Source organism: Podarcis gaigeae (assembly GCF_964106915.1).
Source record: "Podarcis gaigeae genome assembly, chromosome: 5".
Classification (NCBI taxonomy): Eukaryota; Metazoa; Chordata; class Lepidosauria; order Squamata; family Lacertidae; genus Podarcis; species Podarcis gaigeae.
Genome location: NC_139681.1, coordinates 58,904,825 through 58,960,812, shown reverse-complemented (window position 1 = coordinate 58,960,812; position 55,988 = coordinate 58,904,825). Strand labels below are relative to the sequence as shown.

General features: G+C 39.6%; 1 protein-coding gene across 5 annotated transcripts; it reads right to left on the bottom strand.

Moving 5' to 3' along the window:
• Positions 1 to 1,341: 1,341 nt before the first annotated feature.
• Positions 1,342 to 55,538, bottom strand: LCOR (ligand dependent nuclear receptor corepressor). Of its 5 annotated transcripts, none has more exons than XM_083737981.1 (8): positions 55,291 to 55,538; positions 47,841 to 47,933; positions 32,142 to 32,207; positions 31,652 to 31,731; positions 20,631 to 20,763; positions 18,941 to 19,228; positions 14,388 to 14,481; positions 1,342 to 11,095 (listed from the first exon to the last, which is right to left on the bottom strand). In XM_083737981.1, exons 6-8 carry the CDS (start codon positions 19,176 to 19,178, stop codon positions 10,126 to 10,128), a joined length of 1,302 nt encoding a protein of 433 aa, XP_083594107.1. In that variant the 5' UTR covers positions 19,179 to 19,228; positions 20,631 to 20,763; positions 31,652 to 31,731; positions 32,142 to 32,207; positions 47,841 to 47,933; positions 55,291 to 55,538; the 3' UTR covers positions 1,342 to 10,125. The 5 variants fall into 5 exon arrangements, with proteins under 5 accessions (XP_083594107.1, XP_083594108.1, XP_083594106.1 ...); XM_083737982.1 differs by having other exon boundaries at positions 55,295 to 55,443; XM_083737980.1 differs by lacking the exon at positions 47,841 to 47,933 and having other exon boundaries at positions 55,291 to 55,434.
• Between the last annotated feature and the right edge of the window lie 450 nt (positions 55,539 to 55,988).

Sequence of the window (55,988 nt, the reverse complement as noted above, 5' to 3'; positions counted from 1 at the left end):
AGAGTTGTTTTGTTTTAATAATCTTTATTACTTTTAAGACTTACAAGAAAAGAAAAAAGAAGAAAAAAGAAGAGAGAAAAAGACAAAATAGAGCAGAAGAGAAAAAAGGAAAAACAATACAATACAAATTTTAAAGAGAGTTGTTGAAAATGAAGCCTCTTTCTGTCCTCATAGCCTTGCCCTTGGTTGTGTTTGTTGCTGATGCAAAGTGTGTTACAAAGGGGGATCCCAGAAACTTGCACATACATAATGACTTGAGAACTCAGCAAACTACACAGCTGAGGTAGTTAAGAGTGTATATTAATAGGAATATGAGATTAGAAGGAAAGTGCTGTAAATGAATCATCCTGAGTGAAATATAGGATGGTGGAAAGGTTGTTTATAAAAAGTACAGGCATCACTAATATGGCCTTCTATCCAGCAGCCGCCGAAAACTATAGATCTACTTCTTTGACTGACTGGGGGGAGACGAAACTATGTAGAAAGGCCCTATAACACTGATTTCAAATCAATGCCTAGTGGCAGCATTGTGCTACATGTAAGCCATATGCAAAAGGAATTAATTTTTTATCCAGATATGTACTGCGTTGCTCAAGACTTTTGTCTTGCCCATATAAATTAAAGGCTGTTAGCAATTACAATTACAACATTTCACAGTGTCTGTGGTTAGATTCAGATATTCATTTTTGAAAGAATGTAGCAAACACAAGTTCACACATTATTTTCATAATTTCTTCTGAACATGCTCCCATGTGGCAGGCCTGAGATTTATCATACCTCAGATACAATGAAAACATACTGTATCTAGTAATAATACCTCACTACACTGAAAAGAGCATTCGGAAGAACCACAAGGAACTGAAAGGTAAAAGACACCTTGTGGTGACATTTCCTCATTTGGTACAATTTATTTTTAAATCTTGCATCCCAGTTCTATATAGGAGCTTCAAAAGAGCGAAGAATAAAAAATCAATTCATGTAAAAAGTTAACTCAACTACTAAAACTGATACAATAACAGTTTAGATGAATCAAAACCATAATAATGGAGTATGTCATTGGATAGTGCTATGTTGCTAGATAATAAACCTACACATCAGCTAATCATTAAAAGGTGGCCGAAGGAGGGAACTGAAAATGTGGCTAAGAGGCAGTTACTGCATGACAAGAGTACATTTTTAAATTCATGAGCATCTGCTCTGCTACTCAAATACAAAACACGGTTTTATTTGTATATATAAACATATATCGACCCACCCTGGTACTCCACTGAAAGAGCATCACAAGGAAACAGAACCATAGATATTTTAAAAAGACACTTTAGAAACCAGCGCTTTGAACCATTCAAGTTTTCACAACAAAATTTATTAGAAGAATAGTGGTTCTGAAAAGTCTAGCATCCAGTGAAAACTACCATACACGTTACAGCTGGGAATGTGTTTCAAAATGACATGGCCAAAGAATACAACAGGGCTGTTAAACCCTTACACATGCACAACGAGAGAATCAGCGCTTTTGACATACAATGCAAAAAAAAAAAAAAGTGGACCACGTGAATTAAAAATTTATAAGTACTTATCACATACATTAAGACACAGCTTATTTAGTCCAGTCAAAAAATCAGAACTGCATTAAAAATTAAATGTAGTGCAATCAAACCAAAACCTTAATTTGTGATCATAAGTGCTCTACTACATAAAATGTTGATCATAGCAAGGAACAAAAAAGTTCAAATCACACAGTACAAAAAAAATCTGTAAATAAATACAAACTACAGTACAAGAGAAATATTAAATTATACAATTCCGTCAAACTGTAAACAGTATATTGAAATGAGGTCCATAGATTAAAAAGGGGGTTCCTGCTTTATTTTTCCATGACACTTGTACTTTTAGAGGTCTGTGAAAAATGCCATTTTTCCATACTCTACATAAATAGAACTTTCTAAGGTGTAAAGCATCAAATAATAAAGCAGAGGCATTGCTGACGCACAGTTATGGTGAAATTAATGCTGGTGCGAGCAGCAGGCTTTATTTTAATGTGTTACACACATGCTCAGCAAACAGACCCACCACTACAGGCGTGAAATGCCAACACACTCACAATTAGTGCGCGGCACAAGAGGTTACACGCCTGACAAGGAGCATAAAGGTAGGCGCGATCATGTGCTCCCACAATCTATGTGCTGCTGCTGATTATTTGAAAGTTTTACACTCTTGCCATAAAACACCAACTTTGGCAGAAGGGTTACTAATAAACTCAAGCCCATCTGGCCCATTGGCTTCCATCACAGTGGCCAGTGCACAGAATTCCTAGAGACATTGCATAACTAGAATGTAGAGGTCAGACATCCAAGGGCCAGGGCTCAAGTTTAGAAGTACCTGGGATGAAGGAGAAACCACAGCCGTACTGAGAAGCTGCCCCTGTTCCATTTACAGGGACAGCCAGGAATGTATTTGACATTAGCTGTGCTGGCTTGGTAGTGGCATTTTTAAATATATACGTTTAAGATTATATATATAATATATATGTATATAACATAATACACATACTATATATAGAAATTTCTTACAATACATAATTATCAGGAACCCCCATGCGATCTTGCTCAGTAGTAATAACTGAATATACAGAATGCCACTACGTGTCTGAGGCACTGCGTGCTGGAGAGTAATATGCAGCTTTAAAATCCGTTTGGCTGAGTTATACCTGGATACCTGAACTGAGTTTAAGTTGACATTCATCAAGGATGTGCTATTAGCACATCAAAAGAAAAGCAAAAACAAAATACAAGTCACTGCTAGGTTTAAGAATAGTGTACAAGTACCTGAATTGAGTGAGGGTAGTGTGTAAACTGTCCCTGAGGGTTTTCAAACAGTGTGTGTACAAGCTGGAATCCTAAGCACGTTAGTTTATAACTTACACTGCGGACTGATAAAATACCAACATTTGACAATTTAACAAGTGGAGGTTAGAAAGAGTTATGAGCAAACACTCAAAACATATTTATACATGTTTAAGCAGCAGTAAGCTGCTGTAAGCAAAAATCCCATGGATATAACCACCCAATGGGACTCTGAGAGGCTGCAGTCTGTAATCTGTTTTTCTGATGCTAGGGCATATGACAGCCGCCATCTACCCTCTCTCAACAAGTAAAGAAGTTTCACCTGCTAATGTAGAATGCACCTAGTTACAGACTAGCAATTCAAGATTAGATTTTTAATCAAAGACTTTCCTATTACATACTAAAATCCCTTAAGATCACTAATGCTGGTATGCTAATCTAGTTAGTTTTTTTTTAATTTCCCCCTTCATTTAAGAAATATACCATTCGACAACTTAAACATTAAGATCCATTTTCAGTCCTCTGATGTAAAAAGCATGTCAGTGAATTTATATTAAAAATTTACATGGTAAAAAGGCTTGAATTTCAGCCAAAGATTCTAAATACTGCTCATTCCCTGAAGACAAAAGGGAGAGAGAATCCCTACCCATTTTCCTAGTGATATACTTTCAAACTGAGCACTACACAATGGTCTAAAACTATTCTTCATTTGGGAAACCTTACCTAGCCTCCCCCATTTAGATCCCAAACCTTAAAGCCCTGAAATGGTCTACTGAAATGTTTAATTAAAATATCATGCGTGTACACCCAGAAGCTGCCTGAACATTATAAAATTCCTGGACTGAAACTTTTACAGTACCTTAGACTCTGAAGACCAGATAAATTAAGACTCTAGTTGTAACAGTAAAAGTGCTGAAAGGTCCCTTTTCTGTCTTTTTTTAAAAAAAACAACAACAGGTCAGACAAGTGCTTTAATGGTCTATCTATCTTTCTATCAAGTCTGTAAAGGTCTGATGAGTTTAGCACCGAATGTGAGGTACATTAGAGGCTGAAGTGGCATGTCCACAATTTTAGAGTGGGAGAGGAAATACTTAAGTCAGATTTTTATAAACTAGCGACCAAAGATGCAATGTATTTATTGTATAAAGAGATGGAACATCTAATCGTCTAAGGATCTTTTTTTAAAAAAACTTTGTATTAATAAAAATGGATTGTGCCATCAGGTTAATAATTTGAGAATTTTATGATGAATGTTTTCAGGCCATTACCTAATTACAGGTAATTTTGCAGGCTTGAAAATATTACTGACTTATACAAACCGACTAAATCAAATCTAGATATCTGTCAGAAAGATGCTGCAGTGGCCAACAACTTGAGTTTTTATTTCCCTGGCATTTTGAGTGCATCTGTGGATTATTTTATGTGCCTACATAGATTCGTCCACAAATTTGCAAAAAGTAACATTACAGTACTTGTTACATCCAATTAAACTGCATCTGCATAATTTTAGACTTCAACAAAAGCTTGCTCACTTGCAAAATTTCAGTTTATGACTAGATATTCTATGGTGTATTTCCAAGGAAGTTGCCAAGTTCTACATTTGAGAACTCCATAAGGCTAAAGGGCCAAAATCCTTCCCTCTCTTCCAAGCCCTAGATCAGGCCCAGACCCTGGTCAGTCTGCAGCTCCTTCCTTCTGCCTATCAGCCCACGATGTCAGAGGCCCAAATATCTACAACTGCATTCTTCCCTTTGTCTCCTTTGGACCTAATGTGAAGCTGCAAGCTTTTGATGGAAGGAGTGAACAGAAAATCTCTATCTCTAGTACACCAAATTCTCCATCAGTGATTTTCTGTTCACAATCTTGAACTGCCCAGATTTGGCCAACCCTGGTATATATCACGACAATTTAACAAACTGTTCACTTATCAAAAAAAAACTTGGAAAGCACAGATATAATGACCACATTTGGGCATAATGTTAAACTATGGTTTAGTATTATGCGAATAAGCCTCGCCTCCTGCTGGGCTCATGTATTTCCTCTCCTCATTCCTGCTGCACAGCAGGGAAGAATTTAAAAGCTTTGGTTTGCTTTTAGTTAAGTAGGGTGTGCCACTTCATCCTAACTGGGGATTGTTGTCTAACACTAACTTTGGCTAAAGTCACAAAGCCAGCTGCTTAACTCATGGTCTGAAAGTGGCTTATTTTTAAACAAACCAGTCTGTGTTGAACCACAAACCCTAGCTTGAATGAAACATACCACAGTTAACTAAAACCAAAAGCAAATGTTTCTGAGCTCCTTCTGTGGAAAGTGTGGAGGGAAGTAGAGAACATGCGAATTTAGAAGGAGACTAGACTTGTTAAAATGGTGCTAAATCACAGTGTTTTAAAATTCAACTATGAAAGCCATTAGATACCCATGTGTTATAAAAGCCAACTGCAGAATGTGTAATTCGCAGACAGCAGGGAAGTTGATTTTTTTAATTACATTTCTGAAACTGCAAGGGAGAAAAGCAAAAGATGCCTGATCCACAAAGAATGGACACCCTATAACTTCCTAGAAGCACCTATTTTTTTGCCTGAAAACATATGGAAAAAATTATTTTTATGTCAAGTTTATCTTTTCAAAACTGCCCAAGTCCTTCAAGCAGCCTTGGCTAATATGTGAACCATCCCACTATGGAGCTGAAAGCTAGACTTTTAAAAGTTTCTGTTTTAGAGTTCTAGCAAAGTGCTTTTGGATAAGAAAGGGGGATGCTAGGAATGCTTCCCCAACCCACTCAGGTGCCATGCCTTTATCCTCTTTATCACCTCTGAGACACTCAGAGACTTTAGGAAGATTTAATCCTAAATTTATTATACATGGAGGGTGGAATCTGCTTCTGCTTTTCCCTGTCAACACCACAATGGAATTTGACTCCCTTCCCATTTTTTTGGCTTGCTAAGGAGCTTACCATGAGACATCAATAGCATGATGTCAATGGGATCACAAATACAGCCAATGTGTGGAGGTTTTCATGGGGAATAAATAATTCCTGACAGTTTCTGAGCAATCATGGTGTCATCTGAGATCATAGTTCAAACTGCCTCATCACTTGTCAATATGCTTTGGGATAAGCCACAGGAAACAAAGCAGACCTGCACTGCTACCATGTTTATAAGGTACATCTCATTCTTAAAGGATAATGAAAATTTATTCCAGATTTGCATTAGAAAATATTTAAGAAAACATTCAGACTAGGCCTTTCCTTTGGAGGCAGAGCAGCAGGCAGTATGGAGCAGTCCTAGGGCCATATAGAAGCAAGGGCATATTCTTGGGGCATTTGGCTAATGCAAGAAGAGGATCTTCGTGCCCCTGGAGGAGTTATCTTTCAATCCTTTTAATAAACTCAGGAGTTTGGAGGTTATATATATATATCTATATATATATCTATATATAAAGTAAGGGCAACAGTCCAAACCCTACAACTTCCATTCTTTATAGCTGTAGTGAAAACAAAAAGGCCTGGGGCACAGAAAATGAGGTTCTAGAATGGCTGACAGAGGTAATAGTGTATCAGATCGCCAGGAAAGAGCTTTTATATTTTACAGATCCAAGTAAAAACTGATACATTTTCTACACACTGGGCTCGCTCCACAGAACTGCACAATAATTAACTCCACACTTGTACCCCTACAACACTAAGCCTTACTCATCTGTATAACCTGCTGTAGCAAAAGGTCACCAAGCAACATCTAAATTCCAGTACAATAGTGAACTTGATTTTAAACGTTACACAAACACACTCTAACATTAGTCTTCTAGGCTGGGAGTAGAGGGAGAACCTATCCTTCATGATACCTGGTCTGTATAAGCAGAGGCTGCCACAAATACTGTTCACAGTTTCATTCTGTCATCCAGGTGCACATGACACCGTCAACAGATACACAATAATTCCACCAAATTTTGGTTCTGGATCTAACACACATGTGGTCAAAATGTCCAGTTCTTCCTCCCAAAGACTTCACCATTTCTGGAGCATTGCACTTGGCTTGTCCCCTTAACATGCTCTCAAAAATGACAGGGAAAACAAGGCCTAAGCCCTATGTCTTGCGCAAGTTACATGAGCATCCATTTAGTGGAAAACAGGAGAAAACAAGGCTTCTCTTACAAAGACAGCAGCGAACCACATCTTCCCACATCAAACTATGGTCAGTTGAGGATTTTGGCCATGCAAACTTCTGTTCAGCAGAAAATTAAGCATGCTAATGGATAAACACTGGTTCCATTTTTTCCTAACAGGAAAGATGCTCCCAAATACTACTCAAAGCTGCACCAAAGGCGTCTGTCAGAGCAGTCTTACTTCAGTGAATCACTTAGGATCTAGAGTGAGATACAGTCACAGGATGAGCCACCTGGGCAAAAACAGGTGAGATGAAGTCTTAAACAAAAGTTAAACATTAAAAAGGTGCACCTGAATATTACAGACTAAGTTTACAAAACCTACAATAAGGTAAAATATAGATATATTTATATCTTTTGAATATTCAGCAGCTTTTTGTTTATTTTTGAGAGGCTTCTGAAATTTTAGAAAGGGACAACTAACTAATTTCAACCATGCTTCACAAAACAATAATGGCTATTTTATATTGCAATTACAAAAGTAATGCAATTAGTGCTTTAAAAATAACCTACTTTTTCCTTTTCTTTTTTTTAAGCAGAGACCTTTTGAGGAAATATGGTTGTTCCAAAGCTTCTGGAATTTTTTTTTACCTGAATAGGAAGTGATCACAGATATTAAGTGTTATATTTCAAAGCTTTGCAGATAGGAATCTTACAATCGTCAGGTCCCAGGACTTTTATCTGAGAAAATTAAGTGTTTGGTTGTTTAATTCATTTTCTAACCAAAGCAATAAGAATACGCAACTATCACTATCTATTTACAGTTCTCAACCTATGGTCTGAAATGATGTACAAGTAGTTCTCTTTCTAAACTGCAGCATTAAAGGGTAGGCACACCATTTTTCTGCTGCACGATTGTCATCCACTTAATGATACACATAGAAAATATTTAGGTAAGTAAAATGAGCACTCCACATACACTATGACAAGGTTTACGGAACTCAACTCATACATCACTTAAATAAAAACAGCCACAAAAGGTTAAACCTCTGACAGTAAAACTCTATGCAAGTGTTACACTTCTAGCTTGCAGCAAATCTTCTCCCACACTTTCAATAGCAGATGAAACCACAAATTTAAAACAGTGCATTTTTATTGCAATTTCCAGAAAAACTGGAGTATATTGCAGAGTTTCTACACCACTATGGAGCTTCAAACAGGTTTCTGTACTGAGATGACACCTAGATAGCTAAAGGAACTCTGCTTTTGAGTATGGAAACACATTAAGCTACCAAAACGAAAAGAAAAGTCTAAGAACAGTAGTACAAAGCATATATGGGCCAAAAGCCCAGTCTCTCTCAAGAATGAGAAGTGCATATTTAACACGACAGCAATGGTGTGCCTAACCTTTGAATACAGTGGGTTACTGGGAAGCAATCAACCAATCAAGAAGGCCAACTCAATTAATTGCCCCCAAATTCAAGCAGCAGCCCTGGGGCTATCTAGGCCTTCTTCCTATGAATCTTAGCATCCACTTTCAGTCATTAACACAGGATAACTAATTAAGAACAGTGCTCAAATGATGTCTCACATACAAATTCCATTGCCTCTTTTGGTTGTGCAAAGCAGTAGAGTGGAGTCTTACCAATCTTTTGCCCAGCTAAGATTAAATTGTTTCTCTACCCAAAGAACCATTAAGTCTGATTCAGTGAAGCTGCAAGTCCAGAAAGCTTTATTTAAAGCTTAACATGTAAGAATGTTCCGATGCCTCTGCAACTAACAAGTCTGAACTGTGGATTTAGGAGTGCTAGTGGTGATCTGCCTATGCGAGTGTGTGCTAGTCCCCTATTAAAATCAATAGTGGATGAAATAAAAACAGAAATTCAGGATATGCAAGCACATTTCCTGCTACTGGCAACTGTAGTATTTAAAAAGGAAACACCCATTGGGTGTTCAACCCTGACAGTGTTACAACTAGATAAGATGCTCAGCCTAAGTCAGACCAGAGTGATCTGATAATGGGTTTTATTAAAATTTGTAAAAATTTCTTCCCTGAACATTAACATAGATCCTTCATTTACATGACTATTTAGGCAGACTATTGAGGTTGTATGTTTAGAGATCAGTTGGTTTGATGAGGATTTTTGTTTGTTTTTTGCCCAAGATTACAGTAAGCTGTTATATGTATTCCTGACTCCCAGAAGAGAGTTCTTTAAACGAGATGTTGGAAACGCACAGTTTAGCAAACTCAGAATCCAGTCTGTTAAAAAGCACGTAGGTCACAAAAAAGCCATTATTTTGTTAAAGTGAGGAATACCCTAGTATATCATTCAATGTACCCTGATGCTCCTGAATGGAGTGTTGAGATAAGGCTACATCCTCAAGCAGGCAAGCTGAACTCTCTCGCCTTTGCAAAAGAGCAAACACAATTACAGTGAAGGTAGTGTTCCAAAGGAATGAACCAAAGCATTCTGAAGGTAGTGTATGTAAAGTTCCCCCATCCCACTCCCACCCGCCCCGCCGGGTGAGCACTAAGCAGATTGCAAATAGTAAAGGAGGAGTTGAATTTAAAACAAAATGGCTCCGATTAGACCCAACTGACTCGGAATCCAATCACTAATCACTGAATTCAAAATGACTAGCCATACTTAAAAAGTTTAAACTCTCTTTCAGGCCAACTGGATTGAAGAAGAAAAAAACCGTGAAAGCCTAATTATAAGCAATTATCCAGTTTTTGTTTTACAAGTCTGGTACTAGAGCTCATGAAAGTGATTTTTTTGAAAAGGCCATATGAAGAAAGCAAACCCAATAAAATAACTGAAAGTCCATGCAGGCTCAAGAGGCAAACAGTCCACTTCCATGTCTGCATTCTTTGTGAGGTAACTCAATTCTCTATAGAATATTAGAGAAACATGCAAAAGGCCAAAAAAAAAAAAAAAAATCCCCCAACAACAAAACAAAACACAAAAGAGGGCTCCAAGCCATTCCGGGCCAGAAAATTTACAAATATGCAACATTCAGAGCACCCTTTTCCCCCTGTGTCCACACAAGTCTTTGCTGAACTGCAAAGGAGCATGTCCTGCACCCAGTGACTGAAGAGGAGTTGGGTACATACAGCAGGAGTTGAACAATGCCATAGTGCTCACCCAGTTTATAATGTAATTGGCACTCTACAACATCCCTAATCATCCTTTGACTCATTCGCACTCTGTGCTGCCTCTCCCTGGGGATCTATCTCAAGCTTTACAGAGACATCCTGTCCCTCCGACCGCATTAATTTCATTTTTTTCTTTGGAGGGTTTTTCAAAGTGCCCAGCCTCTCTTTCACTTTATATTCCAGGGTGCTATGGGGAATCCCATAAATACTCTGAGCTTTGGAGACGCTCATTTTCCCACTCATCACCACAGAGATAGCTTCTTCCAATATCTCACTGTTGTACTGTCTGTATCTGCCTCTTTTCTTCCGAGGTTGCTTAGAGCCAGGATCTCCCTCTTGATCAGAGGTGGGATATGGCTGTCCAGAGGTAGATTGCTCAGCATCTGAGCCCCAGGAGTCTGGTCCGGGATCCAGCAAGCTCCTTCTGTTTTGTTTCGGAAGGATAGCCCTTAATTTTTTACTAAGCGCGCTCTCCGTTTGTGAACCCATCACCAAAGAGCTATAGCTATACTGGTCGCCAGAACGGGACTCCCATGAAAGGTCCATGCCTCGAACTTGTGGTATCTTTAAATCCACAGGAGTTGAATGGCTCATGTCCTTTTTCCCATCCTGTTTAGTTTGAAGTGCCATTTTTTGAAAGGCTGAATTTTCTGTAAGAAAAGGAAGGTCACTGATGTTGCTGAGTGCACCGTTTCCCCTGAATTTCATTCGGGTGAAGTTGAATTCGTAGTGTGGTTTTGCCCAAGAAGCCTCCCTGGATAGTATCATGTGCTGTCCGTGATTCTGCAGCCCAGACGGCCCATGGCTGGCAGCTGTAGCATGCTGGTTTCTGCTCAGCAGTTCTTCGCTTATCTGCAGTGATCGAGCCAATGGAACTTTGAGAGATGTGGAGTGGCCAGACCCTTCCCTCGTTCCATCCTGCCAACTTCTCGGGGGCACCCCATCACCACTCCGAAGTCCCTCTGCATGGTGCTGGCTGGGTCTCCCAGGTCGCCTAATTGGATGGAAGGAAACTGATGTGAGCAGGACTTGCACAGGTAGGGAGGAATGGGTGAGGGGGCCACTCCTTTATTAGAAGACCTTGCTTGGGTAACATCACTTTTGTGGGTTTTTATTTTTATTTTTTTAAGTCTCAGCAGTCAGTTTTTTAAAAAAATTGTTCAAAAATAAAGAGAAGCTTTTTGGGCAAAGAAAAACGAAACCTGTCAGCTGGTCTTTGGTTGGGTTCACAAAATCTTGGAGCAGAAAAGGCTTCGCGCAAGTGTCTGAAAATAGCATCTTAATTATAGATTAGAAAGGAATAATCATTTGCTAGAGTCTATTCACGACTGTATTACTAGTGTGACGTTACCACTAAACAAGTACAGTAATAAAAGAGTAAGCCAAGTGACAAAATGTAGCAAATTCAACACGCATACTCTCACACACCAGCCACCTGCACTTTTTATAAAATGCTGAAAGCTCTGGAGGGCATGGATTAACACTATATATGCTAAAGTTGCTGCTCAGCATCAAGAGCGCTCAGCAGAACTCAAAGGTGTTTGCTTATTTTGCATTAAACATTAGAACAGAAAAACGGAACGGTTCTCAAATAAAAATGTTGCACAAATTCAGACTCCATTTCCTTTTAAAATTAATCATAAGTCACATAAATAACAATTTGATTCTGTTTTCACATGCCTAGGTAAAGAAGCAGGATATTTTCTTGCCACATATGTATTATTTATTATGCTCTTTCCAACTTTACTGATTAAACAGATCCAGGTTAAATCTATTTTTTAAAAAGAGTATGATATACAGTCTAATCAGACTATCAATCTTGTTTTATGTACACAATTATTTCAATTCCTGTAAATAATATGAACAAAAAGTATGCAATGCATTCTTGGTACTTTGCTCATTAAGATGATTACTGTGTATATCCTATCTAGCAGACAGCCTTTATATATTCACAGACCCCTTTAACCTAGCCATCTGAGATATGTATTTTAGGACCCACCTTACTCTCTTTACTGTAATTTGTATTTCAATATTGTATTTTTACATTTTTGTAACCTGCCCTAGGACCTCATGATGAAGGGCAGGTAAGAAATCTAATCAACAACAACAATAACGACGACAACAGCAACCACAACAACGTACAGAAGATTTGGATGCATAGCAAGGCAGAAGGAAGAACTTACATTCAAGTTTGGACTTCCTAATTCTTTAGCAAATGCCTATTAAACATTACTCAGAATTTGAAGATTCTTAATTTGGTAACGAACAGTCCACATGAATTCTGAACAAGAACCACCCCAGTGTCAAGGAAAATAATAAATTTCTACCAGAACTTTAAACATGCATTGAATATTTCAGCTAGTTCTAAAACAGTGAATCACTGTCCAGATATAAAGATTAACTAGCGCAGGCTTCTTCAAACTCGGCCCTCCAGATGTTTTGAGACTACAATTCCTATCATCCCTGAACACTGGTCCTGCTAGCTAGGGATCATGGGAGTTGTAGGCCAAAAACATCTGGAGGGCAGAGTTTGAGGAAGCCTGCAATAACACTTTGAAAGACAAAGGGCAATAGTTAACTGGCATTTAACTTAACAGTACAAAGCAGAAACACATGCTGATCTCTTGAAGATGCCTTCAGTCAGCCATGTAGGAACACTTTTTTGTTTTAAATGCACAGAACCTGTTAGAATATTCAGAAAGGGAACAGAAATTGATATTCTCCTTCACAATACAGTGTTTAGAGTTCTGACATACAGGGTTAAGTAATATATCCATGTTGTGAGGAATTTAAATGTCTCTTTTGCAGTTATAAGTCAGTGACTGTCAACAATGGTTATTTTTATATCACTAGAAGTCCAGCAACTTGAAGATTATGTACCGTATTTTTTGCTCTATAAGACGCACCAGACCACAAGACGCACCTAGTTTTTGGAGGAGGAAAACAAGAAAAAATTATTCTGAATCTCAGAAGCCAGAACAGCAAGAGGGATCGCTGCGCAGCGAAAGCAGCAATCCCTCTTGCTGTTCTGGCTTCTGGGATAGCTGCGCAGCTTGCATTCGCTCCATAAGACGCACACACATTTCCCCTTACTTTTTAGGAGGGAAAAAGTGAGTCTTATAGAGCAAAAAATACGGTAATTCCACATCTATATTCAGCTGCTTAATATTCTAAAGGCTGATTAGCTTTAAAATTATACAAAAAATGTATTCTATTGCAGCATTTTAAAGTATCACCCCAAATTTCTTTATTCTCATGTATCTTCACCCTATCAGCAACAAAAAATACAAAGTTGATGGGATTGTATAACCTTCATCAAGAAAAATTTGCACCCAGAAACTGTCTACTAGTCTAATAATAGTATAGTATTTGGAATGTTTGAATTATTGAGTATTCATCTTGGAAACAGCTCCAAGGTAAGTAATTACAAATCCGTCATATATCTAATGAGCCATTAGAAAACAAATGGAATTATGGCACTGTACTATAATAGTAGGTTATACAAAAAAAAAAAATCCTAACAAATATTTTACAATTCTTGCTCAACCACCATCTTTACTTTAGTGGCCTTGCCTAGACATTCTGACTACTAAAGGAAACACTGTTTGGTTTGCTGATCTATTCAAACTAGGCTTTGGTTTGTTGATCTATTCAAACTTCATCCCATCCTATCAAAGGCTGAGATCGGGTTCAGATACTTATCAAGCCTCATGTGATCACCTGTGGGATGTGCATGGAACTACCAAAGGTTCACAACGCAACAAAGATCATGTGCAGCCACTGGTTGTATGACCTGATACCCCCATACATGAAGCCACTGAAACTGCATTGTGATAACACTTTTTGAGTTGCTACAATCATGAAAACTGCAGTAGTCATTTGTATAAGCTTCAAGGGGAAATGGTTGTTCATACAACTGGCACCCAACATAACCCCTGCCAAGTTGTTAGCCCACTCACCCAATGCTCCCATAGTCAAATGCACAGGTGTGGCTGAGCATGTGAACAAAGTCAAAATAGTCAATTTTTTAAAAGGTTGAAAGATCATAGCTCTACATTTCATATATCAGGTACAAAACCAAAGTATTCCTGAAATGGAATTAATTTTTCAGTTGACTTCATATTTAAGGATTGGAAGAAGGTGTTTTAACAAGATGTAATTATACTCTGAAGGGTTAAATCAACCCTGTCTATGGAAGCAATAAGGAAGAATTTGACCCTCAGTTTGTTGTTATGCAAATAACTTGAGGGGGGGTTTAGCTTAAAAATACTAAGAATTTCCCTTACCCATTCCCAGGAGTAGCGGAGCAGCCAGGTGAATGGCTCAAGGAGGCGCTGCCTGCACATGGACTTTTCTTAGTGGACAGATCAAGTACTCCGTCTGCAGAGACATGAGAATTACTTGAGAATAGGAAGAAATTAATAAAACTAAACACACACAAACATACAACTTGGTAAGTTTTTATGGCTGAAACGCTGTCTCAGTTAATCTTGGGTTGCTTTGGAACTTCCTAGTGAACCTCAACCAAAGTCTCTTGACATATCAGCCATTATTTTATTTTCCTTATTTTGTTTTGTTAAGGACATATCAATATTATGACTTTCATTCAATAAAATATTAATGGTAGATTAAACAGTATGAACACATTATATCTGAGAGCATAGAATGCAAGTTAAGTTCAAAACATAGTTCTCTGCACATACTTCATAATGTCTGAAAAGTGGATCAAGTTACTTCTTTTTGAGCATGTATACTTCTTGTTATCCACCATACATTCATTAAGATGTAGTCCATGTATTGATAGTTTCAAGTAAGACACAAAGGAGAACAGGAAAGAAAAAAACATCTTATCAAACAGAACTGAAGTTCATGTACCCATAAAAGAAAACTCAACAAGTGTGTAATTCAGGAACTACAAAATGGAGCAAGAGTGGAGAATTTATTGCCTTACAATTATTATTGCAAACAAACTGCAGCTTTCATATTAAGTATTTTCTGGGTACACTTCATTTTATTTAATATCTTTATATTCCATCTTTAAATTTAGCAAAAACAATACAATTTAATGGGATAGCTTACAGGGCACTCTCCAGATGCTGTAGGCTACAACTTCTATTATCCTTGACCACCGGCCATGTTGGCTGGGGTAATGAGAGTTGTACCCCACAATATCTGGAGTGCACCACTTTGGCTACCACTAATCTTGCTTTTTAAAAAGTGCTGCAGTCCAGATATTCAGTCCATGAGCTATTCAATTAGAACAGAGATAACTAGTTCAGCAATGCTAGCCTTGCAAGTTCCAAGGCAGTAAAGCAGATGCTAGAAAGTCATGTGACTGGATTTTTTAAAAGTCATGTAATAATATATTTTGTATTTATAAGATAATTGAGATATTGTTAGCCATTAGTGGAAGACTAACTAGTAAGCTTGATGAAATCATTTTTTCTACACAAAGACTACTTACTGCCTATCTCCCATAAAGCTTAAGTATAAACATTCTTAAAAGCTGCACAATTCTGGAAGGTAACAAGCTACTTGTTATTACTAACAAATTTTAAGAGGCAGCCAGTGGGAAAGAGGATGGGTAAGTGGTGGCAAGTATAGAGTAGTTACCAGACAATTTGCCAACGTGTAAATTTACAGATGCCCGCATCTCTTCTTTTTCTTAATAAGCTGGGTAGATTCTCAATGAATTATTGCTGTGTTTCATATAACACCTAAACTCTCAAGGGATCCAACTCCATTCCCAGCATATGGAGTATACAGGAACTTCTAATGCACACAGGAACTCACTTTTTAGCAGCTGCAGCTCAGTGAAACAGTGTCTCCTTTTCTAGCAAACAAGTAACAAAGCTATGGTTGTACAGACCACCTTTAAGACTCTTATCCAGAACTTTATTATGAATCTAAATCTTTCTGTTCTCTCCTCTATCAAAACAGTTTTGGAACTGTTTCAAGTCTGTTTGTAACTACATTATTAGTACAGTTAAGGAGGTTTGTTAATATTTGCTGTCCATGCATTTATATGCTAAAATGTACTATTTGGCTCACAGAAATGGAAAACATTCAAGTTCATAATTATTCAAAGCAATGTTATTTAAAGCAAACCTAAATTTCAAGATCATCTATACTGTTTAACAATAAAGAATATTTAGTTTTTCAACATGTATTTTTGCAATTTAAGGGGCCAGAGTAAGGTCTGAAAAAGGTCTACTTATTAATAGAGAGATGGGGCAGTACCTTGTTACACCCTGTCCAATTAAATATTTCTTTGGTTCTGCGAGAAAACCAACTAGAAGACCCATGTTATTCTTCCAAGGTAGAGATTCACAATCCTTTTCACTATCAATTTTCATCTGTGTCTGGTGTAGGTGAAGTTTTACACATATGAAGTAACATGCAGAAGTGGAGAATAGCCAGCTATGCATGCTTACAAGGATTTGAGGCTTACAGTAGCTAACAAAATTAAGTGTGACTCAACAACATCAACCTGTGACAAAGATTAATTCTAGTTTGCATTACATTGAGACTTAAGTAATAACAGTATTTGTCGGTAAGACATTATTTCTAGTGGGTCAAATTTTTGGTTCAATATCTTAAGAAAGTGTTTAAAAGCTAGTGGATTCTGTATATATGTGGAACTCTCTCTGGTAAATTATATGAGGAAATGCTACAGGAATAGGTATATGTAGCCTTCAGCCCAGAAAGCCAAGTGGGCAAACAAATTATGTTTTCAAGAAATACCAGAATGGAAAGAATGAATGGTTTTTTCAGCTTTCTATGAAAACAAAGCAAAGAAGTTACAGATTTAAAGTGGGAATTTGATGCACACTCCCTTAGGAGAAAGCACAATTGAACACAGTGGAATTTTAGTTAGTAAACATGTATCAAATCGCACCGTAGATTACCTAACTGTAATGATTTAGAAAATGGACAAGTTGCTTAAGCTGTATGTGAAAATTTCTTAAGGTTTTTAAGAAAGCTAAAAAGAAAATGCTAGACAATAATATTTTAAAGTGCTTTATTTTCTAACACATATGTATTGACTTTTCAGCAAAGTCCAAGTGGCATACAAAATAATCCAACTTTAGGGCAGACAATTGCTTTCAACAGCTTATGGATTTTTCTGGTCTCTAGAATGCATTAAAATAAACATACATTATAATGTAAGATGAAGGGCAAAATTCTTCAGGTCCATTAAAAGTACTGTGTATATGTTCACTTCCAAGGGAAAAGAACAAAATGTTCAACTGCTTCAACCTTGCATTTGTTCTTTCAAAAGCACTTGGTCAACACCAAGGTTTTCTTTTAACATGAGCACCACAATCAGAGGTTGACAAATGCAGTTACCATATCTTAAGATGCTGGCAACCACCTGCTACCTCCAGCATAAGATGAGAAAGGTGGGGCTCATCTCTGATGATGTTCGGGACTTTGGAAGAATGTAAGAGCCTCCTGGATCAGGCCAATGACCCATTAAGTCAATCATCCTGTTCTCACATTGGCTCATCTGATGCCTGTGGGAAACCTACATCTGGAATCAATGAGAAGTTCCTCTGCTTCCAAGTGTTCCAGAAGGTCAGGAACAATATTCCATCTTTCTTCTAGAACACCCAAGAAGCGTTGATTTCACCTGACAGTGGACAGAGCATCAGTATTTCCAAAGTCTGGTGAGGCAGTTACAGTAATTTAACTAAGGCTGAAACTTGGGGGAAAGGTGAAGTCTCTTGTTTGACTTTGCCCTAGACTTCAGAATCACCTGGAACCAGTGAGAAGTGCTAATGCTTCTGGGGCTCAGAATGACACAAGCCACAAGGTCCTGACCCTGCACCAAATCTCCTTTGCATGTCAGAAGAATATGTGGAGAACAGGGTCAATGATAACCACAACTGGTTCCTGGCTACCAAGGTCAGTCAAAATCTGTGGATCTTGTTTAAAGCCCTACACCAGAAGACACACTCTTATGTGTAGGTTAAAGGTAAAGGGCCCCCTGACCATTAGGCCCAGTCGTGACCAACTCTGGGGTTGTGGCGCTCATCTCGCTTTATTGGCCAAGGGAGCTGGCGTACAGCTTTCGGGTCATGTGGCCAGCATGACTAAGCCACTTCTGGCGAACCAGAGCAGCACACGAAAACGCCGTTTACCTTCCTGCCGGAGCGGTACCTATTTATCTACTTGCACTTTGACGTGCTTTCGAACAGCTAGGTTGGCAGGAGCAGGGACCAAGCAACAGCAGCTCACCCCGTCGTGGGGATTCGAACCACCAACTTTCTGATCGGCAAGTTCTAGGTTCTGTGGTTTCACCCACAGCACCACCCACGTCCCAATGTGTAGGATACCACATACTTAAAAGATGTCATACACAAAGAACTAAACACACAAAGAAAGTTACAATTGACATGAAGGACTATATTTTAAGTAAATAATACAGCCTTTACTAAGCGGCTGCTGTAAGACAATTTGAGTATTCAGCTCCAATTACAGGCATTCTGCTTATGAGCAAATTGCCAAAATACTTGCCAAGTGTGATTACAGGCACAATTCACTACATGGAGGCTGGAAGTACACTATCAAACCCATTAATTCAGCATAAGTAAATTTCCCAGAGAGTAAGTTTCTTTTCTGGCAGACCCAGCATCCATCTGGAATATGCTTAATAAAATGAGGGCACATAGCTGTTAGCACTTTCGCACCATTTTCAGCACAGCTTTTCTCCATTCCCTTATGCACTACTAATCAATCCATGCCTCTCTTCTTTCCGTTCTATGATTTACTTAGTCATTAATGGCCAGCAAATTGCAAATGGTTGCAAGGGGCTATGAACAGAAATGTGGCATACCTTGTTCGCTAGGATCCAACTGAGACTTTCTGACAGTGAGGTCCAAGGGCGAGTCCTGGTCAGCCATGAGAAGTTTGCTGAGCACAGGATTTTGAGCCGTTGCACCCACAGGGGATGAGGCTACCAGAGATGCTTTCAGCAGGCTTTGGTTCTTTGTGCTATTGGGCGAGCTGGAGTCCTGAGTAGAGCTAGTTTTTGAGGTATATTCAGCAGCAAACTGTCGAATCATCCGCTGCATGATCTCACGGGCCACTAGGGGAATGTTGGGGTCAGAGACCCTATGACTGTCTAAATGGTAAAATAAAATAAAAAAAATAAGAAGGAAGTTTTATGTAGAACAAATTTTAAAGCAAGACAACTTCCGATACTGAGGGTTGTGGGGTTTTTTAAATTAAAAAAGCTACAATATTTTAACGTGCAAGTGCAAGACAATAAAAAGGCACAGATCTTACATCAGGGGCTCTCTTAATTGTATCTTCAAAATCTGAAGCAACTTACAGAATTGTGCACCCATTCGCTACAGCTCCCTCTCTTAACTGCATTTAAAAGAGCCACTATGTCTGCACCAGCTCCTTAAGATCACAATGCCCAATTTTTAACACAGAGAATTTAAAAATGATATAATACATTCACAAGAATGAAATAATTTATTCTATGCTGGAATGGGAAGAGGGAGGCAAATTAAGCATGTATTTCTTTGTACAGAGGTTTAAAGAATCACCTCCAGTATAACAGCCCTTTGCCAACATAAGACAGAGACCCTATGTATGTCCCCAGATAGAATTCTAGGTCTGCAATAATCTACCCACCAAAATAAGCTGAGCTAAAGAGAAAGAACTAATAAATTATCAATGTGAATCTCATCTTAGTCAAAACTCTCTAGGTAGAATTAGACACGCCATCTTAAATCCACAATTCCTCTTACCTTCCCCACAACCACATGGATATAATATTTGCCTATTTACTGGTTCTGAGATAATATCTCTGTGGTACTTTGAACACAAACTCTGCTGTGTAAATGCTATTATTAGTAACTCCCCAAAATTCTTCTCTTCCCACCAGTCCAGCTGCCTGAGAAATCTTGGGCCCTACCAGGGCTTTTTTTCAGCTAGAACTCACCAGAACTCAGTTCCAGGTGGGTGTGATTGCCATTATAAGAGAAAAAGAGAAGTGTTCATGGCACCTCTTTTTCTAGAAAAAAAGCACATGGCACCGCTGCATGGAGACAAAATTTAGAGCACAAACTACCCAGAGGTTGGTGAGCCTTTCGGGCCCAGTGGGACAGAACTTTATCTTCCCTCAACTCTGTGAGTCAACTTCTAACAGGTGGGTAGGACTGCCCAAATGTCAATCATCTAACATCACAGTAACACCAGCGGATTGATACATCAACACTGGGCCACAGGAGTCAGAGCACTCAGGAGATAGTTCAAAAGTCTTGTTCTTCACAAATGCCTGAAAATCAGATAATTGTTGGGCCTCTGGGAAGTGCTTGGGAAGCATGTCGGGTGCAAGATATATTTAAAGGTGTCAACCAGTGTCCTTTTATAGATTATTTGTACAGATAAAAAACCTTGAGATTCTATGGAAATAATACATGGCTATCTCAAAAAAAGTATTTTAAAAAGATCAGTTAGCCAAGCATGCAAGCCAGTTAGAGTATTGATTTCATTCTTTCATCATGACCAACCTTTTCGATAAAAGACTGCATGGATAAATTCTTCCGCTTGCCTCTCGAACCGAGTGATTTTCGCTTGCTCTTGTCTAAGCAGAGCTTGGTGCCCAACTTCCAAAGCTGGCTCATCCAGACTGACTAAGTGTTCCTATGAAAAATATTTAATACAAATGTAAAAATATAAACACTTCTTCTTTTTTATGCTGACTTTAAAAAAACTGCTCACTGTAAAGACAGTGATGCAATTTTATCTGATACAATTTGGAATATATGTCAGAATTTGTCAGCCATCTCTCACTGCTTAACATTTAGGGCTGCACATTTATTAAGAAGCAGTTTCCACTAAACTCAGGGCAGCTACACCTGAGTAAATATATTCAGGATCTTAATTCATCTTAAATGATGAATGAACCAACAAATTCACAATATTAAATACAAAACAAGAAAGGCAGAACCATCTTTGCATTATTTAATAAAATTTACCATATAAGGAAAAGTACTCAAAATTTTCACTTCAAACTGATCAAACACAGGGTTGTTCCAACCAAGGCATGGGGGGGGGGGATGAAATGGCAACCTGCATGGCTGCTGACCGCAACAACTCCACATTATGTGAAGGGGCAGGGGAAAATTGGTTCAAAGAAAGTATGTGGGGGGATTATGTTGCCACTGCTGCTTTTACTACTAAGTTCTGTGCCCCAGTCTTGAAAATTTTACTACTTTCTCCTGCCCTCCAAAAAAACTACTTCATTTTTGTCCTCCCACCCACCTAAAAGTCCCTTTCCATCAAAACCTCTACCACACTCCTCATAAACTATATTTAGGGAGAGTACATGCAAAGTAGCTAAGGAAACTGATTAACACTGAGGTCGAATCACATACCCATTTTCTGTCAAGGTTGAACTTAAATCTCCAGAGTCAATATTTTGTGAAAAAATGACTGTCTGAGAACCCAATCATAAGCACACAATGGAATTCAGTTTGTTAATGCTCTTACCCCTATTTAAGAAATTGGGAACTTTACATCTGAAATAGACCTCTTTAAAAGAAATCCCACATCAAGCACAGCAGTTTGTGAAATCACTAATACAGGAAACAGTTACAAAGTCCCTACTTTCCATATGCAACCACTAGATAGCACTCCTGGCCATGGTTGCCACCTGGCCTTTCCAAGAAGAAACCTGGATTCAAAAGATATTGCCAAGCAGCAAACCAGGTTCTTTAAGAGGAGTGTGATTACATTCAACAGGAATTTCCCCCTGTCTCCATTAAATCCCTGTTGATTAATTCTTATCCAAAATAGTCTGTAGGTATTTATGAAGGGTGAGGACAGATGCTGCTGGATCCAAAATAAATAAAAAATGTAGTTTGATGTTATCCACACGGAACTCTTTCCAATAGTCTAACCATCTGAACCCAGTGACATTATAAACTATGGGAGCACATGTAAGTAGTACCTGAATGTTATAGATGGAAATGAAAATGCTCAGTAGAGTCTCTCTTGTACTATAGTGAAGAGAATGACAAGATGGTGTGCTCACCCTAGTTTTGATGTACAGTAACAAAATAAGTGGAGGGGGGAGAAACACACCTCTTTCCATTTGTAGGTTCTCATAAATAATTATTTCACCCCACACAATATATAAAGAACATGAAATTTCTATAAGACAATATGGTTTCTAGTAGATATAAACCTATCAGTGAGTATTAGACACAATACCTAAATGTTATGCTCATGTTCAAGAAGCAACATACCCTTCAGAATCAAAGTCTAGAACTGAAACAACAGGAGACACCCATTATCATTCTGTTCTGTTTCTGAACTTCCTAGTTATTATTCACCACTGTTGGAAACAGAATGCTGAGCACAATTGAATGGACAGATCCATTTTTAGGTTCTTAATCCGAAAGGTCGTCAAAACATTGCCCTTCAACACACACACACACACACACACACACACACACACAATGGGAACAAAGAAAAAGAAAGGACTTTGAAATATATGATCAATGCCCATTAAGAGGTTGGGTATGAGGTAAAGTGTCTAGCATGTCTTAAGAAACACTCTCCCAAGTGCTTCAGGCAACTTATACCTTTAATATCCCACATAACTCCTTGCCAGAATTATGCAAAATAAGCAGCTTGGCTTAAGCTCTTCAACCTATGCATAATTTATAAAGGCTAAATAATTTTATTTTTTTCTTAGAACAATTTAGTTTACCTTGCTGCCTGTTTGATTCAATTTTTAAAACAGAAGTGCTCACATGAATTTTAAGACCCTTCTTTATTCTGCTTTGTCTGAAAATCCATCCTTTCCTTACAGGTAAAAATACCTTGCATAGAACAAGGTACCTAATGTTAGTATATATCAGTAAAGAACTCACGGCACTTTTTAAAAAATACTTTCAGTAACACTGGCTTCATTGAATAGGGTTGCTGCTGTCCACATATGCCAACTGAATATGGTGTTATAGCGGTGAAGGACAAAAATGGATCGAAAAGCAATTGTAAGGAGGGAATAAAGAAGTGGATCAATTACAGTTAGGCACCAAATGTCTTCAAGGAATGAACCACCCTGTGTGCTGGTGTATAGCACACTGTCAAACATAGGCTAATAACACAAAACACAATATGCTCAACAGTTCCAAAACATCAACCACCCTCAGACTAAGGCTAGGTAGGGTATTATGTAGCCCCAGCAAACCTTGGTACAAAAAAGCAAAGCAAAGGATATCGCATGTATCCAGATCACAGCAAGGGCGTACACCACTCTTGATCTATAGAACCACAATACATAGGACCACAAGAAAGAACTTGGCGATGCGAAACTTTAGTGAAAATGTACTATACACAAACCCAAGGATAACAGGGTGCTGATAAAAAGTGCTACAGAAAACAAAGAAAAATAGAACATTTGTGAGTTCTGACTTTCCAAAGGAATTCTACAGTATTTATTCATGTCACAATTTCTTCCACAAGGCAATTCAACAGTGCATAGATAGGGTTCCCAAGTGCTTTCCCAATCAGGCACTGGCCAGAACCAATCCTACTTTAGCTTCAGCAAGGCTGTTGCAACATGTGCCCTCAAGCCATGCCCTAGCATCTGCATTAGGATTCTGGACACAAATGCCAAACAGAAATTTCAACTCTTGAGCTGAAACACAAGATGCAACACAAAGCACAAGCACTGGTAACCAAGGGAGGGGGAGGGCAGTTTAACACCAAAGTGTATCTTAACATACAACCAGAACAGGCATGGGCCAATGATCAGCACCAAGATCAAGAAATGGGACGCAGGTGGCGCTGTGGGTTAAAGCCTCAGCGCCTAGGACTTGCCGATCGAAAGGTCGGCGGTTCGAATCCCTGCGGCGGGGTGCGCTCCCGCTGCTCAGTCCCAGCGCCTGCCAACCTAGCAGTTCGAAAGCACCTCCGGGTGCAAGTAGATAAATAGGGACCGCTTACCAGCGGGAAGGTAAACGGCGTTTCCGTGTGCGGCTCTGGCTCGCCAGATGCAGCTTTGTCACGCTGGCCACGTGACCCGGAAGTGTCTCCGGACAGCGCTGGCCCCTGGCCTCTTGAGTGAGATGGGCGCACAACCCCAGAGTCTGGCAAGACTGGCCCGTACGGGCAGGGGTACCTTTACCTTTACCTTTAAGTCCCCAATAGAAGCTACTAAAGGAATGCCAAGCACAAACAACCAAGGCCTTGGATTTCAAGCACTCTGCTCACTAGCGGTGCTTGATCTAACAACTCTATACTATCCTTTCTTGCATAATAAGCACAACCAGAAAATACACGGCAGAATAATCATGACTAAAGTAAACTATGACTGCCTACTGTAAACCACTGAGAAGTCTTTTGTTGTAGTAGACTGAAAATAAATGTTAAATAAATAAAAAATAACTTCAGTGCAATATGCTCCTCTGGAAAGATGCATACGGTCTCTAATATTAAATTTTCAAACATCTAAACCCCACCTCAATTATGGAGAATATAAGGTGACCACAATGACAAGAGGAGCATGTATGGGTCATGGATTCCTCAGCAAGACTGATGGAATGGGGATACAGATTGAGGCTTTCTTGTGCACTGACCAATCCACTCCTTTGCAATGAACACACTATATATATATGATTTGGTACCTACTTTTCTTTATAAAATAATCTGAAACCAGAGTATAACACAATAAAATGAATAAAAAATCAAGCAATCAATGAACAATAAAACATATATAGTTCAATAGCTATTTAGAAAGTGAAGTGACACAGATTCAATCCAAAGCCCAGGTGGTTAAGTAGGTCTTCAACTAGTGCTGAAAGCTAACAAGAGTTGCCACCAACCAGTGTTTTCTTCTAGAAAAAAGGTGCCAGTACTCACCATGAAGTTGTTACATTAAGTGCCACATTTTTAAGCAGTACTTTTCTTTTACGAAAAAAGGTGCTGGTACTATGTAACCTTGAGTATCCCTAGAAAAAAGCACTGCTGCCAACTGTAAATGAAGGGTAAGGGAGTTCCACCATCAGGGCACCATGCATCCCAGGTGCAAACCATCTCATACTACTCTTAGCATGCATCTTTTCTGAACTGCAATCTACGATGAAATACCCACTAAGGCAAGGATGCTTCCCTATTTGGTACCACACAAACAGCTAAGATAGCCTGGAGAAGAAGCAGTCCTTTGCACACTACTTGAAACCACGAGAACTGAAAGACCTGAAGCAGTTAATCCATTTACATGACACTATTGGAGGTGGTTTAAGAGCAGGAACACTTCACACATATCATGTGTATGCAACAGTGCCCATAAAGGGATAACTGAGGCACTAACTGCCTTGCTGCAATAGCCACCAGAATGGGGTTTAACATCTTCCCAATGAGTAGTCACTCCTCATCAGCCATGATGATCTGGCAGGCCCCTCATTCCCACCTCACCTAGAAGTGCCAACTTCTAGAATGTAGCCAAATAATTGTTTTTATTTATAATCCACCAACTCATTAAAAAAAACTAAGGTGGTGTACAGTTAAATCATTAAAACACCTTAAAATCTTAGGCTCATAAAATACAGAATGAATGGCCAACAGTGAAAATACAGAGGAAGATGGAAAATGAACACAAAGCGAGAGATGACCTGGGGATATGAGCATTCACTGACTCATTCCATCCACAATGGTCATTGAACTGTCAACCACTCCAACTAGTTTCCCCATCCTCTGTGGGACTTCACAGTTGGGGACACCAATAACTGCACTTGGAAACTATGTTATGGGGCAATGAACTCGTGAACAAACAAAATATTGACCCAAATTTTGTGGTCCACTTGTATGATTAGTGGAACAGGGCCAACAAGACAAAGCTCAGGAGTTGAGGTTGGGATGTTGCTCTTGCCCCACTGTCTCAAATAAACTGCCTTTCTGCTACCTCTATCATTTACCATCTGAAATTGTTGCCAGCAAGAAATCTATTCAGCATATTCAGCATATTGCACTTGTACAAAAACATTATCAGTGGCACCAGCATCATCTAAGAATGAGCTTATGCAAACCATACCCCTATACTCCCAGGAACAGCCTAAATATCCTAGAGTCTCAAGTGTAATACACAGAATCTACACCTAATATGCCATTCTGCAAGGCATGGATGACCAACTGGCTAGACTGCTGATGCAGGCAAACTGCCAATGGCATGAACGAACTCTGCTAAACTATCTGCACTGGCTGTCCATTTGCTACTGGGACCAGGTTCCAGGCTCTTGTGGTAATATATAAAGCCCTGAACAACTCGAGTCCAGGATACCTTAAGGACCACCTGAGCCCTTATATCCAAACTCAATCATTAAGATAATCCAGAGGAGCAATTAGTTGTTCCCTGAGTTACAGAGGTCCAACTGGCTTCAACCAGAGGTTGGGCATTTAGTGTTGCCAGGCCCATGCTGTAGAATATTCTTCCACCACAGATTCATGAGGTATCCTCGCTACTGACTTTCGGGTGTCTCATGAAGAACTTTTTATGCTGACAGGTTTATGAAGTTATTTAAACTTTCCTGATTAGCCAGTCATTTTAACAATTATTATTGGGGGGCGTTAGTTTTCATTGCATGTTATGTTTTATTGTATATACTGTTGTACATCACCTTGATATTTTATGAGTTGGCAGTATATAAATATTTCTATAAATAAAAAAGATAAAAGCAATGCAAAGCAACACCATTATTGCACATAGCCATCTGCAATGCAGATACTTTGGTTACAATCTTAACACCCTATCACTGATCTATGACAGAATCTCTGTAAACAGGCATCATCATTGCCTCTTGTCTAAGAGAAGGGAAGAGTACAAAAAAGGTTCCACATATGCAATAAGGAAACTTCTGCTAAGCTTGGACACTTGTGGATCAAAATGAGCACTTCACACAGATCCCTATCCAGCTTCTTAAAAGTGACATGGGACTGATCTGCTTCCCTCAGTGGACCTAGGCATAACTGTACAAAGGGTCATGGAGTACAGACCACAAGTACATGCATGCCATCAAAGTTTCTTAACACCTACCAAAATAGCTAAAATGTATAAGACAAAAACAAATCCGTGCTGGAGGTGTGGTAAAACAGAGGGGACACTTATACATGTGTGGTGGACCTGTGAAAAAAATCAAAAGCTTCTGGAACACAGTGTATGATAAGCTTAACAAAATGTTTAAGTATAACTTTATGAAAAATACAGAAGCTTTTCTACTAGGGATAACGGACACAGGAATAGCAAGAGATGATAAGAAAATATTCCTTGATGCCACAAGAGCGGCAAGGATCCTAATTGCTAAAAACTGGAAAAAATAAACTGTGCCAACAAAAAAGGAATGGCAAGATAAACTGTTAACTTGCTAGATTAACAGAGGCAATTAGAGATCACACTAGACAAGTTTCAAAAAGCATGGGGGGAAATGCAGAGAATACTTCACAAAACAGTGCCCTAAAATACATACCTGGACTTGTTTTGATTAATGTCTGCAGGAGACGTTGTGGATATGTAAGTTATAATTATAAAAATCTTCATAATTATTCATAAAGGATACAATTTATAAGAAGTAAATAAGGAGGCCAGATACAGGATAAAGGAAGTCTTTTATATGGTTGTTTGTATTGTTGTATGTTATGTTCACTGTGGGGTGGGGGTGGGGGGTTGTGTTATGTTGTAAATAAAATTCCAATTAAAAAAAATGAAGTTTCCCCATAAAATATGTAAAATGAATATAGATAATAAAAAGGAATTAAGGCCAAATAGAAATTTGAGAGTTCTGATATTTTGTATCTGACAAAGAGAAAGAATGATACCTTGATGTTAGTATTTATTGATTTATCCCCTGCCTTTTTCTCTGACGGAACTCAAGGCAGCTTACAGATAAAAGTAAGAACTGCTAAAAACATAACAATCATTAAAAAAATGAAACATCAGTAGAATTAAAACTATATACATATATAGAATCTGTTAAAATCGTATCAATAATTGCAACACAGCACCAGCTCTTTCATTAAAACAGTCAGTTCACAAAACCATGTTGAAGCAAGGAACTCTTCACCTGCAGGCAGAAATACAACAAGGAGCGAGCCAATGTAGCTTCTCTAAGGAGGGAATTCCAAACTCTGGGAGCAGCCACTGAGAAGGCTTCCCTACCAAGTGCGCCTGTGAGGCTGGCAGAACTGAGAGAAGAGCCTCCTCTGAAGTTCTCACATGAACCCAGGAAGGTTCATATGAGGGAATACGGTCTTTCAGATAGCTTGGACCTAGGCCCTGTAGGGCTATAGGTTGTAACCAGCACTTTGAATTGTGCCTGGAAACAGACTGGTAGCCAGTGGAGCTGTTATAGTAAGGGAGACATATGCTTCCTATAACCAACCCTGGGCCCCAATCTGGCTGCAGCTCTTTGAGCCAGTTGAAGTTTGCAAAGTGTAGTGTGTGTTACAGGCATCCAAATGGGATGTAACTAAGGAGTATATCACTGTGGCCAGTGATCAAGGGGTACAGTTGGCACACAACCTTTAACTGTGCAAATGCACTTCTTGCCCCTACAGAGACCTGGGCATCCAGGCCCAGGGCTAAGTTCAAGAGCACACCGAAACTGCAAACCTGTGTCTTCAAGGAAGTGTTACCCCCATTCAGCACAGCCTGAATCCCTGTTCCCTGTTCCGGCTTCCGAATGACCACTACTGTCTTGTCTGGATTCAGTTTCAATTTGTTCACTGTCACCCAGTCCATTACTGATGACAGGCACCATTTTAGAACCAAGACAGCTTTCTTGGATTTAGGTGGAAAGGAGAAATAAGCTGGGTGTCATCAGCATACTAGTGACACCGAGCCCCCAAACTCTAGAAACCTCTCCCAGCAGTTTCATGTAAATGTTAAATAACAGTATAGAACCCTGAGGAACCCTGCAGGTCAACAGCCAAGACATCAAACAGAAGTCCCCCAGCATCACCTTCTGTGTTTGCTGCCCCTCCAGGAAGGGACCCACTGTTAAAGAGTGCCTCCAAGTCCCATTCCAGCAAGGCAGATCTAATCAGTCTCCTCCACTCAAACTGAGGTGCCACCACACACTCTAGAACCTTGCCCAAAAATGGGATAAAGCAGATTGGAAAAGTTTTCTTTTTAAAAACAAAAAACAAAAGTCATATTATATTTAATGTTACATTTACACTGACAGTTTACCTTAAAATAAGTGTTCTGTGCTCATCTAAAATACAAAACTAATTATAGAGCTCCTACCAAATATATTTCTATTTTTAAAACTCTTTTATGTATATTCTGGGGGAAAACACCTTTCTTATCAGGACATTCATCCCTCCAGATTTTCCTCAAATGTCTTATTATCTAACAGTGATATCCAATGCAGTGCTCACACAAGAGGACTTCTCCTTTCTCTCCTCCCCTTGCAACCTCTTATAAACCTCCAATCTTTTTCAGAGGGGTTTGAGACACTCTCCAGAGCAAATACTGGGGGCACACAGAGGCAGTAGGGGGAGAAAAGAAATCAGAAATCCTATTCTGCAAGCAGATGAATATATTGGATGTTGTCCTAAAGTTATACTTGTTAGAGCTTTTGTCTATAAGTGCCTTGTTGAATTGTCTCTCCATCACCTGAGAGAAAATATATTTAACAAAGCTCAAAAGAAAATTGCAATCATAACTTAGGATGGTAACGGCATAGTAACACTAGCCATGTAACATATCAACCCAGCTTAAATTTATTTTATCTAGCATTCATTTTTCACAGGACAAAAACAATCTGCAACTTTAGAACTGAGCTAAAAGACCAAATGTTCAATACCTTCAGCATGACTGAGTAAAGATAAAGGTAAAGGGACCCCTGACCGTTAGGTGCACTCGCGGATGACTCTGGGGTTACAGCGCTCATCTTGCTTTACTGGCCGAGGGAGCCGGCGTACAGCTTCCGGGTCATGTGGCCAGGATGACTAAGCCGCTTCTGGCAAACCAGAGCAGCGCATGGAAACGCCGTTTACCTTCCCACCAGAGTGGTACCTATTTATCTACTTGCACGTGCTTTCGAACTGCTACGTTGGCAGGAGCAAGGACCAAGCAACGGGAGCTCACCCCATCGCGGGGATTCGAGCCGCTGCCCTTCTGATCGGCAAGCCCTAGGCTTTGCGGTTTACACCACAGCGCCACCCACAGGGACACAGCAAATTCATATCCATCTTCCTGAAAACAGATTAATATTCACTGCATAAGGACATAAATCAGGGGTCTCCAAACTTTATGAGCCCCAGGACCATTTCACAGAAGAACAGGCAATGCCCAGGACCCTCCAAAAACAGGCCAAACACACCTACATGGTCACAGAGACACACACACACCAAAACAAACAAAATGCAGGCCAAAGAAAAAGCAGGCAACTTTCCCCCAAACAAAACAATTATCAGTTTTTTTTAAATTAAATATTAGGCGGGGCAGCGGGTCTTGGCAGGCACCAAGGAGGTGTCTGAGGGCACCACAGTCCCCACACTTTGGACCCTACATGCATCAGCTTAAGTGCCTGCCTAATGCTATAATAGCCATATGTGGATTCAGAATGGAAACAAGAATGAATTAGGTACTTGATTGCATTAGGAACTTGCAGTGAGGTGAGAAGTGCCATAAGCATAGTGCTGTTCCTACACTTAAAATTAGGGTCACTAACATCTGCTTTCCAAGCAGTCCACATTCTGATCTGCCTAGATTACAAAATACTTTCTTCTCCCCACTTTAATAATGATACAAAAAAGGACAGTGGTGGTGTGTACAGTGTGCAGATACTTCCAAAAACAGCAAGGCACTTGTCGCTCCTCTAGACATTGGACTCCGCAAGTAACTGCAGTATCTCCTGAGTTTACTGACAAAGGTGCATAGCTTATTTAAAGATTAGTAGAAAAGCTTGTGAATGTAGTACACAGTCCACTATGCCAAGAAAAGAAGGTGCAAAGCTAATAATATCTATTGGTAATTGTGGATTAATGTGTGCAGAGAATGAAACAGCTGCCATCAGACTGAACTCAACCCACATGCTAGATACTTATACAAGAACCACAACCAAGCAATGAAGTTAGATTCTGGCAGATATAGCTTTCTGTTGTTCTTATGGCACAACTTCATTGCAGTGAAGCAACAGATCTCCACAGAGTGCACATAGGAAAAATGACTCTATATTGCAATCACAGACAAAGTGACATGCTAGGCAACTCCTATAGACTGAACCTCACAGTTGGCAACCACTGAAGGAATTGAGTACCATTTGCCTTCACATACAACATAGAATTTAAGCACCCCTTCACAATACAGATTACTCTAAATAGGAAATGAGTAAAAGGAAAAGACCTCCACTGCCCAATTTTCTTTTTCTTTTTCTTTTTCCTTTGTTCGATGTCCTTTTACTTTAAGGAACCAAATGTAGGTTCCTCTACCCATTACTATTTTTGCCAAACTAAAGCCAGATAAAAACCCAAATCCTTTTTTTTAAAAAAAAAAGACTAAGCATATTTGCTTTGTTACCTTCACTTTCTCTCGTCTCAAACAGCAGAAAAGACAATTTTCATCAAAAGACCAATCAGACACACCTTCAGGCTCAAAGTCTGTGAAGAAGAAGAAGCCGTTACTTCATATCTATAAAGACCACAACTTGCTTATGGCTAAAGCTCATTCCCAATTCACTACATGATTTAGAAGACACTTGGTGAAATTCAGAAAACATAAATTTGAATTCTGTCATGCTTTTAATTCCACAATGTTACAAAAGTATAATATTTGCCTACACACAAAGCTGATTTTCCTAAGCAACACCAAAACCACTGCCAGTTATACAGAGATGAAGGCATGCTCATTAGTAATTTTAGCCAATATGAAACTAACTGTGAGCATTGCCTGGGGGGAGGGAAAAAGCACAAATCACCAAGGTAACATACATTTTCTAGAGGCAGAGCAGAGGTTGATTTTGTCATTAGAAATGCAGATCAAGGCAAAAAAAGGGGGGTAGATGTAATACCTTTAAACAAACTCAGATCTTTTAATAATTCAGGTCCAAACAGCCCTTCTAGAATACTTTCAAATCCTAAAAGCAAAGAAAGAATAGTTAGCTTTCTCTATAATATATGTTACTGTCAGAATATTGAAAATGGTTCTTTATTCATCTGTTCCTTGGATGCTTTTATGCAATGAACTCAAGGCCTCCTGGTCAATCATGACAAATAAATTGGGGGAGGAGAAATGAGCCTTTATGTATATTATCTTTAAGAGTTACACTAAATAACTATATTAATAATTAAGTGTATGGTAGAAAAAATGGAAATGTTTGTGTATCAATGGAATTAATTTTTTCCACAAAACTCTACCACTCTTTTTAGGTTATAAAAAATATGTATTTTTGCCTCATCTTATAGATCACATTTTAAAGCAAAGATTTTGAACTTCAAGCCTTAGTATTTCTTAGAAAAAGGAAAGCCACTAAGGTGCAAAGGAAACAGCAAAATACAGTGTGCATGCATTGTATATGAGCTTGTTTATTACAGAGAAGATTTTCTATGCCTTTTTAAAGAGTGCAGTCTGTTTGTGTTCTAAAAGATTCTACCACCACCACCCAATTATTGCCACTATTTGTAAATGTAAATTCAGTGTTATTCTAAATCATGGCTTGCAGCTAAAGAGATAGCCAAACTAGCTACCCGTTACCCATACCATAAGGAAAGGGGCACATTCTAGAAAATATACCAGGGACATTTTAGGAGACATTTGTTAATTCTGCCAGTTTACTCTGAAAAATAAGACACATTTTTGGGATTTTGTAGTACAATTTCCACATATACTTAACAGTACTGTACTTGTGTAATTTCTACTTTTACTACAATATTTGAAGTCAAGAAAGAAAGCCTTGAAAAGAAGCAATGCAACAGCTATTTTTGGAGCCACAATAGAGTGCAATATAGGGCAATTTTGCTTTAGAGATGCATGACTCTCTCTCTCTCCAACAAGCTTCACAACCCAGTGGTTGTACTTTCATTTATAAAGTATACACAAGAACCATATTGCAAATTTGGATGTGTTACAGTCATTAGCTATCAGATGTAAAACTTAAAACACACTGCTAACAGAAACATCTCTTGATCAATGTTGATCAGCTAACAACAAATCTATCAGGGTGAAGCACAAACACAGAAGAGACAAAAATACAGAGAAAAGAAGGGGGAAGTGTAATAAATATACATGTGTGTAATGCAATGAGCACACAATAAGCCAAAATACAATGGATGCAGCTGGACATCATTATCTTACAGTTACCCTGCTAACTTTTAAAAGTTACAAAGCAAAACTGACAAAAATATGTCACAGTCAAGTCTGGGGAAACATCATTACTAAGAAAAAGTTAAAATTCTAAAAGATTATCTGTATATTATGCACATGTTTGCAACAGAGAACCGTCTGCTTTATTATTATAAAAAATAAAAGCCAGAGAAGAATCTGTGAAATGCAGAAATGGCAAGCAGAGAGACGTCCCTTCCTGCAAATGGCAACTATTTATTTATTTTTAAAGAAAAAAGTGTTGGGGCACTCTTGCACATATGCATGTAACATGTAGATGTTATATAAATATTTGTAACTCAATAAACAAACAAGTCATGGCCTGTTTCTCCACCTGCTCTTGCCTCATGCCTTTGTAACTTGGTGAGTGAGGTGGGGTGGCAAAACAAAGCATTGTTAAGTGAGGCTATAGAGTATGGACATAATATGAAAGCATAGCCCGAAAAGAAACCATGGTTAGTCTCTTGGGTTGGGTCTGCAAGTTCAGCAAACCATAAAGGTAAAGGTAAAGGACCCCTGACAGTTAAGTCCAGTTGCGAACAACTCTGGGGTTGCGGCGCTCATCTCACTTTACAGGCCGAGGGAGCTGACACTTGTCCGCAGACAGTTTTTCCTGGTCATGTGGCTAGCATGACTAAGCTGCTTCTGGCGAAACCAGAGCAGTGCATGGAAATGCCATTTACCTTCGCGCCAGAATGGTACCTATTTATCTACTTGCACTTTGACGTGCTTTCGAACTGCTAGGTTGGGAGGAGCTGGGACCAAGCAATGAGCGTTCACCCATCGCGGGGATTTGAACTGCTGACCTTCCAATCAGCAAGCCCTAGGCTCAGTGGTTTAGACCACAGTGCCATCCATGTCAACAAACCATACCTAGGCTAAACAAAGCATTGCTTTACATTATATGCAAAGCAGGCCAAATATTATTAAGTTCTACTTATACATGCATGTAATTTTGTTCCTGTTCATTATTCCATGGTGACGTCCTATGTTACTCTAAATTATAAAATACTTCCACTATTCAATAAAATCATTTTTGTTTATTTTCCTGCCTCAATCAATGGTTTTGTTAGCTTTGCCAATAGCCTACTTTCCAAAGCTTGCAATACCATTGTTCTAGCAAGATTTACTTATGTCTTCCAGTTTCTCACAATGATCTACAACTTGCTGGTGATATAAACAGTAACATTTCTTTGTATGGCATAGTTTTGTTCTGCCCTTCAAATCACATGGTAGTTTGGGCGTACATCTATGCATTGCTCTAATATTTTTACACACAGAAAAAAATGCCAGAAATTGTTTTTCAAATTGCCAGAAATTGTTTTTTCCATCACATGTGTTAGAACATTGCCACTTCTAGGCATCCTCTGTAACACTGAGGGCTTGGCAAACTGTATGTGGCGTATTTCTAATGGTGTTAAATATCATCTGTGATTTTGACTGCATTCTAATCTTTGTTGACACAGATTTAAAGGGTCTTTTAGTCCATAGATTCCCATTGTTCTCCTTGTAGTTGATCCCCCATGTCTTTTCTCCCTATAGCCACTATACCTTCTGTTGTGTCGTAGATTATTTTACTATTCTTCTATATATGAAACCATCCCTATATGCTTAGTAGTTGTTCATATTCTATTACAAGTCTGATTGCATCTGCGCTTACTTTAATGTCAGAGGTAAAACTAATTTGTAGTCAGCTACTTTATATTTTACAATTGTTATTTAAATGGCTATCCTGGTTTTTTGTTTGTTCAGGTATATTAGTCTCCTAACCTGTATAGGTCCTTAACCTCTCTATCTTCATATTGCTGATTCTTTTCCTGATAGAATAGCAGGCAATATAAAAATGGGATAAGCTGAAATATACCCAGGGATATTTTTTAAAACCATTCCCTTCCTCATAATTGTAATCTTAACAGGATAAATGGATAATGTATTCTGCTGATGTTATTTTATCCGTTATCTGGGATATCTATTGTTTTCCTACATCTCTTTCTGTACCATTGCTATCAGAAGCTTTAGTTGGTATGCTGCATCAGACCATCCAAAATTAGATATTCCTAAATCACTTTATGTTTGTTTTCCTTCTAAATCCATGCACTCCCCTCCCCTCCAAAATGTATACATGAAATCAGCAGCTTTTGCTAGGTTTTAAATTTCTCAAGAATATAAACTGGAAAAACTGGGTGGGGTAGACAAAAAGCTTAGATACAAAAGCATGTAATGTGTAGTTAGTATCTAAATGTTACTACTTAAGATCACAGTCAGTTTAGTTCTGTGCAAGGCTGAATGCTTTAAAAAACACACCCATACCTCTTACAATATCTGTAATAGTAATTACCAATGATTCATGTCCCATGGAGTTTGCTGTGAATGCAATAGAAAATTCACAATGTCTGCCAAGTGGGTTACACAGCCTGGACAGTATAGAATCCTACCTTGTTCACTGTTCTCACCAATGGTAATGCCACTTGATTTTTATTAATATTAAATATTAGATTTAACAGTTGCATAGCAACAGCAGAAGAGCTTATATGTAATACTTGTCACCAAAAATGCCAAATAAGGCAAGAATGAATATATTCAAAAAATATTTTAAAGGACTAGGCATAATGCAGCAGCAAACAACATGCAGCAAGAAGCAACACAGAAATGAAGGGCTATGACCTGCCTGTTACTTTCAATCACTTAAGAGTCCATAAAAAGCATGCGCTTGTATCGGCAACAAATACCCTGAAAAAGATCTTGAAAAATGAGATCCTGGCTAGTTTTTACTAGGATTTGTCTCAATCACTCTTAGGAGATAGGAGAGAACATTCCTTTCTCCAATGATATTTTCCTTCCTTCCCTATTTGACAGATTATGTTTTCTCGATATTTCAAAGGAAAAGAATTAACATGGCTGTCTGTTAAATTCCTGTATTCATACCTTCATCATTCACATGCATGTTTGATCATTTACAGCTGCTGAAGAGAAGCAGTTGTACAACAGTGACAAGCATAAGAGCACAGGAATTGTAAGAGACTCAGGATGTTTCAATTTTGATATTTTTCACAATATTTCACAACTGATTTTATGTATGAAGACTTGGCAATAAGAGAAGGCCATTTACAATGAAAAACATGCTTGCTGATGTTTTCATTCTACAAAAATGAGTAAGGGTACCTGGATTTTCTAAAAGTTTCCTCTACAACAAATTAGCTATTATTTACTACAGAAGGACCACTGATTGATTATTGCAAGAGTTGCTTGAAAGGAAACTCTATCTTGATGCATGCATATACACACATTTTCTTGCACTTTGGATATAATAATAATAACAATTTACTATTTGTACCCAGCCACTCTGGGCAGCTTCCAACAAAGATTAAAAATACATTAAAATGTCACACATTAAAAACTTCCCTAAACAGGGCTGCCTTCAGATGTCTTCTAAATGTCAGGTAGTTGTTTATCTCTTTGACATCTGATGGGAGGGTGTTCCACAGGGCGGGCACCAGAAGGCCCTCTGCCTGGTTCCCTGTAGCTTTGCTTCTTGCAGTGAGGCCCTTGGCCCTTGGCTTTGCTTCTCACACTGGACCTCAGTGTCTGGGCAGAACAATGGTGGTGGAGATGCTCCTTCAGGTATACTGGGCCAAGGCCATTTAGGGCTTTAAAGGTCAGCACCAACACTTTGAATTGTGCTCAGAAACGTCCTGGGAGCCAATGTAGGTCTTTCAGGACCGGTGTTATATGGTCTTGGCGGCTGCTCCCAGTCACCAATCTAGCTGCCACATTCTGGATTAGTTGTAGTTTCCGGGTCACCTTTAGAGGTAGCCCATTAAGCATTCTTATTTCAAACTAAATGGATCTTGGTTTTTGAAAAACAACTTAAAACAATTTGCATAGTTAAATTTGGTAATAAATAAAATTCACTGTGGGGTGGGGGGTGAGTGTGCAGGTGCATATATGCATCTATAATATGAAAACTGGACATTCCCCCTATTAACTAACTTTGTATTTTAGGCTAATGGTTTAATGACCTGCTTCCCTTCTTTGATAATTAAATCTTTTGGAAAATTTTGGTGTACACATGCACACACACACTGCATCATGTAGGCTAAAACAAACACAGTTCCTTTAGCTTTTCCTTGTGTAATGTGTTGCATTATCATCTTCAAAGCTCAACACAGTTCAGCACAGAATCTAGGCTGGCCCTGGTCTTTTGAGTCCAATTCATCACACTGAAGACTCATAAACCCTAAAATATCTCTCAATTGCTTTACTTAGCCAGTTATCTCTTATTGCATACCCTGGCTTTACATAGCCATTTGTCTAGTCACCTGTAATGAGCAAACACTATAAAAAGAGGGAGATTGGGTACCTACACAAGTTCACAATGGAAATAGGATTTGTGGCACAGAATAAAATGCTCTATTACAGCCCTTTAGAGACTAAACAGAAAGCCCTCTGAGTCCTAGAACCGCTTCTACTGCTCCTGGAGTGTTCCCTAGCCACTGAAGAGCAGAAACCAAGCAGCTTAGTCCTTTCCTTCCAAACTTCATACAAGAAGTCTCAAATGTCTGTCAAGAAACACTGTTTTTGCCTGGGTTTCACATGAGAGACTGCATGTGAGCCAGCCAACTTGTTTCCTTTCCAGAAAAGTGAGGATTGGAATGCTAGCCAAGCCAGGGAATATGAGCCTAGGTTTGCTTCTCAGAACGTGTTGTGTCATAATGTGTTCTCAGTGATGTGGAGTAGATGGCAAAGGCAGCTGCAAGAAATTAATGGACTTATCACTGGTTCTTTCAAACTGTACAGAATACAGAACACCTTTAGGTATATGACTCAAACTAGTAATCTGCTATAATATTACTCTTACAAAGTTGCAGTAAGAGCTTTGTGCTACTATTCTTGCTTCTCACTTGCCTCAGATTACTCAGTCTTCTGTATCTAGTGGAATAAACTCACAAATTTTTGATACACTTACACACTCACATTCAAAGAACTAACATGCAAACGGGTAGAAAAGGTTCTTTCCTTTCATATATTTTCTGAAGACCATGAAAATAAGAACACTGCTGGACCACATCAATTGTATTTCTAGGCTACCACAGTGTTTCCCAAGGTGGCCAACCAGGTGCCGGTGGGAAGGCCAAAAGCAGGACATGAGAGCAATTCCCATTCTCATTGTTATTTCTCAGCAACTGGGATTCAAAGGCATGCCACCTCTGATCCTGGAAGTAATGTTTAGCCACCAGGACTAGTAGCAATTCGTACTAGTATGATGAGAGAGAAAATTTCCACACTATGCATAACATTATGCACTTCTATTATCCCCCACTAACTCACCTTTTTTCTAAACTAAACAGAACCTAACGTTCAAACTTTTCATAGAGTTGATCCAGCTCTATGGCTGCACCATAGAGTACAGACATGTACAGACACATCGAGATCACAAGGGGTTTTAATTTTTGTCTTTCCTGCTGATCTAAAACACTGAATATGCCTTTTTCACAGCTGCAGTACACCGGATGGTCCCGAAGCTCTCCATCACAAGCCCAAGATCCTGTTTCTCATCATTTACTAGCAGCTCGGTCTCTATCACTGCATATATATGAAGTTAGGAAAAGCTGTGGCACTGAGTGGGTAGAGCGTATGTGAAGCATTCTCCACACAGGCCATGTGGTTCTTCCCCAGCACTTCAGGCAATTTAATACAATCCACCTGGTAACAACTCCACAGGCAGTCCAAGACTTCACTCATTAATAGATGGTGGCAGTGTGTTAGGGTGTATTGAGAGATACCATAGGCTTGCTAGGGGGATGAGGAGTCAGTCAATGTGGCAAGCTTTCCCTTCAGCAGATGGATTTATCTCCAGCTGACCAAGCATACTCTTGCTAACTTTTAATCTAAAGGGAAATTGCAAAACATGTTCCAATGACTACTGCACAACAAAGCATCTAGACAGGATATGTAGTCAAACTCTAGTTATTCTCAGTAAGAAACTATTACAAAGTTTGTGTTGTATGCTTCAAAAAGAGATTTACAGTATGTATATAGTGGGGTACCAGTCACAACTTCATACAAATAAAGATGCTACACCTGAGAAAGAGGTAAAACAACAAAGCTACAGAACAGCTGCAGCTGGCGCCAACTCCCACTCTCCTTTGCTGCTTAGGAGCAGCAAGTACACTACAAGATATGTATGAGAAGGTGGGGCCTCAGATTTTACTTCAGTATTAGCAAATAGGATACAAGGGAATCAACATTCTAATCCAGCACACATAGGTACCGTACTTTTCCGTGTATAAGAATAGTTTTTTTTACTTTAAAATAAGGTTAAAAATCTGGGGGCATCTTATACACAGATAGTGCATGTATCCATTTTCTAAATAGGGGGTCTCCAAAAGTAGGGGGCATCTTATACATGGGGGCATCTTATAAACGGAAAAATATGGTAATTATCAAAACAACTGATGACATGGGGGGAGACAGCCTTGCCAACATAGTGTAGTGGACACAGGTTGGCTTTGGACCAAAGACATGGGTTCCACTGTCATAAAGCTCACTCACAACCTAACCTCATTTACAGTGTTGTTTGGGATAATTCCCCCATGTATGCCATCCTGAGTTCCTTGGAACAAAAGCAGAATACAAGTGTGACTAAAGACAGTGCTTTGCAAGGGTGCTCACAGCCCCAGATACACACACAATCCTGACATGAGAGTGGGCCTATCTTTTAAATCTAATAGTTTTACAGTTGAAGTCTGACTTCACTGTTCTTTTGCAACTTTTGGCTCTGTTCATCAAGAGATAAACTGCCTTTGTTACTTCCGTAGCGATTATTCAAAATGAAGAACTTCACACCAAAATGTATATATGCAATGCATATATTATACAAACATGTAGGAATGTGACCTTAGCGAGTGGTAAGATTTCATATAAATGGGTGTGTGAAAACAGGATAGATCTTTATCAGGAATTGTGTAAATTAATTCATTCGGCCACAGAGCAGGACATGAGTTACATTAACTCCATGAGTGTCTTCGAATTCTTCCAAGAGATTTGCATAATCAGCATCACTTCCACCTTCACTAAGATCCTATTGATGACAAACATCTAATATAGACGTTGTATAGCCTCTAAGGACCATATCGACTTCTCACTTTAAGAACATCCTTCACATACATTGCACATAAATCCTATGTACACAGCTACATGTGCCAAATGCACACACTTCAGTATATGCAACATAAGTTACACATATTAATAATCATATGTGATGAACATGTACACAGAGTTTTTTTATTTAAAAAGAAGCATTAACGTTGCAAAGATATGCTTGGAAATGTGTGGGTGTTGCTTGTTGAAATGTCGGAAGCTAGAGGAATTGCACAATATGATTTCCAGTAGTTAAGAGAACAGCACTTCAGCACACTGTAAAGCTTTGTGCCTTCTCCATGACAAACAAAAAACAATGTAAGTTATGCAGAAGAGTAAAAATTGCAGAATTATGCAAAGTACAGTAAGAGGAATCATGCATATCTGCTGAATATTCATAATTTATAGAAGTTGTAGAATTCAGCTTCCCTTATTACAATAGAGAATGAGAAAAGCGAAACACATTCAGCCTCTTACTGAAAACATATTCAGTCTCTTCTAAAAATATATTATACAGCAAAGCATTCAAAGAGTTTCATCTTTATATACACACCTTGAATACAGATATTTTTTATAGACTCCCTGTAAAGTAAAACAGCATTATTATCCCATGTTGTGGTTAGGGGCCAAGGCTGAGAGAATGTGACTTGCCTAAAGCCATTAAAATTCAAGATTTGAATAAAGGGCTTCCTGATTTGTAGCTCAGTCTCTTAGTCACTATACCACCCCAGCTCTCTGCTGACATCATGTAATCACCCGCACATCCCTATGCAAAACCCTAATTGACATGGATGAAACAAATCTGCAGATCCTAGGTAATTGTTGCCTTTACCTTCACATGAAGTGGTAATTGCTTTGGCAGACTGTGTCTTAATCTTCTAGATTTGAAGGGGGTGGGGAGCAAAAAAACCAACACATCCTTTGGCTTTATGTACTTTTGACTTTTAATCTACCTAACTGTAAACCTCTTCTACCCAGCATACAAGATATCACTACTGTCCCTTCATCACGCTCACAGAAAAAGCATAATGGATTTAGAGGAGTGTTGCATTTTTTCTCCAATTGCTTTAATAATATTTAGACTAGAAACAAAGATTTTTAAATAAGAGATTATTCTGCTGGCCAGACACAACTTCACAGGCCACAGTCAAGGATATTACTTTTTTTTTTACAAGTGTTTGACTCTCTTTACATGCAACAGCAAATGCAGTCTTATGAATTCAACAATATGGAAGCCAGAATTTCTAAAGCACCATGCACAGCAGAGTGCTCTGATGGTGTTTCCTGCTTGGCAGGGGGTTGGACTCGATGGCCCTTGTGGTCTATTCCAACTCTATGATTCTATGATTCTATGATTCTAGAGTTCTTTCCCTAGTTCTGCACTGTTCTGCCTAAGACCCCTGGGCTGGCAGTTTGCATATTCTTTACACTGGATGATAACAGTTTTACTTCTCAGTTAAAATTAGTTAAGAGTGGTCCAAGAGAATGAAATCTAATTTCTTCCTGCACAGCCAGAGCAAGAATTGACCAGTGAAATCCATTCCTAGAAGTAACAGCAGCCTTTTTAGGACTAATGGCTTCTAAATTGTCTATGATTTCGGGCTGGTACTGTCAGCCAATCCGAAAATTGTGATTGTGAGGGTCTTCCCCACTGCTGGCTTGTTAGAAGCAAGTACCCCTCTCCAACACCAAAAGAAGTTCTCCCCCCTGCCCAAGCTAGGAGCTTGTGAATGTCAACCAATGCTTAGTGAGAGAGCTCTGGCCCTTCCACCAAGCAAAGGCTCAAGAAACATCCCCACCTTCCTCTCCTTCAGGGAACATGCAAACTTCAGTCACTACTCAGCAGGAGACCACCATCATCAAGCAGTGGCTGGAACCCCTACCACCTCTTTCTTGCAGAAAAGAGTGCTTAGGATCATGTCAGCTTTATCAGCTGCTCAGAAGCAGAGCTCCGGGCCTGTCTCCCAAGCAACAACTGTAAAGGCCTTTTTATCTTGTGGGAAAGAGAGGCAGGAATGTGGGAGATTCAGCTGGTGAAGGTAACAGCACTTGCTTTCAAATAGCACCCAAGATGTCCATAAGCAGGAAGGGAGAGGTATTGCTGGTTTGTCCCTCTGGGACCAAGGAACTCCAGGGGGCTTGGATAAGTGTTAGAAACTCATATATATATATATGCTAATTGACAAATGGCACTTTAAGCCTAGGTTATGGTTGTGTGTTTGTTGTTGTTAACTTCATTTCTATACCACATTTCTATACCACTATACCACACACATGAGATTTTTAAGAAAAACTCAAAGTGGTTTACAACACATTAAAACATCAAATAAAACAATCCAGAATAAAACAAATTCAAGATCGAAGGAAAATATTTAATATCCTTCTCTAAGAATTGTTTTGCTTTCCCAATATGTATTTACCAATTTAATTTATACAGCAGCCCAATAGCAGAAGTACTCTAGGAAGCCAGTATGGTATAGCGGTCAGAGTGTGGACCTGGGAGTGGAGTTCAAATCCCCACTCAGTCATGAAGCTCACTGGGTGACCTTGGACAAGTCACAGCCTCTTAACCTAACCTCACAGGGTCATTGTAGGGATTGACTGAGGAGGAGGGTGAACCATGTAGTCTTTGGAGAAAAAGGTGGGATATAAATGCAGTAAATAAGCTCTTCTTCTTACCTGCTCAAGAAAACTGGAGGGGCCAGCCAGATGGAGATGTAAGTTGCCAACCTGGCATCCACAGATCTCCACATGGTCGCAACTGGACCTGCACCAGTCACAAAATGTGCCTGGTGAATTTCTAGCACAGGCATGAATCACACAACTTCAATACCATCCCTAGCCTTCCTCCCAACTTTAGAGAGGTGAAGGGGGCAGAGATTGCCTGGACATTTCTGGGATGATCCTTCCCCATTCCCTGGTTTTCAAAGTTGGGAGGAAAGCTGGCCACTCCTCATGCTTGCTAGAGGGTGGTGCCACACTTGCCATGACAAGAGTAATAGCTGAATCCTGCTTTGCTTGAAGCAGAAGATACCATTTCTCCCTACCTGCCTCAGTAAAAGAATAGGAAACAGTTGGTGGTATTGGATGAAAGAGCAAATGGGTGCATCTCTCTCAGTCAGCCAGCAATTTGTCATTCAGGACTTTCTTGTGTAGTTACCAGAATGAACGCCTTTACATGCATTTATCTTGCTGACATTCTTATGGTCAGCAAGGATAAGTGCAAATTAAAAGCTTATTAACACATGGTGATTTTAACAGGAACAAAGGAATCACACACATGGAACGATTTATTAATCCATAGAAATCATCCCTGAGCTAGACAAATATAGGGCTTCCCTTCCCTGGGTAGCAAAATATAACAAAAAAAAGAGGAACCCTGGCCTGATGGCACAGCATGCAGCGTAGTGAGAAGTTTAAAATGTCTAGCATATGCCACTCTTGTCAGTAGTGTAAATCAACATCCAGGAAGAGGTTATATATTACAATTCCCACTGCTTGATTGGTTGTACTTTGCACCCCAGTATGAGATGAGCTCTCATACTTGTCCCATGGGAACAAGAACCCTGAACTACTCTGAGTAGACCCACCGATATTAATGAACATTACTTCATTAGGTACATTCATTTCAGTGTGTCTACTCTTAAGTAAAACTTAATTGACTATCACCCTTGAGTTTTTTACTCACATCAGCCCTGCTTAACATATAATGAAGCTCCAGATAAAAGTATCTTGTATTAAAATGTGAAAATTGGGGTGAAGCTGCAACAACAGAATGTACAACTCTGTTCATAAATAGGGCTCCAGACTTCATACCAACTTCTAAGCACATCTATTTTCAAGCCCCAAATTTAAAGCCCAAAACAACGGAAGGCAAGATTCTCAACATGAATTTTGAGCCAGAGTTACCCTTGCACAGCCCTGTGTATTATTTTCACATTAGTAATCTTCAATACTCATATAAAAAAGAAGAGACCTATGAACATATCACATGTGAAAGGGGGGGTCAAGTAAAGTTTGCTCTGGGAGGCTAATTTACTTTCCCCATCTTGTGATCCTTCAAGCTGCAAGGAAGCAGCCCCACTTAAATACTTTGTTTGGAAGGGTAGATTGGCCTCAGAGAATATACATCCAATTTCCCCTATCTTTGGTCCCTAGGCAAATGGCCATTTGCCAAAACTCTTTAGCCTAACTCCCAGCACCAGCTGGCTAAGGGCTCTTGCATACATGCTGCTCCCTGCTGCCAACATTCCCTGGCAGCCTGCAAAGAAAACCATCAGCTTCCACTTGTTTGGGGGGTTGAGGAAGAGATGGAGGGTCATTTGCATCCCTAGTGCTTTTTCCACAAGGGTAGGAGATCTGAAAATTCTGATGTGACCATCTCTTATCCTACTGCCCTATCCCAAGCACACATACATGATCTAAAACATTAATTTACTAAGCAAATGGGGGGCAGGGAGAAAGCAAGGCAAATAAGAGGATTTCCCCCCTCCTGTAACTTTCCACCCCAAAGCCCTCACTGACAGACATGCCAGAGACCAATTTTTCCAGAGGGGTAGTTGTGTTAGTCTGTTGCACCAAGAACAGAATCCTGTGGCACCTTAAAAAGAATAATTGTCAGATGCAGGAAGTGAGATCTGAGTTGGCAAATATGTACTGTATACACAAGGGTTAGGGAAAATAAATATATAAAGTGGGAGCTAAATGGCAATGTGGTGCAAAAAATGCAATCAGCGGTAATTCAACCAGAGCTTAGATATATGTTAAACAGGCACAATATAGGAAAGCATTGTGTCTATTCAAACCAAATTAATGTTACTGAGGCATGGAGCCAGCTCTGGAAAGGGCTTTGGAGCCCTTCTGTAATCAAGGCCAAATACAACTGTGAATTGCATGAGCATTATGCTAGAAATCATTCTAGCCCACTCTTATCCCTGCTCATTGGGGCCAAACTGTTGTGGCACACAAAGAATAAGAGGCTTCACTTTCTCAGCCCTTTTGTCCCTGATATTTGCCTCAGATCCTATTCTACTCTACTCCTTGGCTGGACCTGATCTGCCTTGCTCCTTTAAATCCATCTAGGCTTGGTGGCTCCAGCTTTGACTAGAAAAGGGCACAGAGCTCCAGAGAAGGAATGCCAAGTGCCCCAGAATTGCCACTGAAACCACAGGTTAATCACTGCACATTGCTCTTTATTTACAATAAACTCAATGGGTGACCTTGGGCCAATCAGTGTCTCATCCTTCCCTACCTTCTATGGTCGCTGTGGGGATAAAACAAGGAAGAAGACAATCATGTACATCACCTTGTGCTCTTTGGAGGAAAGGTAGGATATAAATAGAATTAATTAATTAATTAATACTATTCTATGCATGGTGTAGCATTTTATAAAACTATCTTCTCTAAACTGCTTTCTGGTTCTATTCCCTTAGCGTACAGCCTCTCTCGTCTGCTGCAGTGATATACACAATCTTACTGCAATGCTACTGTCCCCCCAATCACCCTTCCATCTCCTTCTTTCCTTTACCCATTCACAACTCTCTGCTTTTTTCAACTACTTTCAAATACTCCACTGGTTCATTCATTCCTCCTCACCACAGATTTCTGCATCTTGAACTTAACCATTTTTCCACTCACCCCATACAATATTTCATTCACTCCTGTTAAACACTTCCAAACAAAATATATGAGAGATTCGTGTCATTTCCACTTAAGAGATATCAGGCAGCAGAGACAGGAAAAACTATCAGTGCTTGATGTTGGAGAACCTCTGCCGGTAACTAGATGGACCAGTGGTGTGCCAAAGAATAGGCAGTTGGTAAGTAGCAATTGCGGGGACGCAGGTGGCGCTGTGGGTTAAAGCCTCAGCGCCTAGGACTTGCCGATCGAAAGGTCGGCGGTTCGAATCCCTGCGGCGGGGTGCGCTCCCGCTGCCCGGTCCCAGCGCCTGCCAACCTAGCAGTTCGAAAGCACCTCCGGGTGCAAGTAGATAAATAGGGACTGCTTACCAGCGGGAAGGTAAATGGCGTTTCCGTGTGCGGCTCTGGCTCGCCAGATGCAGCTTTGTCACGCTGGCCACGTGACCCGGAAGTGTCTCCGGACAGCGCTGGCCCCTGGCCTCTTAGGTGAGATGGGCACACAACCCCAGAGTCTGTCAAGACTGGCCCGTACGGGCAGGGGTACCTTTACCTTTACCTAAGTAGCAATTGCCCCTGGACAAGCAGCCAAGTGGCAAAAAAGACCACATCCCATGCTTCCCCTTCACCCTCCCACTCCAATGAACTTCCCCTTTGACTGCATTGCCTGTTCACTTATTCTTATCACTGCCCCTTATGATTCCAGTTATAGCAGGACACCTCTATTATGTCTTCCTGTATGTTTGCTTTCTCTTTCATTTCATGCTTTATGTGGAGACTGAACAAAGGGAAGCAAAAGACATTTCTGAAAAGTTATTGACAAAGCTAACATTACTGTTAAGAGAAAGTTCTAGGGACCTGACCATTTACAGACTGCTTTGCATAGCATTTAGAATATGGTAGGGGAACCATGTTTTCATATTAGGCTGATTCAGCTATGCCCATCAAATTATTAAGTTTTCAGTCAATCCCTCACATTACAAAATAAAAAGAAATAAATAAAGCAGACACCAAAGTCATGTATTTCATGCAATTTACAGCTCTCCTACTCAAGATGGAGACTTTACTGAGAAAGATTGGTATTAAACTGTGGAGCACAGACTATTCTGAACCAAATAAAAATAATGGAAAAAACCATTGCCATTATTTTTGTGTTTTAGATATTAAAGTCTCTACAGACTAGAATCATCTCAACATATAGCCACTATTTAAAACTATCTTGCACAAAACACCTGAATGCAAACCATTTTATAATACCATAATCACAAAGTTTTTATTCCATTTTGGGGAAACAGACACCTAAAATCAGACTCCGAAGTACATTTGGCTTTATTTTAGTTAGAAATACTGAGCTTTCTCAACTCTCACTTGATAAAGGGAACAGACAGTAGTCAGTGCTTCCAAGAACCTATCATATTGGGATTAATTAGGCACTAGGCTTTTGGCACACATTTTCAACATCTTGGCCAAACTTTACAGAAGCTCTGTAAGTTAACTTTTTCTACTACTGCTATTTATAAAGTGCCACAATAGCCAATCATAGCCAAACAACCAACGTACAAATAGTTATTGGCAACATAACAAAGGAAGGAAAATGGTTTAAATATACTAACATCCTAGTCTTGGGGCATCCAGTCAAGCTACGCAAAGAGGTGTTTTTGTCCCTTGCATACTCCCAAATGTGGAAGTAGGATCAGAAACGGGATCTGGAAGAAAGGGTAAACAGCATGTTAGTTAAATTCACAGATGGCACTACACTGGGTAATGTTGCAAACATTAGCAGGAACAAAAATATAAATGAATTTAGGAACATACGAAGGAAAACACATCACATTTCAGGAAAGTGTGCTAATGACATGTAATGAAATTCTAGCACACCACAAAAATGTTCAAAGGAAACAGAGGATTAGTTGTGATGGATGAAAAGTAGATAAAGGGGACTGCAAGAGATCAAGAAGTTAGAAAAAATGATGTGTGCTGTATCTGAAGTCAGTGTGCAAGCAGGACTAACACTGGCACAACAGAACATCCCTTCCCTCACCTCCCCCCATGCAACCCTTATCTGCTTTGTGGAAAGCTGGGAGAGAGAAGTTCTGCTGCAAAAGCAGAAGTTGTTCTGCTCATTCAATGACTTTGTTGGATACAACACTGTGCCTTCAAGCCACACTAAAGACACTCTTGTCTCATTGTGCTAGAGCCACTTGCTGTAAACCATTGTACCAATCAGCTTTCTTCACTCTTACACACTGCTTATCTGACTAGTAGATTAGGACAGGGTGGGCAGATCTTAGACTGGTAAGATCAACTTTGTTTTTTCACTAGAATCCTGAGATCTACCAACCAGAGCCGTGTGCAAGGCACACAGAATTAAAGAACAAAGTGCCTTTGAGCATATTCTGAGCATTTTCAGGATCACAACAAATTGAGTTTAGTGTCTTTTCACACAACAGTCCAATCCTGATTAATCTTCATTTCAGCAGACTAATTTTGGTAGGGAAAGTTGTTTTGTTGCCATTGTTTAATAACTGGGAGTCAGAAATACTTGCTGATCTACCAAAAATCATCCAGAGATCCTGAATTACCGTCTGTCTACCCCAGCTTAGACAATGATACAGTACTAGATATTGATTTTTTTTTTGTTTCCCTGGAACTTTTTTCTTTTTCTTTTTTAAAGAAAGTTTGGCTTCAACAGGAAATAAATAAAATTCTATGCTTCAATTGTATCATTCTCAGCAAAGCATATTCCAGGAACATAGAAGTTTATGTGGTAAGTTTGACCTTATGATTGACCCTGAGGTCAATCTAGAGTTTTACTTATATATATATTTAAAAGTCACTGAGGGAGGGAGACTTTGCCAGTGGTCAGCATGCAGCAAGCTAGGCATGAAGATGTCGTGGGGGAAAGAGTCATATGATGTAGTATTGAAATAAAGGATTCAGAACTGAGAATGGAAGATGAAGCAGGGGAAATAGTTAGATGTCTAAAGGAGGAAATGGGATTAGGAAGGAAGCACCCAAAAACAGTGGCAAGGAAGCAAGAGATGTACATTCCCCTTTAAAAACGTAACCCGAAAATGAATTTCTACAGTTGTTTATTCCTTTGAACATTACTGGAGGAGGAAACAAAAGGGTCAATTTATATTAGGGTTGGCTGCCTCTTTTTTTTTTTTTTTTTTTTTTTTTTTTTTGCCTAGAACTCTGGCCAATTTGTATTGGACCAACTTTTCCAAGTTGGTCTTAATGTAGATAAGAAATTAAGTTCAGTACTTAAATACAATAAAAATGAAATGTAACTGTTTCACTCAATATAATCTCATGGGATTCAAAATGAAAATTTTTGAATAAGCATTTTCAGAATAATTTCAATAGTAAGAAGAGCTTCAACTTATTTCCAATGATCAGGAAACAGAACATTTGTGCAATTTACCTTCCCTATGTTGCAGTCCCTCTCAGCTCTTTCTCTCCCCAAGAGAACTGCACACACACACAAACAATAACCAAGCCTTATTACTCTACTAGAATGTCAAGAATTAAGCAAGAATTAACCAGAAGATGTTTTGGACCTTTTTGTACATAATCTGAATAGTTTATAAAATCTCATTATTAAATGTGCATAGTTTTTTTTCTTGACAAAGAAAAATTGGAATAAGTGTATGAACTAATAATGGCAAGGTCCTCAGAGTTAGGTTTCATACTTTTAACACCCACTGAGCTCTCATAACAGACACAAATCCTGCAACTAACTTTATATAGACAAAGTTCAAAGCACAATGCAACATATACCATATATTCTTAGCACATGTCTGAGAAACCACAAAAGATGCAAAAGAAAGGGGTTTCCTTCTTTACTCAAAGTAGATCCCAATGAGAAGAAAACATTTCAGTATCTGTATATGCTGCTTAACCAGGGCCATCTTAGGTCAGAGGACAGTGTTAGAAGGTATTTTGTACACAGGTAGAGATAGCTGAATAGAAGAGTTATATGTATGTCGTGTATGAAAAGCATATTCTATTTTTATAACACATGAAAGGTGGGCTCAATTATTTTCTCAGTTATCACTTATAGATGTATGAGCTTCACATAGACATTTTGATAACAGAACGCTGGTCTCTGTAGCTAGAACATGTGCAGGCCTCTAAATGTTGTGCATTTTGTTGAAGATTTGTTGTTTTAACATTTTCCACTGCTCTGCAAGTCCCAAGTTACCTGCATATTTGATGCTGAACAACCAGAAAAGCCTACAAACAGAAGTCAATGAAAACAGTCTCTCTATTCACGATCAAAGAAATAAGCATGACTGTTTTACATCTTGGGAAGAATAACCATCAGGCTATTCAAGGTTTGTAAGTGTATGCATCTATAGTAATACCAATTCCATATTTTAACTTTTATACAGTATCTAGCACTGTAAAATGAAAACTAGATGTAATACTGAACAACCTATAGTTGCACACCCACTCACAATGTTCCCAAGTTCAGAGGTACTTGATTTACAATCTACAATGCTACTATTATGTAAACCATACATAATGATGAATTTTAGTTTCCCAGGATGTTCATAATTCAGGCTTAGAGCCAAATCCAGCAGGTTATAGCATGTACAAAAAAGGAAACATATGGGCACATTGAAGGTTTACGGGGTCATTTTTCCTTCATTATTGAGGGAAGTGTGTGAAGTAGGTTCAAGGGTATATTAGTGGAGCTCCTATGAAAGGGAGAAGGTTGAACAAAATATTGGCATGTACACTATCAACAAGAAACAAAACATACATTATAATGCACTTTCATTAAGATTCAGAAGAAAATCGTGATTTTATTATTCTGACAGATTATTAAAATTTACAAGAATAGTGACAGAACATCTTTCCTTGTCTTCACTGTGCTTCTAATTGTAAGTATCATACTTCAGCTTCACAGAATTACATCTTTTGGAATCTGGACCAGGTAAGTGTGAGTGTCACTATGATGCCTGCATGACGGTCTGGTGCATATAAATTCTAAAGTAGAACTTATAGGGACATTCAGATATTAGGTAATCAAGGTATCTTATGAATTACTTTTTATCAATACCAAAAGCAACCATAAAAATAAAGCTTGTCGACTTTGTTCCCTGTGTTAGAAAGTAGCCCTTAGTATCAAGCCTCTATCTGAAACTTCCATTATTCCATCAGAGCATTCCAAATTAATGAGATTCATATCAAACCCTGAAAAACACACTCCTAATTTCTAAAACATGCAAATCAAAAAACTACAACTCAGCGCTACGCTACTGGTATGTGATCCTCCCCAATAGTCAGTCATATCACTTCACAGATGTGTAGCTTTCAACATGAAGATGAAAATCTGGCTATCTTAGCATGTAACCTTCATGGCACCAATTATAGCACTTTTTATTACAATACATAGAGCACAGATATCTGATAACTTGTAAAATGACAAGTGATTATCATTTCAAACTTAAACTTGCTGGCCTGGCATCCAGGCAAATGACCTCATTTTAAACAATGCAAAATCAAACAAATCATATATATTTGCTTCCACGTCCTGAGCAATAAGGAGAGCTCACTTAATTAAAGCATATTTTGGTAAGAATAGAATTAAAGATTTCCGTTCCAATTTTTAATACTCTCAGCTAAACTTCATTAGAGTATAGTTCTATCAAAACAACTGACTTGCTAACTTTTAACAACTCTCTTCTAGTAAAATTCAAAGCCTTTAAATCAGTGTTTCTCAATCTTTTTTAAACTCATGCCCCCTTTTAGTAATATAAAAATCCCACTCTCCCCCTTGAAACCTGGCTCCTACATTGTTATTTTTTAATTGTCAAATGGATTGAAATTTTTTGTTCTTTTTACTTACACTGTACATATTTTGGGAACACTTCTGTCCCCACTCAAGATCATCATATGCCTCCCTCCCACCCTGGTTCACAAACACTGATTTAGATGTTTAAAAATCCCAGTTGGACTTTCACCATACTTCCTCCAAGACTTCTATTAAAAATGTTGTTACTGCAATATGGCCTAACCAAAGACCATGAACACAAGATAAAATTAACAGTTTTCTTATGGACTTATTGGCCCAAATCAGACCAATTATAGCTGCCACACATAATCAACCTGTATTCCATTGGAACTGGAACCTTGCCTCTGAAGCCACAGGTAGTTCTCTTTCCCAGTACTGTTGGTACCTGAGACAAAACCTAAAGTCCTGTATGCAAACCAAACCAATCCTCCCACGCACTAAAGTTTTATTTGGAATGGACTCATAAACTCAAATATTTTACTTTCCCAGAGTAAGATCAGGGGAAAATATCACCAATACTTATTGCACCCTGGAAGTTTATGAAGCTAAGACCTCATAAAACTGATCAATTTGAAGTTCAAACTGTTAGGTGCAATGCTATCAAGATAAAACGCTACAAACACAATTATACTTTGGACCTTCTAAAATGTTTTTGTACTTTACTTCAAAAAATAATCTGGATAGCTAGGTGATTAACCTTCACAGCTTAGTCATTTCCTTCATATCTTCTGTTTACACAAAAGGGGGGAAAGTGCACCCACACAGATACCAAGACTACAGGGGTGGGGAGAGAAGCAAAAAGAATTGTCCCCTCTAGATGCTATGTTCATTTTTTCCAAATCGGCAACAGAAGTGCTCCAACATATCAGAAGTACTCCAACATGTTTCCTTTTTGTGATATCTGATTAAGTCATACTCAGAGTAGACCCACTGAAATCAATACTTAAGTGGTCTACTCTGAGTATGACTACCACTGGATATAATTTTTTTGAGTTTGCAGACATCCTTAGTATTTCTGACCAAGCTTGAGTAAAACATCAGTAGCAATCTCCCCTGCAAATCACAGAATTTCAAACAAATGTCCACAAGTACTAACAGGGATACATTCAAGTAACTGATGACCTGAAATAATTGGAGCAGATATGTGCAATGATTGCTAGCCTTTAACCTTCTAGTATACTTTAACACTCGGACACAAACACCACCATTCAAGTACATAAAAAAGATACTAGAATGAAGAATAAATTTGTGTTCAGTTCCATCAGGCAGAGGAAGTAGTAAAATGATCTTCCAGAGACAGGCACCTAACTGATAGATGCTAATACAAACAAGCACACTCACAGCACATATTTCTCCTGAAGAAATATTCTAATGCATTACCTGCTGAAGCTTTTCCAAAAGGCAAGAAGCCATTCCTTTTTTTAGTCAACCAGTTAACTCTGACCCACCTTCTAACCAGTGACATCACTCAGATGTGCTTGTGGTTCTCTCCCAAGCCCTGGTCTATTTTTTGATACAGTTAAACAAATATGACAATGTACTGAATGTCATTTAATACATGCACTAGTGCAACAAAAAGTGTTTCCTATTTTTTTAAAAAGAACAGCATAATTTCATTGTTTTCTATTATACAGGTTAATATTGAACAATTACTAACTACAGTTAAAAGGGGGCTACTGTTTAAGCAAGAGCTGTAAAGGCAGTTAAATTACAATTAAGAAAAGCAGGCACTGCTACAGAATTTTAAGGTGACTTGCTGGATTACAGTTAACATGATCAGCATCCTTCTTTTGCTGTCTAGGAAACTAGAGTTCAATTTAAAATGATCTGCTTCTACTGCCCCTGCTTTTTTACTCAGTAAATACTCAGTGTTTCAGGATAATAAGGCTGTTATCCCTAAGTCACATTTAAGGGATAAACCTCAGTGAAAACAGTGGTATTAATTCCTAGTAAGAATGCATGACTGCATTGTAAGTATAATAGTATGTAGTCCATCTCTGTGTATTAACAAAGCTACTGTCTTAACATGTTGGAATGATGTATTATTATCTAAAGAAATCAAAGGAGAAAGCACATGGGATTTTTAAGACATTTAAATCAGCAGAAAACACTCTTACATGTTGAAATAAACCTGTATTTCACATGAAAGGAGCTTTGTCAGTTCAACCTGAAGACTGCATTATAAACAATATCCCCTTCCACATAACTGCACCTATTCACCTGCTTCTATATTTTATAAAAAGTAAATGTGCTCTCCCTAGCACAGTGGTTCTCAACTCTAGCAGCTTATGAAGATTCCAAGGCAAGTTATTCTGTCATCTTCACAATCCAAAAGATTTAGGGGAATACTATCTTTTCAACAAGAGCTATCATGGCAATAGGGTATATTTTCCCTAACATCTGAGAACATTCTGCAAGGTAAATCGGTGACTATAATATTTCGACACACACACACACACACACATCCTTATACACAATTTAGCACCAGGGGATAAACGGAGCAGGATCCTAGCTCCTTGGCCACACGGACACAATGTGGCTGAACATAGGAAAGCAAGGAGCAAACCGATTAGGGGGACGGAGAAGCAAGAATGACCTGTGTGCAAAAATCTGGAAATGGGAGAGGGGCGTGGTCACCCCGGAACAATCCTGCTCTGCCATCATCCCCAGCAAGGGTAACTTTCCCAAGCCTCTGACCGGGGGCGGGGAGGGGGGGCGTAATATATATTTATATATATATAAATATATATAGCCGGGCGAAGGAGGGGGGTGAGGAGGAGGCCACCCGAAGCACTTCCTTCCCTGACCCATTCCGGCGGACACAGCCCAGCTCACCCCCTTCCCCCAAACAAAGGGCCCTCTTCTCTCCCCCGTCCTCCCACCTTCCCGAGAGGGGGCGGGGGAGGGAGAGGAGAGACCAGGCCGGAGTGGGCGGGGCGGAGCCTAGGCCGCGGTTGCTCCGTGAGGCGCGAGGAAGGGGGAGGGGTGTGAGGCGCGCGTGGAGCGGCTAATCCGCGCGGGAGGGAGCGAGCGAGGGCGCGCGCGCGGTCAGCCGGCGGGCGAACCGAGGAGTGGGTGGGGGAGGGGCTCAGCGCTCTCTCTCCCCTCACTGTGTGGAGAGAGATGAGGGGAAGTGGGGCGGAGGTGAAAAGAGGGGGGGGGTTGTCTCCACACAAGCGGTCCGCTTCCACTCCGCCCGCCTGTCCGCCCGCCCGCCCGGGCTCCGCTCCCCTCTCCGCCCCCCCATGGTCCCTCACCCACACAGCGCAGCAGCCGGTGTCGCCACGAGTCGAGCTGGTGGCGGAAGCCGCGCCTCTCGATGGAGCACTCCTGCCTCCCGCACGGACTCGCCATCTTCTGGGGGAGGGGCCCCGAGCCTCCGCCGCCGCCGCCGGCACGCCCGCCGTTTGCGTCACGCGCACGTCATCGCGCACGGCCACACGGAGGCGGGGGGCCACCGCGGGCGCAGCTACCGCCCAAACCTGGCCGCGCGCGGAAATGCGGCGGGGGGGGGGGGAGGCGCGGACGGTTGGCCATGGCAACGGTGAAAGGCGCAGCAGGAACCGGGGGAAAGGGCTCCTCCTGGTCCGCGCGCCGGATCCTGTGGGGGACCCCTGGGCTCCGGGGGCGCAGAGAGGAAACGAGGAGAAGCAGAGAGCGGAGGTGCGCGTGGAGCCGAGTTCACGGGGCGGATCCAGGGTATCCATGGCTCTCTTCAACCCCACTGATGCCAGCGAGCCCGCCCTACGCATCAGTAACACGGGATCCAGCCCTCCGTGCAGTATGCTTGGGTTGGCAACACCTAGGCTAATCGCACTTAACACAGGGAGTCCGTCCTAGTGAAACCCAGGGAGAGATTTGCTGCTGCCGAGTAAATCTCGCGATGGTTCTGCTATTAAAAGAGAAATCTCAGATGAGAAGAATTTGTGTTTTATATCAAGTACCTTTATAAAAA

What these genes read in the sequence shown, in the direction of transcription:
- LCOR (XM_083737980.1), bottom strand. Translation starts at nt 55,387, where the DNA reads ATGGCGAGTCCGTGCGGGAGGCAGGAGTGCTCCATCGAGAGGCGCGGC. An exon ending in TGCAGTCTTTTATCGAAAAG is followed by an intron (nt 19,229 to 20,630) that starts GTTGGTCATGAT and finishes TTTACCATTTAG; the next exon opens with ACAGTCATAGGGTCTCTGAC. An exon ending in TCCGCTACTCCTGGGAATGG is followed by an intron (nt 11,096 to 14,387) that starts GTAAGGGAAATT and finishes CCATCCAATTAG; the next exon opens with GCGACCTGGGAGACCCAGCC.